General features: G+C 45.0%; 1 protein-coding gene and 1 long non-coding RNA gene across 6 annotated transcripts; both read left to right on the top strand.

Moving 5' to 3' along the window:
• The first annotated feature begins 12,485 nt into the window (after nt 1-12,485).
• Nucleotides 12,486-58,600, top strand: VEZF1 (vascular endothelial zinc finger 1). 5 transcript variants are annotated; one of them, XM_040337850.1, is made up of 8 exons: nt 12,489-13,095; nt 34,399-35,120; nt 43,591-43,654; nt 45,954-46,140; nt 49,083-49,115; nt 52,343-52,393; nt 55,625-55,684; nt 55,862-58,600. In XM_040337850.1, the coding sequence occupies exons 1-8, from the start codon at nt 13,063-13,065 to the stop codon at nt 56,284-56,286; spliced, it is 1,575 nt and encodes a 524-aa protein (XP_040193784.1). In that variant the 5' UTR covers nt 12,489-13,062; the 3' UTR covers nt 56,287-58,600. The 5 variants fall into 5 exon arrangements, with proteins under 5 accessions (XP_040193786.1, XP_040193784.1, XP_040193787.1 ...); XM_040337851.1 differs by having other exon boundaries at nt 12,492-13,095; nt 55,625-55,678; XM_040337854.1 differs by lacking the exon at nt 12,489-13,095 and adding an exon at nt 13,324-13,460.
• On the top strand, nt 47,332-48,775 carry LOC120927288. Its single transcript, XR_005747065.1, has 2 exons — nt 47,332-47,630; nt 48,294-48,775. It is a non-coding gene; the product is annotated as an uncharacterized LOC120927288 (long non-coding RNA).
• Nucleotides 58,601-72,089: the final 13,489 nt, after the last annotated feature.

Consider the following 72,089-nt stretch of genomic DNA (forward strand, 5'->3'; position numbering starts at 1 on the left):
GTTTATATGGGCACATAAAAATCCCAGGATACAAAGGAAACAACTAATGAATACTAAGCAGCAGGGAGGACTTGGAGTCCCAGATATACGGAAATACTACTATGCAACACATCTGAATAGGCTAATTGATTGGAACAGACATTCGGACACAAAATTATGGGTACAAATTGAACAGGCACAATATAAAACACCCCTTGAAAGAGCACCATGGTGGTTTGCCTCGTCGCCGAAAGAAATAAACAAAAATCCGATAGTGGGCAATACAGTGAGGATTTGCGCAACAGTATTACCTATGATAGGAATTGAGCCTAGGACCTCTCCATTATACCCAGTGATAGGTAACCCCCTCTTCCCATCGGGATATGAAGACGGAGCATTTCGGCATTTAAGGACCAGAGAGTGCACACAAGTAGCGAGGTATATCCAAATGGGGAGATGGGTAACAATAGAGGAACTGATGGAAACAGGAAAGGCATTTCGTCTGAAATTCTGGAGCGCACTTCAGATGGTCCATTTCCTGAATACCTTGCCGAATCCCGAGAGTTTCGAAAGACCCCTCATGAGGTTTGAGAAAATGTGTAACGAAAAAGGAACGTTATCACATACTCTCTCAATAAGCTATGAGCTACTAGGGCAACCAGGAGCCTATCCTCCGAAGTGCGTTCAGGAATGGGAAAGAGAATTAGAAAAAACATTTAGTCCAGAACAGCGTCAATGTATATATAGGCGAGCACACGAGACATCAATCTGCGTGAGAATACAAGAGACGAATTACAAGATCTTTACGAGATGGTATAGGACACCAGAAAGACTAAATAAAATTTTCCCAGAGGTAACCAATAAATGTTGGAGGTGCCAGGAAACCAAAGGAACGATGCTACATATATTTTGGGATTGCCCTATGTTGAGGAGTTTTTGGTTAGAGATTAAAAGAGCTCTTGAGGTCTGCTCAAAACATGAGATCCCGGAAGATCCAGAATTTTACCTTCTACACTTAAACTATATAGCAGAAAGAGATTACAGGGAATCAATCATACGCCACCTCTTAGACGCTGCAAAGGCATGTATAGCGAAGAAGTGGAAGTCATCAAGCCCACCAACAGTGGAGATGTGGATAGGTAGAGTTAAAGAAATAAGTAAATTAGAAGAGTTAGTCCTGACAGCACTACACCAAAAGGAAAAATATTTAAGAACGTGGTCATCCTGGAAGTCCTATACGGACGCCAGAAGAGAGGCCTAAGGAGGGTATGGGCGAACGATATAGAAGACCGGGAATCCTAGAGGGATAAGGATATGGCTATATGAGAAAATATAGGACTGCAGAGAGGGGTCGGTGGATAGGAAAATCTTGATTCTTGAGATCCCTCTTTTCCCCCTTTTTTTCCTTTTTTTTTTTTTCTTTTTTAATTTAAAATTTTATTTTTTATTTTTATTTGTTTTTTTGTTGGTTTTTTTTTTTTTTTTTTTTTTCTTCCTTTATGCTTCTCTGTTTGTGTTTTTTTGTTGTCCTTGTTTTTCCTGGATGCCCCTCCCTGGAGTCCGGGGGGGAGGGAAAGATACGAACGAAAGAGATATATGCCTAATAGGGGACGAATAATAATAAGTAGGATGGCGATGGTCAGGCTGTACTATCCCTTTTGTATTATGTATTATGTATTGTATTGTATCATTTTGTTTTAAAATAAAAAAAAGAGATTAGAAAAAAAAAAAGAATACACTGGTTATGGAGGAATCCTCTGTGCTGTGTTATTGTATTCTGACAGCAGGACCCCTTCGCTGTAAAAATACACTGACCATGGAGGATTCCTCCACGCTTTTATCCCTACGCTGTCAGAATACACTAATTATGGGGGAATCCTCCATGCTGTGTTATTGTATTCTGACAGCAGGACCCTTTTGCTCTCAGAATACACTGATTATGGAGGAATCCTCTGTGTTGTGTTATTGTATTCTTACCACAGGATCCGTCCGCTTTCAGAGTACATTAATTATGGAGGAATCCTCTGTACCTAGTTATTGTATTCTGACAGCAGGACCCCTCCGCTGTCAGAATACACAGATTTTGGAGGTATCCTCCGTGCTACGTTATTGTATTCTGACAGCAGGACCTATTCGCTGTCAAATTTACACTGTTATACAAGCTGTACACTCACTACTTTACATTGTGGCAAAGTGCAATTTCTTCAGTGTTGTCACATGAAAAGATATAATAAAATGTTTACAAAAATACGAGGGGTGTACTCACTTTTGTGAGATACTGTATTCCTGCAGTGTTTTGTTATCCCTCATCAAAACACTAAGTCCTGTAGCTGCCTCCTGCTCCGTTCTTCTGTTATCAGTATAACTCCTGTCATCCATCATATGATAAAAGCAGCCTGAGTTTTGTGTTGGGGAGGATGCTATAAATCAATGGTTCTCAACCTGGGGGTCGGGACCCCCTTGGGGGTCAAATGAGGATTTGCCAGGGGTCACCAAAACCTGGGCTGTTCCTGAAGCCCGCAGCCACCCACTCAACCTCTACACAGCCGCCCATTCAGTTCACGGCATATCTGGGGGGCAGAGACTAGAGGTCAGCTGACTGGTGAGGAATGTGAAGTAGGAGGGGCTAGAGGAGACCCTATCTGCTGATTTCAGCATATGTGTCACTGCTACAAGAAACCACAAAGTCGGAGACACAGTGAGTAACACTACCTGTGATTAGAGTTGCCTTTAAACGTCCCCACTACAGTTCTCAGATCAGCAGATGACCTTGATCAAGAGCACCTAAGTTGGCTGATCCCAACTCCCCACCAGCACTGCCACTGATCCCATACTGCCCACTAGGGAGTAAGAGAAGGAATAAAAAATTGAGAATACATGAAAGGGAGAGGAAAAGAGGAGGGAAGAACAAAAAAAGGGAGAGAAAGAATAAGAGAAAGAACAAGAGGAACTGCTAGAGAGGGATGGTGAAAAAAAAACAAGAAATTAGGATAGAGAGAGATAAAATGGAAAGAAAGGAGAACAAAGAGAAAGAGTGGTACATCCTAAAATGTACTATAAGGGGTTTTAATCACTTAACTCCCGGACCATATTGCTGGTCAAAGACCAGAGCACTTTTTGCGATTCGGCACTGCGTCGCTTTAACTGACAATTGCGCGGTCGTGCGACGTGGCTCCCAAACAAAATTGGCGTCCTTTTTTCCCCACAAATGGCTTTCTTTTGGTGGTATTTGATCACCTCTGCGTTCGTTTTTTGAAATGTCGTTTTTCGGGTTGTAAAAAATGATCGTGTGTGGGCTAAAACTACGTTTTAAACCCGCGCATGCCCAGAAGCGAGTTATGAGACGGGAGCGCTCGTTCTGGTAAAACTACCATTCTTAATGGAGTAAGCACATTCATCACGCTGTAACAGACAAAAAAGCGCAAATCGTCTTTTACTAACAAGGAATCAGCTAAAAGCAGCCCAAAGGCAAATAGAACTTCCCCTTCAGAGTGCCGTCGTACGTGTTGTACGTCACTGCGCTTTGTTCATCATTGTTTGTTCAACAAAAACGATGGTGTGTGGGCAACATCGTTTTTAATGATGAAGTTGGAAAAACTTTGTTTTTTGGACATGCTAAAACATGACGTTTTTTTTCATGCCAAAAAACGACCGTGTGTACGTGGCATCAGACTGCCATCACTTGAAGGCTTTTACATTCTTTCACATGCCTGTGAGTAATGTTTTTATCTGTTCTTTTAATACGTTTATGAAAGGATAATGCAAAATGCTGGTGCGCCCTCTTTTCTTTATTCCTTTTCTTGACTGCTAGGATACCCCTATCCTGGAGGGCAACAAGGCCTGAGATAATATCCAACTTGAACTCTAGATCATCTGATTAACACACTTGTGTGCATAAGTATTTGTTTGCTATCAAAAAACTGACCAGTTTTAATCTAAATCTATCTGACCATTCTAAATAGTATATAAAGCTGAAGACAGTAGATATGCATGTAAAACTTATGTAGGGAGATTTGTTTCATCCCGGTGTATCATCTGAGGTTATATCTGTCATGCAAAAAGTCACCTGCCAGTTGAACATACATATATCTGTGATACATGTTTATGCTCTTGGTTTTCCCACTGGCCCTACCTCAGTTCCCGGTTGCAGACAACCCTAGCGACCCGTGTGTTCCTAGTCGCACATCCTCACATGCTGTAATTGAGTACGTTTTTTGGAGATGACCCCTTTTTCCATCTCTCTAAGGCCTCATACACACCACCGGATCTATCCGCTGGAATTGATCCGCGGATCAGTTCCAGCGGATAAATCCGGTCGTCTGTACGGCCTAGCGGATATTTATCCGCGGAGATTTCTCGGCCGGATCGATTTCAAGCGGATATAAATTTCTTAGCATGCTAAGAAATTTATCCGCTTGAATCGGGTCCAGCGGATTGATCCGGTGGTCTGTACAGACTCACCGGATCAATCAGTCCGCTCCCCTCCCTCGCATGCGTCATAATGATTCGACGCATGCGTGGAAGTACTTACCTTCCAGCGTCGCGCACGTCGCAGCGGCGACGGCGCGACACGTCACCGCGGAAGAATTCCGCGCGGATTTTGAGTACAAGCCATCGGATCCAAATCCGGAGGAGGAATCTCCGCTGGGATTGGTCCGGCGGACTGTTTCCAGCGGAGATCCCCTCGTGTGTACGGGGCCTTATTGTTTCCCATTATTTGAGTGTTATGCTAAAACTTACATATTATACTTGTGTCCTTCTGCAGATCTTACCCCACTGCGCATCCGCCCCTGAAGATTGGCTATAATGCGATGAAAGGCATCTCGGGCTTACACAGATGCTACATGTTTCAGTTTTAGGACCTACATTGGGTTTAACCACTTCCATACAGGGCATTTTTACCCCCTTTCTGCCCAGACCAATTTTTAGTTTTAGTTTTCAGCGCTGTCGCACTTTGAATGACAATTGCACGGTCGTGCGACGTGGCTCCCAAACAAAATTGACGCCCCTTTTTTCCCACAAATAGAGCTTTCTTTTGGTGGTATTTGATCACCTCTGCGGTTTTTATTTCTCTTCCGTTCATGGACGGACACAGCAGCATTGACCTTAGGGTCATATTCCTTTCGTTTCAGGAGAGACTAGGCAGAAAAAAACAGCACTTTAAGTGTTAAAAACACTTCTCTCAGTACAGCACCTCCCAGGGGGCGTGTTCCCTGGGTACATCCCACTCTCTGTAAACATCCAGCCCCAGTTTTTTTCTGCCTAGCATTAGGAGAAGACATGGCCCTTCTGGAGCACATGTGCTCTGGAGATTTTTTGCGTTTTTTCGCTTTTTACTGCATTTTTTGGATCCTGGAATCTACTATCAACTGCCGACTGGGTGACAGGCTGGATCTTGATCCTTGTAGTCCCCCCCATGTTCGGCCATCGAGCGTGTGCCGGCCTTTAGCTAGGCCGTCCACAACATGCCCCGTTGCTCCAGGGGCGGCCGGTGAGCTTTATGCTACAGGGCACACATATTAACGGTCTCTATGTGTCACAGTGTGCCGGGCCGACAGCCATGCCGTATCTACCTGTGGACGTTGGGTCTGTCTGGAATGCCTCCAGCCGGTGGTCGCAGGATGGGTAAGTAGTATCCCCTTGCCTCGGCAGGGTGTTTTCGGCTGGTGCATTCCTGGGAGGTCGACTGAGGGTCCGTCCTGCTTTCCTCTCCCCTCCTCTCCCTCCTTCCCCGTTCTGGGTGGCGGCTGTGAGGTGGGGGGCTTGGTTACTGCCGGGGGGCTGTGCTGCTGTGGGGTGCTGTTATTTTAATTGTATTTTATTGTGCTATGTGCTGTTATGCTGGACAGTGTCTGCTGTGTGTTTCTAGTGTTTTTTAAACACGTGTACGGCCGCCATTTTAGCGGTGACACGGCTCTTTAAGTCGGCGGCCATTTTCCTGTAGCCTGCATGCTGTTTTTTCTGCATGTCAGCGGCCATCTTGGAAAAGTCTTGGCCTCTAGTGTCTGGAATAGCGGCGCGAAGCCGCAACATTCTTCCTGAGGGACGGCACAGCACGGACAGCGCTCTCAGCTCTGCACACCAGTACAGCCTGTTTTCGGGTGGTGAGTCCCCTGGGGGGTGCCCTGCTCTCTGACAGCCGGGAGGGTGACCGCTGGGTCCTGTTTTTTTTCTGCAGTACTAAGGTGGCATATACAGGTGGGTCAGCATGGAGTCTGAACCAGAGGCTTCTCCCCCGACCATGCCAGAATTAACTCTTAGTGCCCCTGCCCCCTCGATGGATGCTATGGCGGCAGTCCTGGAGGCGTTTGTTGCCAGGATTGAAGCGGCAAGTGGCCAGAAGGGGGGTAAAAAGTGCCCCCTAACTGCGCCTGCTGCTGGGGATATCTCTGACACGGAATCAGGCCCTGCTGTTGCATCTGGCCCTGGTTCTGTCATGTCAGATGATGCAGACTTGGCCCACACGGACAGTGAGGATGACTCTGCTTCAGGGTCTAAGCATGATAAGGAATTTGTTGGAGCTCTTGTCACTGCGGTGTGGGACACTCAAAAACTTCAGGATTTGGTGGAGGCATCAGACATGCCCCGCACCGCGAAAGTTTTTCCTTGTGTTCCATATCTCAAAAGAAATGTTATACAAGGAATGGGAACGGCTGCAGAAAGTTTTTGCAGTGGCAAAATACTTTGCGGTCCGTTACCCTTTTGAGGAGGATTTCCTAAAAAAGTGTGTTTCTCCTCTGTCAGTGGACCCTCCGGTGTCCAGACTGAACAAGGCCACCACGTTGCCTGTGGAAGGGGCTCCCGCATTTAAGGACCCCACAGATAGGAGAGCTGAGGCTGTGGCCTGCTCTATATTCACAGTGGTGGGGTCGGCGGTGAGACCGGTTTTGGCCGGGGCTCTTGTGTCACAGACACTCACAGAACGGGCTAAGTCCCTGGTGCAGGAGTTGGAGGCGCAGAATGCTTCTGAGCTCTCTGTGGACCTGGCCGACCAGTTGGTGCAAGGCCTAAAATTTGTCTGAGTCGGCTCTGGATACGCTCTCCAGGGCCTCCGCCTACGCGGTGGTACTGCGCCGCCTTGTGTGGCTAAAGTGTTTGGTCTGCGGACCAGTCCTCTAAGAAGTCCCTGGTGGACTTACCCTTTAAGGGTGAACGGCTTTTTGGGGCGTCCCTGGATGACATCATAAAAGATGCCACAGGCGGTAAGAGCACTCTGCTCCCGCAATCTGGGAAGGGTGAAGAGCCTCGCCGCAAGCAAGGACCCTCTTTTACTACCCTCAAGCGTTTATTTCGTCCGCCAAGTGCGGCAGGAAAACGTTTCCAGGGTACTAAGACGTCCACTGAAGGGCAAACGCGCACCTGGTTCCGCAAGCCCAACAAGCCTGCCTCCGCATGAAGGTCTGCCCCGCCTGCATCTCGGGTGGGGGGCCGGCTTCGCGAATTTGCGGCTCGGTGGAGGTCTCTTCTTTCCGACCGTTGGGTTTGCGAAGTAGTTTCCTCGGGGTACAAGATAGAATTTCTCTTTTGTCCACCAAACAGATTTTTTCCCAGGGGCTGTCCAGGAGCTGCTGGTCAGGGAAGTGATTGTGCTGGTTCCCTCAACGGAACGGTTTCAGGGGTTTTATTCCAATCTGTTTGTAGTCCCCAAGAAGCCTGGACCTCAAGGCCCTCAATTGCTTTGTCAAAGTGCAAAGATTCAGGATGGAGTCGATTCTCTCAGTAATAGCAGCGCTCCATCAGGGGGATTTCCTAGCGTCCTTGGATATCAAGGACGCGTACCTGCATATCCCAATATGCGCAAAACACCAGAGGTTTCTGCGCTTTGCGGTCGGGGAGGACCACTTTCAATTTGTGGCTCTCCCGTTTGGCTTGGCCTCAGCACCGAGGGTTTTCACCAAGGTGCTCGCCCCGATTCTGGCCCTGCTACGACAGCGTTGGAACGCTATCGTGGGATACCTGGACGACCTTCTTCTGAGAGCTTCCTCAAGCTCAGAGTTAGAAGAGGACGTGTCTATCACCTGTCAGACCCTCCGAGAATTCGGTTGGCTGCTGAATATCCACAAGTCAGTACTGGTACCGTCTCAGCGGCTGGAATAGCTGGGGTTGGTCCTGGATGCCTCAGAGAAGAGAGTTTTTCTCCCAACGGAAAAACTACAGACACTGCAATCTGCGGTGCAGCGGTTGGCGACCCAGAAATGGGCGTTGCTTCGCTTTTGCATGAGAGTGCTGGGTCTGATGGTGGCCTCTTTCGAGGCAGTTCCGTATGCCCAATTCCACACTCGAGTGTTGCAGAAAGAGATTCTGTCACATTGGAACAAACTTCCTTCGTTTCTGGATTATCAGATTCGGGTGAGTCGACTGGTCAAGTCCTCCCTAGTGTGGTGGCTGACATCCCCGGTACTTCGGACCGGAAAATCGTTTCTGCCGTGTCATTGGATAGTGATCACGACGGAAGCCAGCATCTCCGGCTGGGGGGGTGTCTGGGGTGTCCAGTCAGCCCAGGGGCGATGGACTCAGGAGGAGTCCCGCCTTCCAATCAATGTACTGGAGCTCCGAGCGATCAAGTTGTGTCTCTTCAAGTGGTCTCTGAGTCTGCAAGGCCGACCGGTCAGGATCCAGTCCGACAACGCCACGACCGTGGCATACATCAATCATCAGGGGGCACACGAAGCTCGGCTGCAGCGACGGAAGTCGCGCACATTCTCTGGTGGGCCGAAAATTACGTTCCAGCTCTGTTGGTGGTGTACATCCCGGGGGTGCTGAACTGGCAAGCCGATTACCTAAGTCGCCAAAAGCTAGACCTAGGAGAATGGTCGCTACACCCGGAAGTGTTTCAGAGCCTGTGCCACAAATGGGGCACTCCAGACGTGGACCTTCTAGCGTCCCGTCTCAATCGGAAGGTGTCACGATTCGTGACCAGGTCGAGGGACCCGTGGGCAGACGCGTCAGACGCGTTGGTGGCGCCTTGGAGTCACTATAGCCTAATATACGCCTTCCCTCCTCTGCAGTTTCTTCCTCGCCTGCTGTGCAGGGTGGAAGCCGAGGGGGTAACCAACAATCCTGATCGCTCCGGGTTGGCCGCGCCGTCCCTGGTACGCGGACCTGGTGCGTCTGGTGGCAGACGTCCCTTGGCGTCTACCCTGAGAGAAGATCTTCTGTCGCAGGGTCCGATCTTTCACCCTGCTTTACATGGGACTTGAATTTAGTTCTTTCGGTGCTCCAAGAAGCTCCGTTTGAGGACATTTGGAAGATTCCTTTGTTGACTCTGTCCCAGAAGGTGTTTTTTCTGGTGGCAATTACTTCGGTCAGACGGGTATATGAACTGGCGGCCTTGTCTTGCAAGGCTCCTTACTTTGTCATCCATGAGGATAAAGTGGTGCTGCGGCCGCAGCCATCATTCCTTCTAAAGGTTGTTTTGGCATTTCACATTAATGAGGACATTGTTTTGCCATCCTTATGTCCTCGGCCAAAAAACCCGAAGGAGGCCACTTTGCATTCCTTGGACGTGGTTCGGGCCCTACGGGTGTACTTGTCTGCTACGGCTCAGTTTCGGAAGTCGGACGCACTGTTCGTGTCGGTGACTGGTCCTAAGAAAGGTCTGGCGGTCTCGTCGGCCACCATTTCTAGGTGGATCAGACAGGTCGTGCTCCAGGCCTATGCCCTAAAGGGTTATGGCGCATTTGACCAGGGCGATTGGTGCCTCTTGGGCTTTCCGCCATCAAGCGTCCGTCTTACAGGTATGTTAGGTGGCGACCTGGTCGTCAATCCACACCTTCTCAATATTTTACAAGGTGGATGTGAGTGCATCTTCGGATGCCTCCTTTTGGCCGCAAGGTTTTGCAGGCGGCAGTTTTAAGGATGAAGTTCCTCCGTTGAGGAACTCTGGTTTGTTTGGGGTGAAGCTTGGTTTGCTGTGTTTTTTCCCACCCCTTGAAATTTTTTGACACTGCTTGGGGACGTCCCTAAGGTCAATGCTGCTGTGTCCGTCCATTAACGGAAGAGAAAATAGGATTTTTGTATTCACCGTAAAATCCATTTCTCTGAGTTCATGGACAGACACAGCACCCACCCCTCCTTTGTTTGTACTGCTTGTCTACGAACTGGGGCTGGATGTTTCCAGAGAGTGGGATGTACCCGGGGGACACGCCCCCTGGGAGGTTCTGTACTGAGAGAAGTGTTTTTAACACTTAAAGTGCTGTTTTTTCTGCCTAGTCTTTCCTGAAAGGAAAGGAATATAACCCTAAGGTCAATGCTGCTGTGTCCGTCCATGAACTCAGAGAAATTGATTTTACGGTGAGTACAAAAATTCTATTTTTTTGCGCTATAAACAAAAGAAGAGCGACAATTTTGAAAAAAAAAAAACATCTTTTACTTTTTGATTTAATAAATATCATAATTTTTTTTTAAAAAAACTACTATTTTTTTCCTCAGTTTAGGCCGATACGTATTCTTTGGTTAAAAAAAACCCGCAATAAGCGTATTTGATCGGTTTGCGCAAAAGTTCTAGCATCTACAAAATAGGGAATAGAATTATGGCATTTTTTTTTTTTTTTTTACTAGTAATGGCGGCGATTTGCAATTTTTATTGTGACCGTGACATTGCGGCGGACATATCGGATACTTGGGACCATTTACATTTATACAGCTATTAGTGCTATAAAACTGCAGTGATTACTGTGAAAATGTGACTGGCAGGAAAGGGGTTAACACTAGGAGGCGCTGAAGGGGTTAATATGTTCCCTAAAGTGTGTTCTAACTGTAGGGGGGAGGAGACCGATGTGTGTTCCTCTATACTGGGAACACACATCAGTTTCCATTACCACTGACAGATCCATGTTCCTGCCTTGACTGTGGGCAATCGCGGGTGCCCGGCGGACATTGCGGCCACCGGCCACACGCACCGGGTCCCGAGCAATGCAGCGGCACGCACGCCCCCTAGCCACCCGGGAAAGCAAGGACGTCATATAACGTCCCCCCGGAGGGAGGGTTCCCGCCGACGTCATTTTACAATGACTCGGTAGGGAAAGTGTTAATGATTCTATATTTTTAAATAATGCGAGGAATAAGTTGTTATACAATGTTTATGGTTTTTGCATCATGCTTTTTATATGCACTGTCATGTATGTTTACTATTATGTATACATTCTAAATCGCATGCTCTGCTATGTGTTTTAGACAAATAAACGCATCCATATTACACTGTCTTATCTTTGAGTTCTCTCATGCATACCTCATTTAAAGTCCTAGCCCCCTCTTCTTTTCCACATCTGAGGGTATATGTGAGGGTTTACATCCACTTTAACACATAGGTCCCAGAAGGCAGGGAGGGGTCCAAAAATGATATCCAAAGATGAGGGGATGCTCTAATTTTCAAGCCCTAGATTAATTTTAGCATAGAACTCCGCTTTAGACCCAATTTAACCCTCACCCTCCCGCCTGGAGCAGCACCTAACTAGCTCAATTTTGCCCCGCTTACATGTGGCTAAAAACAAAGATCCTTATGCCGCATACACTTTATGTGATGAAAAAAAACGAAATTTTCTGTGAAGTAAAAAACAACGTTTTTGAAACTTCAATTTTCAAAGACGAAGTTGCCTACACACCATCGTTTTTTCACAATGCTCTAGCAAAGCGAGGTTACGTTCACCAGATTTTTCCATTGAAACTTGCTTCATAACTAGCTTCTGGGCATGCGCGGGTGTAAAAACGTTGTTTTAAACTACACACGGTCAATTTCTGTAAAGTAAAAAACAACGTTTTGAAAAACGACACATAAAATTGAAGCATGCTTCAATTTTTTTTTGTCGTTTTTCACAAGACATATAATGACGTTTTCCCCCACACACGGTCATTTAAAGTGACGTTTTTAAAAACGTCGTTTTTTCTTTCATCACATAAAGTGATGGTGTGTATGCGGCATTAAGCTGGGTTCACAATATCTTTGCATGTGGCTCACAGCAGAGGTCTGATGCGTCTCTATTTACCATGTTCGATTTCAGCACAAAATTTTGGCTGATTTCGGACCTAAAAGACACGCAGGACTCCTGTGCAAATTCACACTGGAGCCATATCGGAGATGTGTGAACCAGTTCCATAGAGAGCTGGTCACAATCTCCTGCTATTGCTAATTGTATGCAGGAATCCCATATCCAATTGGCAATAGTGGGAACCCAGCCTTATCCTTTGTGGGTTGAAGCATACATAATTTTGTCGCCCAATGCTTGTGCTGCTTTCGATCTCGCCAGTCTGAAATAATGGGAGCTGTGGGATTTCTTTCTTATTTTTCGAAGGCTGATAAAGCATGTGACTGTGTAGTAACCTTCCTCTGACTGGAGAGCAGTGTGGGCTGAGTGTTTATTACTCGTGTATGAGGGCGAGTCACCAACACGGCTCTTTCCGCCGCCACATTCATTCAACGCTCTTTTTTCTCGCCTCCCTCCTCACTTTCCCTTCCGCCTATTAACATAACCCGCAGCCGGCTCGGGTGACTGAAGCTCCCCGCAGGGCACGACATGGCAGGGAGGAGGAGGAGAAGGCGGGGATCCCATTAAGACAATGGGCGGCCAGAAAAAAAATGGCATCATAATAAAGGAAAAGATACGCGGGCCAGACGTGCTTTGCTTTTTGTCTGGGAGGCCTCCTCAGCTGTGCGTGAGGTAATTCCGCTACCTCACATAACACAGAGCCGCAGTGGCCATTTTAGCACATCCTCCTCCTCCGCCTGAAACCTCCGAGCAGGCCTTTGGCACAATACACACACACCTCTCATTGGGGAGCTTTATTTACACAGACACTTGTCTGCTACACGAAGGGGGGGGGAGATAGGAGACTTGGTTTCCACCCCTCTCCCTCCTTCTCCAATGACCGCAGGCTCACTATCTAGCTCCCCATCCCCCTCCTCCTTCCGAATGGTCTCTCCCAGAGGTTACCGGAAGTAGTGCGGCGCTGCCATGTTTTCAGCTGCTTTGTTGTAGGTTTAATGTAGGATCCTGCGCTGGTGTTTTTTTTTTTTTTTTGTATTCCCTCCCCCCTCCTTTTTCCTCAGTTCCAGAAGGCGCACTCCTCCTCCTTCCTGGGATCGCCATGGAGGCCAACTGGACGGCTTTCTTATTCCAGGTAAGGGAGAAAATCCCGATAATCTGTATCTATGTGCCCGGGAGAAGCAGCGCCAGAGCTCCGGAGTCCCCCAATTCCCCCCCCCCCCCAGCCGCCTCCCTCCTCTCCCCTCCCCGGGAAGCGGGGACACCCGGGAGCAAACATCGCCCCCCCTTCACCACCACCACCTCCTCCTCCCTCCGCATCCTCCTCCTTCCCCGCTCACACACACAACTCTCCGGCCGCCGCACGTTTCTCTCACACGCACTCACTGAGCCTGGAGGAAAACGGCCGCATAACGGGACGTGAGGGAAGGAGGGGGCGCCGGAGAACAAAGGCTCCAACCTATCCCAGCGCCATTTATTCACAGACGTGTAATCCGATAGGTGCCATTTTCTGTGTGTCTCCTTCGTGTGAGGCGGCCTTTTATCCCGCCGCGGTGTGTGCTATAGATAGTTGGGGAAGGAGCCGTGTATTACGGAGAGAGTGTGTGCCCCTCCCCCACTCTCAGTAATGTGTCGGCTGCGGATTATGGCGGGCTCCGGCGGCCGATTGCTTCTCCTTGTTGTGTGTGGAATGATGTGGGTCGCTTTGTGCTCTACAAATCTCAGCAGCCCTTCCTATAGTCTTATCTCTGGCCGGCTGGAGGCTCTTCTGATAGTCACTCCGCACACGCCTTCAGCCCTCACACATTTGGGCCTATTGCAGACCGAGGCTAAAAGCATTTAGTGCTTTCCTCCTCTCAGGAAAGGCATTTAGAAGAGCTTCAGTGTGCACGAGGCCCAAATGTGTGAGGGCTGAAGGCGTCAGAAGAGCCTCAAGCCGGCCAGAGATGACAATATCGGACGATCCATCACCCCCTTTATTCATATATATATATATATATATTTTTTTTTTGCATGTTTCATATTGAAACTTAAGAGGTTTCTAAAGTTACAAAAATTCTCGTATGACAGAATACAACTTTGGAAGTTTTGTATTGTATTCTTTTGTTTCCGAACATGGGTGGTCTTAAAGCGGAGTTCCACCAAAAAGGGAAGCTCTGCTTGATTGCGCCTCCCATCTCCCTCTGCTGTCACATTTGGCAACTTTCAGGGGGGGGGGGGGACACAGATACCTGTCAAAACCAGCTACCCACTTCCAGATAAGATCGTGGCAATATCTGGCTCCTCCTCCTTCCCCACAGAGGTCCCAGAAGACAGCAGGACCATTTAGAATATGCAGAGCAACTCACATCGTGGGAAACCGTCTGTGAAGCCGCAAGGCTTCACTTCCCGTTTCCCTTAGTGAAGATGGCGGTGTTCTGTCAAAAGTGCCAACTGGTCAGAATCTCCAATTACGTCACTCTCGGTGACTCTCCAGCAGCCATAATTTTGATGACTTGGTTGTTTTGACGGTACACGACAAGTTGGCAGTTTTTACAGAACACAGGGTAAGGAGGAAAAAAGTTTGACGCCTCCTTGGAGGTGGCCATGTTACTAGCAGGCGGAATAACAATGTCCACTCGTATCATGTGTATACACTGCTGCTGTTTCATCAAAAGAGCCAACTTGTGTACTGAACACTGGCAGCATATACACTACAGTACACAACGAGTTGGTGGTTTTGATGGAAAACAGGGTGAGGAGGAAAAAACGTTAATGCCGCCTTGGAGGCAGCCATGTTGGTTACTAGCAGGCGGACTAACAATGTCAGCTCATATCGTGTAGTTTACAAGACCGAACGCTTCCCAGTCATTCCTTGTTTCAGAGCATGCGTGTTTGTACTTTTGTGTGATGGATTTCTGTACTGACTATCCAAAAATCTGACTGAGTTCACATCAGACACAAATTTTATAGCCTGCACATCCAGCTTTTGTCTGACATAAAAGTCAAATCGTCTGTCAAATGCACCGTACTAACAATGCGAAAAACTGCAGGCAGCTCACCTTTAGACTTTTTCCTTCTGATTTTCGTAGTGTGTACAAGGCCTTAGCCTCACAAAGATTGTTACAAGATGACAGAAGAACTATTTAAAGCAGAGCTGCACCCAAAAGGGAAAGCTCCGCTTGTCTGGTTGACAGGTACCCACTTCTGGCGGAAGTTCGGCCCCCTCCTCCTTGCCCTTGCAGCCGGCCCATTCAGAACGCAGCACAATTCACGCAGTAAGAAACCAGCTGTGGAGCCTCAAAGCTTTACTGCTGGTTGCCCTTAGCTGAGATGGTGGTACCAGCACCCAAAGAGCCTATTCAAGAATGGGCTAGAGGAATGACACTGATAGATGCCTGGACAGATACCTGCCCTAATAGTAAGTCAGCAGCTACAGTGTGTTTGTGACTGCTGACTTTTAATTTTTGGTGGGGGGGTGGAACTCTGCTTTATTAAAGGAGTTGTAAAGGATTTTTTTTTCACCTTAATGCAATCTATGCATTAAAGCGGAGGTTCACCCATAGAGAACACATTTTCCCCTTAGATGAATGCTCGTTTTGTCTAGGGGAATCGGCTAGTTTTAAAATATGATCCGTACTTACCGTTTACGAGATGCATCTTCTCCGCCGCTTCCCGGATGGATTGAGAGCAGCGCAGCCATTGGCTGGCGATGTCAATCACATCCAGTGACACGGTGCGCCGAGGGGTGGGGCCGAGTGATACAGTGAGCGGCTATACGCTGTATCACGGGAGCGCGCCTGCAAGGACTCATCACCATGCAAGCTCTCACATGAAGGTGATGAGTTCTTGCGGGGAGGACCAGAGACAGCAGCCGAGGGACCCCAGAAGACATGGATTGGGGACACTCTGTGCAAAACGAACTGCACAGTGGAGGGAAGTATAACATGTTTGTTATTTTAAAGAATGTTTTTTTTTTTCCTTTAGTGACCCTTTAAGCAGTAGTTGTGTATGATTCCTTTGTAGGGAATAAGGCTATTGTTTAGCATCACTTTACGTCTGAGTGCAAGCATGAGGACTTGCCTTTCTTTTCTGGGAAAAAAAACAAACAAACCTTTTTACTGAGTGTCGCGAGTACAGCTATTACACTTCCAGTACCCATTAAAACTAAAATAAGACCACAAGGAGGCATATACCATTTACCTTAATGCATTCTGTGCATGTCAGTGCGACTTTGAAGACATCTGGTGACTTCATGCACAGATGTATATGCAAGTCATGCCTAAAATCGTCAAAAGTAGTGCAGGAACTATATTTTCAAATCGATGTATCATCGCCAAGTTGGCGTCGCACTGATTTGAACAGTGGCCCTGCTGACGATAGGTTGCAACTTGTCATGTAATTCGACCAGTCAAATCGCATGACAGGTTGCTCCAAAATGGCTAAAACATAGGTTATTATAGGTATGTGACAGACTGGAGATTTACATAGAGATTCTGTCTCGCCTTTGCTGAAAGTACTACTTTCTTACGCTGACAAAAAAAAAAGCTCTGCCTGAGTTTTGTGACAGGTGGTAACTGGTTCATCAAGTGCCTGAAGGCAAAAAATCCTATATTCATAATCTGATAATGGCTCTGTTTGTTCTTAGTTTATATGAGTGCTTTATGTTAACATAGAATGTGTGTGTATTCATGTATTGCACAATTGAACGGTGAAAGTAACTGAATTCAATTGATTTTTAGAAAGATACAGCCTTGGCCAAAAGTTTTGAGAATGACACAAATTAATTTTCACACGGTCTGCTGCCTCAGTTTTTATGCTGGCAATTTGCATATACTCCAGAATGTTATGAAGAGTGACCAGATGAATGCAAACAATTGCAAAGTCCCTCTTTGCCATTAAAATGAACTTGATCAAATAAAAAACATTTCCACTGCATTTGTAAAGGTTTCAGGGGGTCCAAGAAAGCACAGCAAGCGCCAGGGCCGTATTCTACAGTTGATTCAGCTGCGGGATAGGGGCACCACCAGTGCAGAGGTTGCTCAGGAACAGCAGCAGGCAGGTGTGAGTGCATCTGCACCCACAGTGAGGCAAAGACTTTTAGAGGATGGCCTTGTGTCAAGGGCAGCAAAAAAGCCACCCAAACATTAGGGTTAGACTGAGTCTGCAAAAGGTACATGGATTGGACTGCTGAGGACTGTGGTAAAGTCATTTTCTCTGATGAATCCCTTTTCTGATTGTTTGGGGGCACCCGGAAAAAAACCTTGTCCAGAGAAGAACAAGTGAGCGTTACCATCAGTCCTGTGTCATGCCAACACTAAAGCATCCTGAGACCATTCATGTGTGTGGTTGTGTCTCATTCAAGGGAGTGGACTCACTCACAATTTTGCGTAAGAACACATCCATGAATACAGAATGGTACAAAAATCCTGTGAGAGCAACGTCTCCCAACATCCAAGAAGAATTTGGTGACAAACAATGCCTTTTCCAGCATGATAGAGCACCTTGCCATAAGGCAAAAATCATAACTAAGTGGCTTGAGGAATAAAACGTCAACATTTTGGGTCCATGGCCAGGAAACTCCCCAGATCTTAATCCAATTGAGAACATGTGGTCAATCCTCAAGAAGCAGGTGAACAAAAAAATCCCCCACAAATTCTGCTAAACGCCAAGTATTGATTAAGAATAGGCTGCCTCAGTCAGGATGTGGCCCAGAGGTTGACAGCATGCCAGGGCAAATTGCAGAGGTCTTGAAAAAGAAGGGTCAAGACTGAAAATATTGACTCTTTGCAAAACCTAATGTAATTGTCAAGGCCTTTGACAACTTTATTCATTATACCATAGTAACATCTGACAAAAAGATCTAAAAATACTGAAGTGGCAAACTCTGAAAATTAATATTCCTGTCATTCTCAACTTCTGGCTAGGGCTGTAGGCTTCTAGACCTTAAGGGTCTAACTTCAGTTTGTTCAATTGAAGTGGTTCTAAAGGGGAGAGAGAGAGAGAATCTATCTCTATCCCTGTGCAGAAGCTTCCCCTAATACTTACCCGAGCCCCATCTTCATCTAGCCACAGCTCTTTGGGGACTCTCCCTCCACATTGGCTGAGACCGCAGCAGGAACCAATGTCAATCGCAACCAGTGAGCCAATGAAGAGAGGGGCGGGGCTGATTCACGGCTGTGTGTAAATAGACAAGCAGAGCAGCAGCTCAGGAGTGTGCCTGCTTGGGTGCTCCCATAGTAAGCTACTTGCTCCTTTGGGCACTTGGCTTGAGGGAGGGGCTAGGAATGCTGGCGGGGGGACATAAGAGGATTATTGGGGCTGCTTTATGCAAAACCATAAAAAAATAATTTTAATATCACTTTAACCACTTCAGCTCCGGAAGGTTTACCCCCCCCCCCTCCTCTCATGACCAGGCCATTTTTTTGCGATACTGCACTGCGTTACTTTAACTGACAATTGCAATGCTGTACCCAAATAAAATTTGACATTCCCCCCCCCCCCCCCCCCCCCCAAATAGTTTTTTTTGGTGGTATTTGATCATCTGCTGTTCTTATTTTTGAGCTAAAGCAGGGGTTGACAAATTTGCTTGGAATTTAGGGGCCAGCTAAAAAAGTTAGGAGCCAGAAAACGCGCCCCGTCCCGACGAGCTTGCGCGCAGAAGCGAACGCATACGTGAGCAGCGCCCGCATATGTAAACGGTGTTCGAACCACACATGTGAGGTATCACCGCGATTGGTAGAGCGAGAGCAATAATTCTAGCCCTAGACCTCCTCTGTAACTCAACATGCAACCTGTATATTTTTTTAAACGTCGCCTATGAAGATTTGTCGGCTTTCCTCGAGCGGACGCAATTTTGAAGCGTGACATGTTGGGTATGAATTTACTCGGCGTAACATTATCTTTCATAATATTAAAAAAAATGGGGATAACTTTACTGTTGTCTTATTTTTTTAATTAAAAAAAGTGTAATTTTTTCCCAAAAAAGTGCGCTTGTAAGACCGCTGCGCAAATACGGCATGACAAAGTATTGCAACGATCGCCATTTTATTCTCCAGGGTGTTAGGATAAAAAATATATATAATGTTTGGGGGTTCTAATTAGAGGGAAGAAGATGGCAGTGAAAAGTGCCCCCCTTCCAAGCCAAGTCGCCAGGACCCTATTTCTAGTCGCCATGGCGACCTGGCGCCCGGGATTTGTCGAGCCCTGAGCTAAAGACAATAAAGTTACTTTCTGCTATAAAACACACCCAATAAATAAAAATCGAATTTCTTCATCTTCATTTATTACGGCCAATATGTATTCTGCTACATGTTTTTTGAAAAAAAAAAATCCCAATAACCACTTCAATACCGGCCCATAGTCGTATGACGTCCACAGATGGGATCTCCCATCCTGGGTGGACATCATATCACATCCTAGGCTTTGAGGGGATATTTGAATGATGCCTGCAGCTAGAGGTATCATTCAGATATCATCATTATTTGCCGGCGGCGATTCTGCGCACCATAAGAATGATCATGACGGCGGATGTTTACGTTGTAATAGGAATAAAAGTGATAAAAAAAAAAGTAAAATTAATATATATATTTTTTTTTAAAAAAACACTTAACCCTTTCACGCCGACGCAACGCATATATGCGTCCTCGGCTTTCGGGGGTTATACCGGGATGATGCCTGCAGCCGCAGGCATCATTCCGGTACTGTTGTTTAGAGCCGGCGATCGGCTATCCAAACATAACAACCGATGAGGCTAAAAGCCCCTCGGTTGTTATGCTGGAGGAGCGGGAGGGGACATCCCCCCCCTTTCGCCGCTCTGACCGGGCCTCCCGTCCCACCGGGAGACCTGATCCTCCATCCGGCGCCTTCTGTGTCCAGGCGGAGACTGACACTAAGCCGTAAACGGCTTTGATTCAGTCTCCGCATTGAAACCACAGAAGCGGCGTCATGACGTCACGTCCGGGTTTCTCGGCTGTCAATGGCGCCGGATTTAAAAAAGTGCAAAGGAGGGCTCGGGGGTCTTTTAGACCCCCGATCCCTCCATAAAGAGTACCTGTCACCACCTATTACTGTCACAAGGGATGTTTACATTCCTTGTGACAGCAATAAAAGTGATCAAAATGTCAAAAAAAAAATGTCAAAAAAAAAAAAAACACAATTTAATATTATAAAAAAAAATAAGAAAACAAAAAAATTTTTTTTTTTAAAGCGCCCCCCTCCCCGCGAGCTTGCGCAGCAAAGAAAACGCATACGGAAGTCGCGCCCGCATATGAAAACGGTGTTCAAATCACACATGTGAGGTATCGCCGCGATCGTCAGAGCGAGAGCAATAATTCTAGCACTAGACCTACTCTGTAACTCTAACCTGGTAACCGTAAAAAAAAGTTTAAAGTGTCGCCTATGGAGATTTTTAGGTACCGTAGTTTGTCGCAATTCCACGAGTGCGTGCAATTATAAAGCGTGACATGCTTGGTATCCATTTACTCGGCGTAACATCATCTTTCACATTATGCAAAAAAAAATGGGCTAATTTAACTTTTTAATTTTTTTAAAATTCATGAAAGTAAATTTTTCCCAAAAAGTTGTGTTTAAAACACCGCCGCACAAATACCGTGTGACATAAAATATTGCAAAAATCGCCATTTTATTCTCTAGATTCTCTGCTAACAAATATATATATAATATTTGGGGGTTCTAAGTAATTTTCTAGCCAAAAATATGGATTTTAACTTGTAAACACCAAATGTCATACATAGGCGTAGGCATGAAAGGGTTAAGGACCGGACCAATATGCTGCCAAATGACCCAAGGGGTTTTTACAATTTGGCACTGCGTCGCTTTAACAGACAATTGCGCGGTCGTGCGACGTAACTCCCAAACAAAATTTGCGTCCTTTTCTTCCCACAAATAGAGCTTTCTTTTGCTGGTATTTGATCGCCTCTGAGATTTTTTTATTTTTTGCGCTATATACAAAAATAGAGTGACATTTTTGAAAAAAAACAATATTTTTTACTTTTTGTTACAAGCAAAATCAAATAAACTAAATTTTAGTCAAACATTTAGGCCAAAATGTATTCAGCCACATGTCTTTAGTAAAAAAAAAATCGCAATAAAAAAAAAATTAGCTACCTAGCGGCAACAGTGACACTAATACAGCGATCAGAAAAATGATCGCTTGGTGACACTGGCAATAGGGAGTGAAAGGGTTAACTAGGGCGGTGATCAAGGGGTTAAAACTTTATATGGGGGGGGGGGGGGTACGGGGGCTACCCTGAACCTAACACTAACTGCCTGTCACACTAACTGTCACACTGACACTAAATGCAGTGATCAGTACATATATGATCACTGCATTCTGTGACAGGGGGGTGATCGGGGGGGGGGGTTAATGTGCCTATGTGTAGTGTGTGTCAGTGTAGTGTTGTGCAGACTTACTGTGATCTCTCCTCAGCGGCGGTTGAAAATACCGCCGAGAGGAGAGATCACATCACTTCCTCCTCCTGTGTTGGAAGTGACACGCAGGGGGAGCGCTCGCATTGGCTGTGAGCGATCCGGAGGGGGCGGACAAAAACGAACAGCCGCCCCCTCGTCCCGGATCGCTCCTGAAGCCACGGGAACCGCCGCATGTACCGGGGGGTGTCCCGATCGGACCCCCGACCCACGTCTAGGCAGGGACGTACAGGTACGCCAATGTGCCATTCTGCCGACGTAAATGTACATGCGGCGGTCCGGAAGCGGTTAAAGCCCCTCTCCCGGTACATCGCGCTCAGAGGCGAACGCACGCGTCAGTCCAGCCCACATATGTAAACGCCGTTCAAACCACATATGTGAGGTATCGCCGCGTGCGTTAGAGCGTGTGCAACAATTTTAGCACTAGACCTCCTCTGTAACTCTAAACCGGTAACCTGTAAAATTTTTCAAAGCGTCGGCTATGGAGATTTTTAAGTACCGAAGTTTGGCGCCATTCCATGAGTGTGCACAATTTTAAAGCGCGACATGTTGGGTATCTATTTACTCAGGTTAACATAATCTTTCATATTTTACAAAAAAATTGGGCTAACTTTACTGTTTTTTATTTTTTAATACATGAAACCATTTTTTCCCCATTTTTTCCGTTTGAAAAATTATTGCTCAAATACCGTGCAAGATAAAAAGTTGCAATGACCGTCATTTTTAGGGGTGCAACGGATCAAAAAACTCACGGATCGGATCGATCCTCGGATCAGGAGTCACGGATCGGATCATTTTCGGATCAGCAAAAAAAAAAAAGGGTCCGTTTTTTCATTGGTCCAAAAAAAAAAAAAATGTATGTATATATATACATATATACATACATATATATATATATATATACATATATACATACATATATATATATATATATATACATATATATATATATATATATATATATGTATGTATATATGTATATATATATATATATTTTTTTTTTTGCTGTAAAAACATCAAGATTGTACTTTAAGTCCCAAACAGCCTCACCTGCTTCCTCTTTAATTCACCCCTGTGAATTGCTATTGTGCTCTTTTTTCCCCCTTTCCCCCCCCTCCTCTCACACCAGTGCTTCACTGCTAACATTCCCATTCAGCTTGCTAGAGCCCAGTGCACAGCGTGACACGCCTCCCCGGGGAGGCGGGGAGGCGTGTCACGCTGGGCTCTGGCAAGCAGACTGGCCGCCGCTCCGGAGCTAGGCCGAAGCCGGGGACTTGCCTAGGCTCCGGAGCGCTCCGCGGATCGCGGGGTGTGCCGATCCGAACGGGGTGGCCCGTTCGGATCACGGATCGGTGACGATCCGTTACACCCCTAGTCATTTTATTCCCTAGGACAGGGGTCTTCAAACTACGGCCCTCCAGTTGTTCAGGAACTACAATTCCCATCATGCCTAGTCATGTCTGTGAATGTCAGTGTGTTACAATGCCTCATGGGATGTGTAGTTCTACAACAGCTGGAGGGCCGTAGTTTGAGGACCCCTGCCCTAGGATGTCTGCTAAGAAAACATGTATAATGTTTGGGGGTTCTGAGTAATTTTCTAGCAAAAGAATTAGGGTTGTCCCGATACTAGTATCGGGTCCGATACAGAGCATTTGCGCGAGTACTTGTACTCGCGCAAATGCTCCCGATGCCTGATCTGATACCTGGAGAGAGAGGCAGCGTGTAATGCTTGTGTCCCTGTATAATGCTCAGACGGCGGCCATCCAGTGTATAAAAGTCGCGCCTCCTCCTTGTCCTTGTCTGTGATAGGGGAACACTCCCAGCAAGTGAGTCAGTGTTCTGCCTATCACGGACACCCCCTCATCCCATGGAGGAGGATGAGAGAATGTCCGTGATAGGCGGAACACTAACTCACTGCTGGGAAACTTGAGTTCCCCTATCACGGACGAGGACAAGGAGGAGTTGCAGCTTTTGTACACTGGATGGCCGCCGTCTGAGCATTATACAGGGACACAAGCATTACACGCTGCCTCTCTCTCCCAGGTATCGGATCAGGCAATCGCCTTATTCATGTAGTTTAATTTAACAATCTGTACTGTAACCACCAATGAATCAGTCCATGTTCTCTCACACACTTAGTTTATTTTGATTATTACATCACAGTAGAGCACAACTGCTTGTATGAAGTATGCTACCATTCATGACGGATGTCACATTTCCTTTGACAGTCACATTTTCCAGGTAAACAGCAGGGGTGTCTTTCCTAGTGCAGGTTTATTACTATGAAGCCAGAACAGTACCACCTATAACTGTAGGCTGCAAAGTGCCATTTTCACATCCTTTATTGTAATTTAAAACCACATTCTACAGTTATGGAAGAGGATGAGAGGATGTCTGTCAGTGCCAGCCATCAATGCGTCACTGTCACATGACATTAAAAAAAAAAGTATCGGTATCGGCGAGTACTTGGGGAAAAAAAGTATCGGTACTTGTACTCGGTCTTAAAAAAGTGGTATCTGCACAACCCTAAAAAGAATGATGATTTATACATGTAGGAGAGATGTGCCAGAATAGGTCTGGTATTGAGGTGGTATAATAAAAGCCCTGTACTGAAGTGGTTAAAGGATCAGTAAAGATGATTTTTTTTTTTTTAAATAACATGTTATACTTGCCTCCACTGTGCAGCTCGTTTTGCACAGAGTGGCCCCTAACCTGGTCTTCTGGGGTCCCTGGCGGCTGCCTAGGCTCCCCCCCCCGCAAGGACTCAACACTTTTATGCAATCGAGCATGGTGTTGAGTTATTGCGGGCGCGGTCCCATGATACAGCGGCGGCCATAGCCGCCGACTATATCACTGGGCCCTGCTCCCCCGGTGCGCCGCGTCATTGGATGCGATTGACAGCAGCGCCAGCCAATGGCTGCGCTGCTTTCAATCCATCCACTGTAGCCAATCAGCGGCGAAGAGGATGTCGGGGGCGAGCGCGGGACTTTCAAGGGGTCAGGTAAGTATAATGGGGGGCTGGGGGGGCCAGTATTGTCTGTTTTCTTTCACCTTTAATGCATAGAATGCATTAAGGTAAAAACTTTTACCTTTACAACCCCTTTAAGCGTATATTGATTGGTTAGCACAAAAGTTATAGCGTCTACAAATTATGGGATATATTTATGGAATTGATATTTTTACTAGTAATTGCGACTTATAGCGGGGCTGTGATATTTCAGTGCACAAATCGGACACTAAGTGACACTTTTTTGGGGGCCAGTGACTCTTAATACAGTAAAAATATGCACTGTCACTGTACGAATGACACTGGCTGGGAAAGGGCTAATGGGCGATCAGAGGGTTACATGTGTGCCAAGGGAGTGTTAACCAACTGTGGGGGATGTGCTTATACTCTGGGAAGGCAGACATCTTTGTTCCTGCTTGGCAGAAACACAAGATCACTACTTTTCCTACTGACAGAATGGCAATATGCCTTGTTTTTCATAGACAGTCCATCGTTGTTCTGCTCTCCCAAACAATTGTCGGGTGTCTGCAGACATCGAGTCCGCCAAACCCGCTAATTGGCTCCTGCTGTGTCCAATCACAGCAGCAGAAGGTCGCCGGCAGCACACGTGCGCACCCCAGACCCGAAAGTGCATAATTACGTACCTGTATGTGATTCTGCACAGACGAGCCGCTGCCACGCAGTAAATGTAGATTGGGTGGTTGGCAAGAGATGAAGCTTTGACAAATAAAACCTAGAAGCTGATTGGTCCCTATGCAGCGCTGCACCAGATTTTGCACTCTCCAGTGTAAGTAAATCAACCCCTCATGGTTTGGCATAATTGGACTTGTGTATGGGAGGGGGAACTGAAAAAAGCGTCATCTTCCATCCTGCCAAAAATACACTCCTACGCTTTTTTTTAATCTGCAAATAAAGTGTGCATTCATTATTTTATTTTTTAAAGTGAGCTTAAAATGTGGGGGGGGGGTTTCTAAAAATCACAACCTCAGACTCAGCCAACCAGAGGAAGCTTTGTATTTATTATTAGAATACATTGCTTTCTCTGAATGGCTAAACGCTGATCAGGTAGACTGTATTTTTTCCTGGGTATGAGACGGGAAGCTCACATCCAGAACACAATGCGATATGCTGTATGTAGCCTCAGATGCATATCGTTTATACCGCACAAACAGCAGCCTTACATCAGGGTTTGACAAATTTGCTTGGAATCTAGGAGCCAGCTAAAAAAGTTGGGAGCCAAAAAACGCACCCCGTCCCGCCAAGCTTGCGCGCAGAAGCGAACGCATATGAGTAGCGCCTGCATATGTAAACGGTATTCAAACCACGCATGTGCGGTATCGCTGCGATTGGTAGAGCGAGAGCAATATTTCTAGCCCTAGACCTCCTCTGTAACTCAAAACATGCAACTTGTAGAATTTTTTAAACGTTGCCTATGGAGATTTTAACCACCTCATGTAAATATACGTCAGCAGAATGGCACGGACAGGCACATGCACGTACCTATACGTCCTCTGCTTGACGTGGGTCGGGGGTCCGAACGGGACCCCCCTCCCGGTACATGCGGCGGTCCGTAAGACTCGGGGAGCGATCCAGGACGACGGCGCGGCTATTCGTTTCTAGCCGCCCCCTCGCGATCGGTCCCCGGAGCTGAAGAACGGGGAGAGCCGTATGTAAACACGGCTTCCCCGTGCTTCACTATGGCGGCGCATCGATCGAGTGATCCCTTTTTATTAGGGAGACTCGATCGATTTCAGTCCTACAGCCACACCCCCCATAAGTTGTAAACACACACTAAGTGAACACTAAATGTTACAGCGCCCCCTGTGTTTAACTCCCAAACTGCAACTGTCATTTTCACAATAAAGAATGCAATTTAAATGCATTTTTTGCTGTGAAAATGACAATGGTCCCAAAAATGTGTCAAAATTGTCCGAAGTGTCCGCCATAATGTCGCAGTCACGAAAAAAATCGCTGATCGCCGCCATTAGTAGTAAAAAAAAAAAAAAAATGCAATAAAACTATCCCCTATTTTGTAAACGCTATAAATTTTGCGCAAACCAACCGATAAACGATTATTGCGATTTTTTTTTTTTTTTTTTTTTTTTTTACCAAAAATAGGTAGAAGAATATGTATCGGCCTAAACTGAGGAAAAAAAAAAATTATATATGTTTTTAGGGGATATTTATTATAGCAAAAAGTAAAAAATATTGAATTTTTTTTCAAAATTGTCACTCTATTTTTGTTTTTTTTAGCGCAAAAAATAAAAACCGCAGAGGTGATCAAATACCACCAAAAGAAAGCTCTATTTGTGGGGAAAAAAGGACGCCAATTTTGTTTGGGAGTCACGTCGCACAACCGCGCAATTGTCTGTTAAAGCGACGCAGTAAAAACCTCTTGGGTCTTTAGGCAGCATATTGGTCCGGGGCTTAAGTGGTTAAAGGGTAAAAGTTTGCCGCCATTCTACGAGCGGTTGCAATTTTGAAGCGTGACATGTTGGGTATCAATTTACTCGGTGTAACATTATCTTTCACAATATAAAAAAAAATTGGGCTAACTTACACTTTTTTTTTTATTTAAAAAAAAAAGTGTATTTTTTCCCAAAAAAGGTGCGCTTGTAAGACCGATGTGCAAATACGGTGTTACAGAAAGTATTGCAACGACCGCCATTTTATTCTCTACAGTGTTGGAATAAAAAATATATATAATGTTGGGGGTTCTATTTAGAGGGAAGGAGATGGCAGTGAAAAAACACATTAGAACTGCTGTTTTTTTCTACTTGTAATGTAACCTGTAATGCCAACGACCACCACAAGATGGCCACTCCTAGATTCCTTCTGCAGGACTCGGCTTCCTTCTGTGAAGGCTGCAAAGCCGCGGCCTCAATTACCGGCGGGCATGGGCCCGCCACGAATGCGCTCCGAGCCGGCCAGTAATTGAGGTCGCGGCTTTGCGGCCTACTGCAGCCCTAAGCTTCCCCAGGCGCCAGGTCACAATTTCTTGTCGCAATTGTGACCTGGCGCCCGGATTTTGTCGAGGCCTGCCTTACATGATAGTGAGGGATATAGTTCATTTGCGCCAGCTTGGCCCAAACAAACTATGTGAAGTATCAAAAACTGCAGTCACTTGTACACCAAGCCCACATGCTAAGAGACAATATAACTACCTTTCCAGCGAACCATGTCTTGACATGTCTCTGCATTACCAGAAGTTTAGTTAAAGTATATGTAAACCCCTGGACACTTCTCGGCTATGCTTTTCTCCACTATACTTAAAGTGATACATTGGTTCACATTTAACAAAACAAACATGTCCTACTTACCTCCACTGTGCAGTTTGTTTTTGCACAGAGTGGCCCCAGATTGTCCTTCTTGTGGCTCCTCCCTGCAATAGATAACCACCTCTCGCAAGCTGGTTACCTTGCTGGTGTTCTCCCATATCATACACTCGGCGTACATAGTCGCTGAGTGTATGACTCGGCCCCGGCGGCCATGTCATTTGATTTGATTGACAGCAGCGGGAGCCAATGGCTGCACTGCTACCTATCCAATGAAGAACTGAAATGCTGTGGGGAGAACGACGTGGAATTGCGCCCACGGAAGTTTGGGGCTCAGGTAAATAAGACGGGGGGCCAGACAGTGCAAGATGTTTTTTCACCTTATTGCATAGGATGCATTAAGTTAAAAACAAGGCGTTACAACCCCTTTTAAGGGCCCTACAAACAGGCCAAATATCAGACGCCATCGGCCGGTTCAATAGGAAACTGGCCAACATTCAGCCTACGTGTACGGCAGGCGGTTTTGACAGCCTGTCATAGGGAACTGAAAACGATCTGCCGATTGGCACTTGATCGGCTGAGAGCTCTGATCGGTGTGTTCTGGTGGAGGAGCCACCCCACTGTCAGAACACAATAGCTGGGTTGGACCAAAAAAACTACTTGCGTGTACCAGGCAGAAACTGCCATGGTTCTTACACAGGGTAGACATCAAACATGTCTGGTTTTGTTCATCTCCATCACATGGTGGATCGATTGGTAGTGTACAAAGGAGATAGTTTCTGTCAGCTGAAAAGACAGGTAGCAGAATATCAACAATCAACTGCATTTCTGGCAAGATCAGCAGATATTTTCTGTGCTTGCTAAAAATGTTAGCCTGAAATATCAAAACGAATGTAGCCACCACCTCTAAGGACTGTTAGGTTGGGTTCACACTGGTGTGCTGTGCGAGGTTGCATGTTATTCGTACTGCGCTGCAGATAACATGCGATGTCCGTGCAATGTGATTTCAGACATACAGATAGTATGGCTGATATCGCACCGCATTTGGACCAAACTCGCACAGGACCTTTTTTTTTGGTCCGCACCAGGATCGAATCGCATGGGTGTTCACAGCTATACGATCCTATTCATGTCTGAACTGTCAGTTTGCAGTGCGATATCTGGGTTTAAATGGGGGGTGTCGTTAATGTTGTATGACACTTCCCAGAAGTTTGCATATAGCAGTGTGAACTGCCGTGCAATGCGGGAATCCGCAGTGGATTTGCGGGGTTCCCGCTTCGCACCAGTGTGAACCCAGCCTGAAGCTTCATTTTATTACTACATTTTTGTTTTTGGGTTTGGATATACTTTATTGGAAAACTATTTCACCTCTTTCTGTAATCTGTAGCGTTGTGCCTCCTGTGGAGAGAGAGGCAGTTGTCAAGCTCTTAAAGTAAAATGCAGACCGTTAAAAGAATAAAAAAAAAATGCTATTAACATTTACTTGTAGAGAAAACAGTCCATACACTACACAACCAGCCCCAGAACCTATGAGCCTCATAATGCTTACAATGGCGCGCAGTCATTGGTCATGTGACTGCACTGCCCAATAAACACTTGCCATTGCAAGCATAATGATGCTTGCAGGCTCTGGGGCCCCTAGTGCAGTGTTCAATTGTCAAAGTAAACTTGCACTTTTTAATAGTTAAAACAAAGGCTGTTGGAGCCCATTCACACAGGTCCGACTTTGAATCCGTCTTCAAGTCGCGCTGCATGAAGAAATCGATGTAAGTGAATGGAGCTGTTTTAAAGCGGTTCTCCACCCTAAAGTGGAGTCCCGCTGATCGGAACCCTCCCCCCTCCGGTGTCACATTTGACACCTTTCAGGGGGGAGGGGGGTGCAGATACCTGTCTAAAGACAGGTATTTGCACCCACTTCCGGCCCGGCATTCACAGGCAAAAGACGGGCATTCCGTCACTTCCCGTCACCCCCCCCCCCCCCCCCCGTTGTGTGCTGGGAACACTCGGCTCCCAGCACACAGCGGGAGCCAATCGGCGGGTGCGACTCGCGCATGCGCCGTAGGGAACCGGGCAGTGAAGCCGCAGCGCTTCACTTCCTGGTTCCCTCAGCGTGGATGGCGGGGGGAGCAGCAGAGAGACAAGCGATCGCTCGTCCTCTGCTGCGATCGGCGCTGGACTCCAGGACAGGTAAGTGTCCTAATATTAAGTCAGTAGCTGCAGTATTTGTAGCTGCTGGCTTTTAATATGTTTTTCCCATGGCACATCCGCTTTAATGTACACTACTGCAGTCGCTCCGACTTCAAAAAAGGTTCCTGTACTACTTCAATCCGACTTCTAGGCGACTTGTACCTATTGATTTCAATGGAAGTCGCCTCCAAGTCGGATCCCCGTTCATAGTGAGGCGACTTTACAGGAAGTCGCCCCAGTGTGAACTGCAAACCCCTCCCTCCCACAGCTGGTATTATGAATCATGAGGGGGAACTCCACGTCAAATTTTAAATAAAAAAAACGGCATGGGTTCCCCCTCCAAGAGCATACCATGGGGACAAGGGCCTCTTCCCGACAACCCCGGCCGTTGGTTGTCGGAGCCTGTAAGCGGGGGGCTTATCGGAATGCAGGAGCCCCCTTTAATAAGGGGGGCCCCCAGATCCCAGCCCCCCCTAACTCATGTGAATGAGTATGGGGTACTGCGATCTTCCAGCTCTTCTTCTGACTTTGGGGGGTCTTCTTCCGACTTCTCCACTTCTTTCTGCCGGGCACCGCTATCTTCTTCCAGCTCTTTTACTAGCGGCGGGCCGGTCTTCTGAGTCGCCTTCACACACTTCTCTTCTTCGATGTTGACTCAACGCTTCCTCCCGCTGTAATGCCGGGTGCGCAACGATTTATATAGGCATGGGGTGTGGTCACCGGGTGATATCACCCTGTGACCCCGCCCCTTATGTCATCACCACCCGGAGCATGATGGGACTGTGACGTCATAAGAGGCCTATATAAATCGTTGCGCACCCGGCATTACAGCGGGAGGAAGAGTTGAGTCAACATCGAAGAAGACGACGCAAAAGACCTTGGAGCGGGAGAAGTCGGAAGAAGACCCCCGGAGCTGACTAATTACTTTAAAAAGTTGTGATTTTTCTTGACACCCCCCCCCCCCCAGGTGAATGGGTTGTACCCCATACTCAATCACATGGGGTGGGGGCCGGGATCTGGGGAACCCCTTATTAAAGGGGGCTCCCGGGTTCCGATAAGCCCCCCGCTCACAGACCCCGACAACCATCGTCCAGGGTTGTCAGGAAGAGGCCCTTGTCCCCATCAACATGGGGACAAGGTGCTTTGGGGTGGGGGGGCCACAGGGCGCTCGCTGGTCCCCACCCCCTTTCCTGACCAGCCGGGCTGTGTGCTCGAATAAGGGTCTCGTATGGATTTTGGGTGGACCCCCACGCCGTTTTTTCGGCATGGGGGTTCCCCTTGAAATCCATACCAGACCTAAGGGCCTGGTATGCTCTTGGAGGGGGAACGCATGCCGGTTTCTATTTAAAATTTGGCGTGGGGTTCCCCCTGGAGGCGACTTTGTCGCGTTGTGATTCATACTCAAGTCGTATCCAAGTTGCCTCCCAAAGTACTGGAAGTCGTGTTGCCCCTGTGTGAATGGGCTCTTAATGTGAAACATTCATCCTTTACATTTGTGTCTGTCTGTCTTTTTCCTTGCTGTAAAATTCTGTATGCCCTTCGTAAAAAAAATAAAAAAAATACTGGTATAGTTTTATTCAAATTGGCCTACACGTGCAAATGCTGCTAAATAGACATCAAAGTTGATCATACAAGTTTTAAACCCAGCCTTAGAATGTTTGAGTTGTTCTTACACTAGCAAAACGTATATTGTAAAACTTTGCCACCGATATGTCGCTGTTGGGAGCCGAGTTTAAATAGATGGCTGTCCCAACAGGATTGCCAAACTTGTTTTCTTTATTACCCAGAGTGAAGTGAGAAATGACTGGAACATTAACAGCAAGCATGAAGATTCATCTCCATTCTAGCTTGTTGCTCATCAGTCTTTTGCTTCTCTCTTTTGCAATATTGCAACACAGCATCACTGATTTAACTTTAGATGTACACGCCATCTGTCATTACATAATGTTAAACTACAAGAGCAGCAATTGCTTCAGTCAACCTATGCCTTTTATTTAATTCTCCTGCAATAACTGCTAACCACCTCATCTACTTGTAAATGTTGTATTATACAATGACAAAAAAGGCTGTTCTATTAAAGCTGATCTTGCCCTTCCTGCTTCTTCCCTCTCCTATTTTGTTTCATCAAAATGCCAATTACATTTTGAATTCTCAAAAATGGTAATGGTGCGCTGTTCCTTTTAAAAATTAACTGATGTGACCTAGTACTCCTATAACAAGTGAAGTGAATAAAAATAACCAAATATGTTAAATCTAGTGGCAAATAGTTATTTCACTTTAGAATGAATAAATGTGTGCATAAAATGTTTATTCATTCTAAAGTAAAATCACTATTTGCCATTAGATTTAACATATTTGTAAGCTGCACCAAAACGTTTTTTTACCTTTTAATGCAGGGCATGCATTGGGCAAAAAAAAAACTTTAGCCTTTACAACCACTCTGTATAAAATCTAATGTATATACCATTGTTTCTACACCATATATAAAATTTGGTATTACATAGTTTAGATATGGCTTTTACATTTTTATGTGGTCAAAATCAACAGAAAATTGTTTTTCACCAGTATTTTTTCTAATTTCCAAACAAAATGAAAGTACATCATTTAAAGTGTTGTATCAATGGAAAGTACTATCTGTCCCCCGAAAAAAAAAAAAAAAGTTTGCAGTTAACTCATCCACACAAAGCAGCTTCTGTATTGTAAAATAATCTATTGCATGTCCAAAACCTGACAAAAGCCCTGGCACTAAAGCAGTGTTTCTCAATTCCAGTCCTCAGCCCCCCCCAACAGGTCAGGTTTTCAGGATTTCCATTATTTTGCACAGGTGATTTGATCAGTTTCACTGCCTTAGGCTGGGTTCACACTACTACACTACTTTCATCCTACTTTGCTCTGCTACATTGGTCCTACATTGGTCCTACATCCATCCTACTTTCATGAACAGGATACTACTTTGGTCCGACTTCAATGATATTCAATGGGCCTGAAGTAGGATCAATGTAGGACCAAAAGTAGTACAGGGAGCATTTTCAAAGTCGGACCGACTTGTGTAGGACGCTACAAGACGCTCTCATAGGGAAACATTGAACACAGAGCAAAGTAGGATGAAAGTAGTGTAGTAGTGTGAACCCAGCCTCAGTAATCACCACAGCCTTTTCATCTGAGGGAAATCCTGAAAACCTGACCTGTTGGGGGGGCCTGAGGACTGGAATTGAGAAACACTGCACTAAAGGGAGTTTATATAGGTTAAAGGTGCTGGAACTCAAGTGGTTAAACAGTCGAGCCTAAAACGCACAATGTGATCATATAAAGACTATTTTCAGGCAGCCATGCAAGGATTAAAATGTTTATAGATTTGCTTTTTAATTTACTATTGTGTGTATAGTATACTGTAGCTACATACAGTATATAGCACTGTTTCGGCAGCAGTAATAGGGGATTCCCATTCCATTTTTAAAAACAAGCTGCACCGCCATTGTATTTTAATTATTGAATACAAGGCTTCCTCTGGCTAAGGTAGGCGGATGGATGAGGTCATGATATCCACCTCAGCCAGTCAGAGGAAGCCTTGTATATATTGATTAAAATACAAAGCTTTTTGTGAAGGGCTAGGCAAAACTTGATTTTATTCCTGCAGCAAATTCTCCCTACCACTGCCAGTACAGTTTATTTACTTTTTACATAGATGTTGAATACTTGGGTCTCTTTGGGATGGTTTAAGAGCCGGTGATCTGCCGATATGGTTCCTGTAAGGTCTGCGCAGGCGCAATCCTTGCCGACGGAAATCTCTGAACCTCGGCCGGCATCCAGGGCGAGGTGGAATTTGAGGAAAGTGGCCAGTCGGCCTCACGTCCTTGCTTCGCTCGCTCGGCCTCCTGGCTCTTTTTTTAACATCCTCCAAACCACAGGGATGTTAAGGAATGAGCCTGGATGCCGGCCGAGGTTCGGAGATTTCTGTCGGCAAGGATTGCGCCTGCGCAGTCCTTACAGGAACCATCTCGATAGAGGAACCTTAACGACAAGTCACCGGTTCACACTGGGGCGGCACGACTTAGGGGGCGACTCGGTAAGGCGTCCTGAAGACGACTTCATAGGCGACTTGCAAAATGACTTCTGTATAGAAGTCAATGCAGGTCAACCCCAAAGTCGTACAAGAACCTTTTTCTAAGTCGGAGCGACTTGCGTCGCTCCTATTAGAACGGTTCTATTGAATAAAATGCAACGCGAATTGTCAGGCGGCTGAGTCGCCCCAGTGTGAACCGGCTCTAAGGGGGAGTTTTTTTTGTTACTCTGATTTATGTTTCCAGATTGGGTCAAAATTGCTTTCTAATAAATCTTCCACAACAGCCTAGGTTGTCCTAACTCCTTTTCTGTAGTCTGTCTGTGTGTGTGTGATACACACACACACACACACACACACACACACACACACACATATTATGTGTGTGTGTGTATATATATTATATTTTGCACTTGTAACTGGAATTTTAAAATGTTTTCAGAAATGTTTCTAAATCCAATATTTTTTTTTCTTTTTCAGGCTCACGAAGCTTCACACCACCACCACCACCATCACCATCATCACCAACAACAGGCTGCTCAAAACAGCTTGCTGCCATTATTAGGAGCACCTGTTGAGCCTCTTGATCAAAAACCTATGTTACCTTTACCAATAAATCAAAAACCTCAACCTCCCCCAGAACCTATGAAAGAGCCTGTTGTAATAAAGAAAGAAAAATCTAAAACCTCCTTTGTGTGCACATATTGCAGCAAAGCCTTTAGGGACAGTTACCATTTGAGACGCCATGAATCCTGCCACACAGGAATTAAGTTAGTGTCACGGCCAAAGAAAATACAAACTGCGCCAGTTGTGCCACTCATATCGACTATTGCTGGAGACAATAATAGAACATCCTTGGTTTCAACAATTGCAGGGATACTGTCTACTGTTACCACATCGTCTTCATCTACAATTCCTAGTGCAAGCACTAGCATCCCAACGATGCCAGTCCCTCAGCCAGTGAAGAAGCCTAGCAAACCTGTTAAGAAAAACCATGCCTGTGAAATGTGTGGAAAGGCCTTCAGGGATGTTTATCATTTAAATAGGCACAAGCTTTCCCATTCAGATGAAAAGCCATTTGAATGTCCAGTCTGCAATCAACGTTTTAAAAGGAAAGACCGCATGACCTACCATGTAAGATCGCATGAAGGAGGAATTACCAAGCCCTATACATGTAGTGTTTGTGGGAAAGGATTTTCAAGGTATGTCATTTCAGCTCATGACAGAAATATCATGCTGTAATGCCAAACTCTGGGCACACCTAAAATATCAATGTCCATCCTTCCAAATGATGCAGAAATTGGTCACTTTTTCTAACTTTACTTTTGGTTAACACCTTTCCGGCCTATAGTAAAATGACGGCCTGGCGGGGCATGTCATCCTCCCCAAAGCGCGCCCTCTGAGCTGCGTGGTGACCTGTCACCCGCTGTCTACCAGATGACAGATCAGTGTACCAGCACCATGTGATCGATGTGACCAATCGCAGAATATCACATGACAATTGTACACAACGGATGGCTTCCATTTATGCCATTGATTGTTTACTATTGTGCTAATCTTTGATTGGTCATGGTGATCACGTGGTACAGACGGCCAATTATAGCCCATCTGTACCATGTAATTATCTGTGGCCACAGTAGCTTACCAGTGAATGGCTAGTGGGGGGCAGCATGTTTAGACAAATTTGATCATTGGAGGAGAGCACACTGAGTTCCCAGCACAGCTAGAGAACTGAGCACATTGTAGTCTCCTGCTTAGTGTGGTACATTTTTAGTAGGAGAGCAGAGGAACTGACAGGAACACCAGGTATTTCACATAAAAGAAGCAACACAGAGAACAGAATACTTTTTCATACAAGTACAGGGTACAGCAGGCACATATCAGGAGTATGAAATGTTGGGACTATCATAGTCTTTAACTTTATACATAGAGTACCATAATCTCTAACTGATGGTTTTTGGTCTGCATGTGGCTCACTCTTGCAGTCCCGAGTTGGTTAAAAAATGCAAACATGAGACTCTAGCTGGTTTCCAGTTTATAAATATAAGGCTAGACTTCTCTCATTCAGGCCACAGCTGTATCTCTTATTTTTCAGTTGACTTTTGTTGAGTCAGGTGGTGCCAATGGGGTCACCCCCGGCTGTAATTTCGTCCTAATTCACACTCTTGTGGTATTTCTAGTCGTGGCCATCTTTAGTAAGTATGCCCTTAGCTCAGAAATGCAGGCAGGAAGGGTGTACTTTAGCTGGGAAAGCCCCTCTTCCTTATGAAAGAAAAAAAATGCCCATGAAGACTCCTGGGATGCACAGCATAATTTTGGTCTAGGGCAGGAAGCAACTGAAGAAATGTTTTTTTTTTTTTTTTTAAAGGGTTAAAAAAGTAAATAAAATATAGCGTCCTATCTATTTACTAATGGTAGAACTTTAAGACCAGCTGCCACAGTTGTACTGCGCCAGCTTGGCTCTCCTGGGCGAAAAGCCATTATTGTACGTCGGCTGCTTTTAAGCGATCTAGGTCTCCACTGGCCACCCGCAATCACTGCTGAGAGGGACAGAACAGGGATCTGTCAATGTAAGCAGACAGACCTCTGTTCTGTCAGGGGAGGAGAGACAGGTCTGCTGTTCCTAGTGATTAGGAACAGCGGTTTCTCTCCTCCCAGTCACTACACCCCCCCCCACCACAGTTAGAAACGCCTCCCTAGGGAACACTTAACCCCCTTTATCGCCCCCTAGTGTTAGCCCCTTTCCTGCCAGTGACATTTATACAGTAATCGGTGGCTATTTTTAGCACTGATCGCTGTATAAATGTCTATGATCTCAAAAAGTGTCCGACCTGTCTGCTGCAATGTCGCAGTCCTGCTAAAAATCGCTGATCACTGCCATTACTAGTAATAAAATACTAAAAATGCCATAAATATAGCCCCTATTTTGTAGATGCTAAAACTTTTGCACAAACCAGTCAATATACGCTTATTGCAATATAACATTTTTATTTTTCAGAAGAATACATATTGGCCTAAACTGATAAAGATAAAAAAAAACATATCAATTTTGTTTGGGAACAGTGTCGCACAACCGTGCAATTTTCAGTTAAAGCGACACATCGCTGTATCGCAAAAAAATGGCCTGGTCATTGGGGGGGGGGGGGGGGGATACTTCCTGTCCTTAACTAGTTAAATAATTGTGTAGCTAAATGATTGAGTAAATGTTGTTGCTTATCAAAGCATTATAATTACTGGAATCGAGTAGATGTGGCCCCTTAAAGATTTATTTCACTTTGACATGCCTGATATAGTGCCTCATGATGTTTGCAGAAGTGTGTACTGCTGAAGCGTGGTAACTGATTTTCTTCAAATGGTTGTAGCAAAACAAGAATGCATAGGGATTAGTACATTTTTGATCGGGAGTTGCTTTTACAATGGTTTATTGCATTTCTACACCGATTTTCTGTGGCGTTTGTCCAGCCCGCCGAACGCACTGTAATGCACTGCACGCCACATGGTCCATTGGAAGCCCTGATTGGCTGACACAATGAAGGCTTTGCCCAATCAGGGCACAGAACACTGTCAAAGCCAGGATTGGAGAAAGTATTCAATTTAAATGTCATTTTATTTTATTTTTTTCCGTTCTAATTGCAGCAGGTTCTCCACACCAGTGTTTAACTCCAGTCCTCAGGGCGCCCCAACAGGTCATTTTTTCAGGATTTCCCTCAAATGAATTACCAAGGCAGTGAAACTGATCAAATCACCTGTGCAAAATAATGGATAGCCTAAAAACATGACCCGTTGGTGCGCCTTGAGGACTGGAGTTGAGAAACACTGCTCTACACGGTACAGATGCACCACTTTACAGGCAGACTAAGGGTACGCCCCAGGCACTATATTTAACCACTTCAGCCCCGGAAGGCTTACCCCCCCCCCCCCCCTTCACGACCAGGCCATTTTTGCAATATGGCACTGGGATGTACACAAATTTATGTGTTTTTTTTTTTCTACAATTTTTTCTTTTGGTGCTATTTAATCACCTCTGCGTTTTTTTGTTTATAGCGCAAAAAAAATATTTATATATCCAATAAAATATTTTTTTTTTAATTTAGGCCAATATGTATTCTGCTACATATTTTTGTTTAATAAAATCCCAATAAGCGTATATTGATTGGTTTGCGCAAAAGTTAAAGCGTCTATGGGATATTTTTATGGAATTTTTATGTTTACTAGTAATGGCGGCAATCAGTGGACAAATCGGACATTTAAGTGACTTTTTTGGGAACCTGTGACACTAAGGCCCCTTTCACACGGGGTGGATCTGCCGGACAGGCTCCGTTAGCTTAGCGGGGGATCGCTCCGTTGATCCCCGCTGAGCAGGCGGATGATGGATTCAGGGACCTGTCAGGCCCGCTGTTCTTTATGGGGAGATCGCATGAAAACAGACAGCCTTTCTGTTTTCATCCAATCCGCTGGACGGATGGCGAATGTATTACCATCCATCTGTTTTAAGCGCATATCCGCTGACATCCGCCTGCCCCATAGAGGTTAATGGCTGGCCCACTCGGATCTGCCTAAAAAATGGACAGGTGGATCTGATCGTGTGAAAGGGGCCTTATACAGTGAGCGATGCTAAAAAAAATATATATATATATATATGCACTGTCACTAGTAATAAAACTGACAAGGAAGGGGTTAACATCGGACGATCAAAAGGTTAAATGTTTCCTTAACCACTTAAGACCCGGACCAAAATGCAGGTAAAGGACCAGGCCCCTCTTTGCGATTCGGCACTGCGTCGCTTTAACTGACAATTGGGCGGTCGTGTGACGTGGCTCCCAAACAAAATTGGCGTCCTTTTTTCCCCACAAATAGAGCTTTCTTTTGGTGGTATTTGATGACCTCTGCGGTATTTATTTTTTGCGCTATAAACAAAAATAGAGCGACAATTTTGAAAAAAATGCAATATTTTTTACTTTTTGCTATAATAAATATCCCCCAAAAACGTATATACATTTTTTTTTTTTTTTTGCGGTCCGTTATCCTTTTGAGGAGGACTTTCTAAAAAAGTGGACCTCTTTTCCGTCAGTGGATCCCCCCTGTGTCCAGACTAAACAAGGCGACCACGTTGCCGGTGGAAGGGGCGCCCGCTTTCAAGGACCCCGCTGATAGAAGAGCTGAGGCTGTGGCCCGCTCCATGTTCACAGTGGTGGGGTCGGTGGTGAGACCGGTCTTGGCCGGGGCTCTAGTGTCACAGACACTTACTGAACGGGTAAAGTTGTTGTTTCAGGGGTTGGAAGTGCATCATGCCCCTCCGGACTGTGTGGCGCTGGCCGACCAGTTGGTGCAGGGCCTAAAATTTGTCTGCGAGTCGGCCCTGTATACGCTTCATTTTCTCACCAGGGCCTCGGCCTACGCGGTGGTGTTGCGCTGCCTTGTCTGGCTGAAACGTTGGTCTGCGGACCAGTCTTCTAAGAAGGCCTTGGTGGATTTGCCCTTTAAGGGTGAACGGCTTTTTGGAGCTTCTCTGGATGACATAAAGAATGCCAAGGGTGGTAAGAGCACTCTGCTCCCACAATCTGGTAAAGGGAAGGAGCCTAGCCGTAGACAGGGGCCCTCCTTTGCCACACCCAAGCATTTTTTTCCTCCGTCCGGTGCGGCAGGTAAACGTTCCCAGGGTGCTAAGGCGCCCGCTGAATGGCAGAAGCGCCCCTGGTTCAATAAGCCTGCCGAAAAACCTGCTTCGCATGAAGGTCTGCCCCCACCCGTCTCTTGGGTGGGGTGCCGACTTCGCGGCTCGGAGGTCTCTTCTTTCCGACCGGTGGGTTTGCAAAGTAGTTTCCTCGGGGTACAAGATAGTTTCTCTCTTGTCCGCCAAACAGATTTTTTCCTTTCAACCTCCAGCCCCCTCAGGGTCGTCGGGAGGCCCTGTTTGGGGATGTTCAGGATCTGCTGGTCAGGGGAGTTATAGTGTCGGTTCCTTTACTGGAAGGGTTTCAGGGGGTTTTACTCTCTGTGATAGCGGCACTCCATCAGGGGGATTTCCTGGCGTCCTTGGATATCAAGGACGCATACTTGCATATCCCCATATGCGCAAAGCACCAGAGATTTCTGTGCTTTGCGGTCGGGGAGGACCACTTTCCATTTGGGTGCCCTGGCTTCGGCGCCAAGGGTTTTCACCAAGGTGCTCGCTCCGATTCTGGCCCTGCTGAGGCAGCGCGGGATCGCTATTGTTGGATACCTGGATGATCTTCTTCTGAGAGCTTCTTCAAGCTCAGAGTTAGAGGTGGATGTGTCTATCACCTGCCAGACCCTCCGGGAATTTGGTTGGCTGCTAAATGCTCAGAAGTCGGTGTTGGTACTGTCTCAGCGCCTGGAATACCTGGGGTTGGTCCTGGATTCCTCGGAGGCGAGAGTTTTTCTTCCCACGGAGAAATCGGACACTGCAAACTGCGGTGAGGCGGTTGGCAACCCAGAAGTGGTCGTCGTTCGCTTTTGCATGCAAGTTCTGGGTCTGATGGTGGCCTCCTTCGAGGCGGTTCCGTATGCTCATTTTCACACGAGTGTTAGAGAGAAATTCTGTTGCGTTGGGACAAGCTCTCTTCATCTCTGGATTACCAAGTCCGGGTAAGTCGCCTGGTCAGGTCCTCCCTAGTGTGGTGGCTGACATCTCCGGTACTTCAGGCCGGGAAGTCGTTCCTGCCGTACCACTGGACGGTGGTCACAATGGATGCCAGTCTCTCCGGCTGGGGGGGGAGTCTGGGGTGTTCAGTCAGCCCAGGGTCGCTGGACTCTGGAAGAGTCCTGCCTGCCAATCAATGTCCTGGAACTCCGGGCGATCAGGCTGTGCCTCTCCAAGTGGTCTCTGATACTGCAGGGTCGCACAGTCAGGATTCGGTCGGACAACGCCACGGCTGTGGCATATGTCAATCATCAAGGGGGCACACGGAGCTCGGCTGCGGCGGCGGAAGTCGCTCACATCCTCCGTGTCTGAAATGGGGCACTCCAGACGTGGATCTTCTGGCGTCCCGACTCAATCGGAAAGGTGTCACAGTTCGTGGCCGGGTCAAGAGACCCGTGGGCAGACGCGTTGGTGGCTCCGTGAGGTCACTATTGCCTAATCTACGCCTTCCCTCCTCTGAAGCTTCTTCCTCGTCTGCTGCGCAGAGTGGAAGCCGAGGGGATACCAACAATCCTAATTGCTCTGGATTGGCCTCGCGGTCCCTGGTACGCGGATCTGGTGCGTCTGGTAGCAGATGTTCCGTGGCGCCTGCCACTGCGAAAGGATCTTCTGTCGCAGGGTCCTATCTTGCATCCTGCTTTACAGTCGTTGGCTTTAACGGCGTGGCTATTGAGAGCCAGGTACTGAGGGACCGGGGTCTGTCTGATTCGGTAATCTCGACCATGCTGCGAGCGGGGAAGTCTACTTCCCGGAAGATTTACCATCGTACGTGGAGGGCTTGCATCTCTGTGTGAGGAGATGAATTGGAACCCCGTACATACGTGATGTCCAGGATTCTGCTGTTCTTACAGTGTGGAGTGGATCAGGCTCTCGCCTTAAAGGGGAGTTCCAGCCATTTGTATGTTTATTAAAAGTCAGCAGCAACAAAAAGTGTAGCTGCTGGCTTTTAATAAACAGACACTTACCTGCTCCAGCGACGCGCCGGCTGGGGCTCCGCTCCTCTCCCCCCCCCCCCCCCCTCCCCGGCCGGCGTCTTCATTCTCAGTGTGGGCACCCGGCCGTGACAGCTTTCGGCTTCACGGCCGGGCACCCACTGCGCATGCGCGAGCGGCACTGCGCATGCACGAGCGGCGCAGCCCGGCGCTGCGCCGCTCAATTGGCCAGGAGATCGCCTAGGACCTGTGACGTGTCCTAGGCGATCGCCTACAGCAGCCCCTTCCTGTAGGCGATTAAGCTTGGTCGCCTACAGGAAGGAGGAAGTGGGACAGGAAGTCCCACTCTTCCTGAAGCCCCCACTCCCCCCCCCCCCCCAAAAAAAATTACATGCCAAATGTGGCATGTAAGGGGGAGAGGAGTGGGATAAGAGGAAGTTCCAAATTTGGGTGGAACTCCTCTTTAAGTACGATTTAAGGGTCAGATTTCTGCCTTGGCTGTGTTTTTTTTTTTTTTTTTTTTTTTTTTTTCAGCAACCCTTGGCGGCGCACTCGCTGGTGCGTACGTTTGTGCAGGGGGTCCGGCATGTGGCCCCTCCTGTGCGTCCTCCACTGTCGCCGTGGGACTCAAATTTTGTCCTCTCTGTGCTTCAAAAACCTCAGTTTGAGGGCATTAGGGAAATCCCTTTATTGACTCTTTTCCAGACACCCGTCAACCAGACGGGTGTCTGAATTGGCGGCCTTGTCTTGCAAGGCTCCCTATTTGGTCATCCACAGAGATAAGGTGGTGCTGCGTCCGCAGCCGCCATTCCTTCCTAAGGTTGTTTCGGCCTTTCACATTAATGAGGACATTGTTCTTCCATCCTTGTGTCCTCGGCCGGCGAACCCAAAAGAGGCTGCGTTGCATTCCTTGGACGTGGTTCGAGCACTACGGGTGTACCTGTCTGCTACGGCTCCGTTTCGGAGGTCGGATTCACTGTTCATGTCGGTGACTGGTCCTAAGAAGGGTCTGGCGGTCTCGTCAGCCACCATTTCTAGGTGGATAAGGCAGAGGGCCTTCCTTTCCCGGTTACGGCGCATTCGACTAGGGCAATTGGTGCCTCTTGGGCTTTCCGCCATCAAGCGTCTGTTTTACAGGTGTGTAAGGCAGTGACCTGGTCGTCGGTCCACACCTTCTCAAAGTTTTACAAGGTGGATGTGAGTGCATCTTCGGATGCCTCCTTCGGCCGCAAGGTTTTGCAGGCGGCTGTTTAAGGTTGAAGTTCCTCCGTTAAGGAGCTCTGGTTTGTTTGGGGTGAAGTTGGTTTGCTGTGTTTTCCCACCCCTCGATTTTTTGACACTGCTTGGGGATGTCCCTAAGGTCAATTGCTGCTGTGTCCGTCCATGAATGGAAGAGAAAATAGGATTTTTGTACTCACCGTAAAATCCTTTTCTCTGAGTTCATGGATGGACACAGCACTCGCCCCTCCTTTGTTTGTACTGCTTGTTTACGAACTGGGGCTGCAGAGCAGAGGATGGGGGATGTACCATGGGGAACCGCCCCCTGGGAGGTACTGTACTGTGTGGAGTGTTTAACACTTAACATGCTGTTTTTTCTGCCTAGTCAATCTCCTAAAAGGGAGGATAATACCCTAAGGTCAATTGCTGCTGTCAGTCCATGAACTCTGAGAAATGGATTTTACAGTCAGTACAAAAATCCTATTTTTTTTTTCATGAGGCATTGCAAGTTACAAATACTCCCAGAGGCATGATGGGACTTGTAGTTCTGGAACAGCTGGATCGCCCCAGGTTGCCTACCTCTGATCTAGATTCCCCTCTTCGTTTTTGTATTCATTACATCAGCTCTTACACTTTAAAAGTTGTTTACTGGTTAACATTTACAGTGTTTTTCCTTTTCTTATATACAGTGACTGCACCTGCATACAAGTAACCTGAATACCTTTTTTTTTTGTTTTTTTTTTTCTTAACTAATGCTTGTTATAATGTATGGACTAACCCATCACATTGTGTTTAATTGCTATTGATGTGCCTTTTTTCTATTCTTTTTACAAATATACTTTTTTTTTCCCCTGACAGACCTGATCATTTAAGTTGTCATGTGAAGCATGTGCATTCTACGGAAAGGCCCTTCAAATGCCAAGTAAGAAAACAAAAATCTGTTAACGCCAGTAGTTTATTTATTGCAGGTACTTAAAATAGCGCTGTCAATTTATGCAGCACTTTACATATATTATATTTGCATAAGTCCCTGTCCTCAAAGAGCTTACAATCTAATGTCCCTAAGACTGTTCACTATACGTCTGTCAAAGTAGTACTCAAGTCGCCTGGCAAGGTCACAGCAGTGTGAACTGAGTCTAAATCACATACACTAGGGGCAGTTTTAGACAGGAGCCAAATAACCTACCAGCATGTCTTTGGAGTGTGTGAAGAGTTCCCAGAGGAAACCCATGCAGGCACAGGGAAAACAAGAAAACTCTCTAGGCAGGTAGTGCCATGGTTGGGATTCAAACCAACAACCCTAGTGCTGCTAGGCAGAAGTTGTGCTGAAAAACATCAGCATTATCAATGCCTCCATTTTGCATTATTATATAGCATTATATTTGCAATTTATCTTCTGATGAATGTAAACAGTGGGCGCAGAAAGTATTTATGTAAAAAGGATTAGCTTGGCCATACTGAATTTGACAGTAGATGGTTATAAAATGCTTAAAGCAAAGTTCCACCCAAAAGTGGAACTTCCGCTTTAAGTACACCTTGCCCCCTTTCATGCTACGAAATATTTTGACTGGGTACCTGGTTATGACCGGTTCCTGTCCTGCTTCCGTCTTCTCGCTGCCTAGGCAGCGACTCCTCTCCCTCTCTGCAATCCCCTGGGACATGTCACAGGTCCCAAAAGATTGTCTGGGCACGAAGAGCGCAGCGCGACTCGTACATGCACAGTGCACACCCGGCTGTGAAGTCGCAAGCTGTCACAGCTCGGTGCCCACACTTGCAATGACGGAGAGGCGGGGGAGAGAAGCGAGGCTTCAATCGGCCCCTTCACCTGACCGTGGGGCAGGTGAATGTCTTAAGTCAGCAGCTACACTTTTGTAGCTTCTGACTTTTAATATACTGAAAAACTAGTGGAACTCCGCTTCACCTACTGTACACCTGTGATGCTTTAAAGCGGAGTTCTACCCAAAAATGGAACTTCCGCTTTTTCGGTGTCACATTTGACACCTTTCAGGGGGGAGGGGGGTGCAGATACCAAATAGACTCATGCGGGAGTCACGCCCCTTCCCGCACCCCCGCTGTCTCCTGGCAAACACACTGTTCCCAGGAGAGAGCGGGGACCAGTGATGGCGCGCCGCGCTACTCGCGCATGTGCAGTAGGGAACCAGGTAGTGAAGCCGCAACGCTTCACTTTCAGATTCCCTCACAGAGGGTGGAGGCGGGTGCAGCTGAGGGACAATCGATTGCTCGGCCTCGGCTGCCAACATCGCGGGCGCGCTGGACAGGTAAGTGTCCATATTTTAAAAGTCAGCAGCTTCAGTATTTGTAGCTGCTGGCTTAAAAAAAAAAAGTTTGGCGGGAACCTCCGCTTTAACTACATAATTACATAAAACATAAATGAAATTTTAAATGAGAAGTCCAGCCTGAGCTTTTTATGCTGGGCTTCTCCTAAGGGTCACAGGAGTGCAATTTGTTTTGCACTCCTGTGACCCGTTTTCATCGGCGAACGGTCTGAAGTCCACTGTCTGCGCTGACGTCACTGCCATCAGTTGAGGCAGCCCATCATCACGACTTCCCAAATTGGAGTCCGCCAGCTGCCTTAATTGATGGCAGTCTCGGCGAGCCGCAGAGAAGTCCACCCCTCCACTGCTCAGCGCTCCAATGAGCGTGGAGAAGAAGACCAGAAGCGGTGACTGACAGTCGGCGTCACTCTGCTCGGGGAGGAGTGAGAACAGAGCCATCGTGGTGTTCGGTGGCTCAGTTCTCAGTGCAGAGACGCCGGGGGACAGCTGCAGCATCGGTCTGATGCGCCATCCACCGAGGTAAGTATGATTAGCAAAAAAAAAAAACATACATCTTTTAAAATTGTTGCATGATAAAAGTGCTGACATTTCTATATGCTAATGCTAACCTATATAAAAAGATTTGACTTGGAATTCAGTTTGAACATATTCAAACTGAATTAGCCTCTGTGTTCTAGTGAACAAAAGGTGCCTTACGCTGTTAGCTTGTTGATGGCAGGCACACATCTTTTGTAATTCCGGTGCCATTACCATAAATAAACATTGTAGAAATGCACTGAATGCAGCTTTGTCAATAAAGGTTCGTTCATGGCAATATAAACTAGCAATAACTTGGTCAATACCACATGCTTCTATTAACGTTTTATTTTGTCAACTGTGTGAAGGACTTAAGTCAGTAGAAGTTGTAAAATTCTTCTCTTTCAGACCTGTACTGCTGCCTTTGCCACCAAAGACAGGTTGCGGACCCATATGGTGCGACATGAAGGAAAGGTGTCTTGCAATATATGTGGCAAACTTCTTAGTGCAGCCTACATCACAAGTCACCTAAAGACACACGGACAAAGTCAAAGTATTAATTGTAATACCTGTAAGCAAGGTAAAAAGTTTCAAGGTAAATATCTTTTTATTTATTATCTTAATTGTTCTGTATTCTTATGTTCTGCACTGTCTAAATCGGTGGTTCTCAAACCTGTCCTCAAGTACCCCCAACAGAATATGTTTTGGGAATTTCTAAAATGGCTGTCCAAAATACCAAGCCATTGTTGTGGGGTACTTGAGGACGGGTTTGAGAACCACTGGTCTAAATCATTGCTTCCAGTGATCCTTTTAGTATTTGTCTTTCTAAGACTGTTGACAGGCTTTTGGCTTAATTTAGAACTTTGACAGGAGCTTTTAACCTTCTGGCATTCATTTGACCTACAGTCCTGGCAAAAAAATTGAGAATGACACACACATTCATTTTCACAAAGTCAGCTGTCTGTTTTTATGATGACAATTTGCATATATTCAGAACGTTATGAAGAGTGATCAGATGAACTGAAATTAATTGCAAAGTCTCTCTTTGCCCTTAAAAATTAACTTGATCCCCCCCCAAAAAAATGTCCACTGCATTTCAGCCCTGCCACAAAAGGACCAGCTGACCAGTGTGTCGAGTGATTCTCTCGTTAACACAGGTGTCAGTGTTGACAAGTACAAGCCTAGAAATCACTCTGTAATGCTGATTGAGTTAAAATAACGTACTGGAAGCTTTAAAAGGTGGGTGGTGCTGTGCTTGAAATCAAGCAGGGAAACGCGTTGTTCTTGCTTTTCAAAAATAGATTCACATTGTTCATAAATCAACCATTTATCGCATAGTCAAGAACTTCAAGGACAAAGGTTCAATTGTTAAGGCTTCAGAGCGCCTAAAAGTCCAGTAAGCGCCAGGACCCTCTTACAGTTGATTCAGCTGCGGGATCTGGATACTACCAGAGCAGAGCTTGCTCAGGAATGGCAGCAGGCAGGTGTGGATGCATCTGCACCCACAGTGAGGGGAAGACTTTTGGAGGATGGCCTGGTGTCAAGAAGGGCAGCAAAGAAGCCACTTCTCTCGAGTAAAAACATCAGGGACAGGCTGATATTGTGCAAAAGGTACATGGATTGGCCTGCTGAGGACTGGGGTAAAGTAATTTTCTCTGTTGAATCCCCTTTTGTTTGGGACATCTGGGGAAAAAAAAACGTGTGCAGAGAAGGTGAGCGCTACCATCAGTCCTGTGCCATGCCAACAGTAAAGCACCCTGAGACCATTCATGTGTGGGGTTGCTTCTCAGCCAAGGGAGTGAGCTCACTCACAATTTTGCCTAAGAACACAGCCATGTATACAGAATGGTACAAAAACATCCCTTGGGAGCAACTTCACCTAACATCCAAGAACTGTTGGTGACAAACAATGCCTTTTTCAGCATGATGGCGCACCTTGCCATAAGGCAAAAGTCAAAACTAAGTGGCTTGGGGAACAAAACATCGGTCAATGGCCAGGAAACTACCCAGGCTTTAATCTATTAAGAACTTGTGGTGAATCTTTAAGAGGTGGATGCACAAAAAAAAAATTCTGACAAATTGCAGGTATTGTGATGATTGGGGTATCAAGAACTGCGCCCGACTGATAACCCACTACTGCGCCAAATGGAAAGAAGTTAAAGCGCCTAGCTGCTGCTTAAATTAAATAGTATGTGAAATAAAGGAATATATTTTGTACATAAAGTACCAATATAAAACCACAGCGCTGTGAGAATAAATCAATATTCAAATCTAAATATATATACACAGGTGTACAATGTGATATCACAATTATAAGTTAATAAACTTATAAACTTGTAAACATGCAAAATAAGTGAAAAAAAGTTCGTGATGCTACAGAAAACGTGACGTATTCAAAAAGGAAAGTTCATGTGACTTCAAAAATAGTTGATCCACTTTTCCAGGACTTCCACCACACCTGCACTGAACACTGAGGTGTGGTGGATGTCCTGGAAAAGTGGATCAACTATTTTTGAAGTCACATGAACTTTCCTTTTTGAATACGTCACGTTTTCTGTAGCATCACAAACTTTTTTTCACTTATTTTGCATGTTTACAAGTTTATAAGTTTATTCACTTATAATTGTGATATCACATTGTACACCTGTGTTTATATATTTAGATTTGAATATTGATTTATTCTCACAGCGCTGTGGTTTTATATTGGTACTTTATGTACAAAATATATTCCTTTATTTCAAATTGCAGGTATTGATTATGCAAAAATGGGCTGCCATCAGTCAGGATGTGGCCCATAAGTTGATAGCATGCCAGGGCGAATTGCGGAGGTCTTGAAAAAGAGGGGTCAACACTGCAAATATTGACTCTTTGCATAAACGTAATGTAATTGTCAATTAAAGCCTTTAAAGCCTTTGACACATATGCTTGTAATTATACTTCTGTATACCATAGTAACATCTGACCTAAAAAAAAATCTAAAAACACTGAAGCAGCAGACTTTGAAAATTTGTATTCGTCATTCTCAAAACATTTGGCCAGGGGCTGTACTTCAAGCTCATTTTGCATTTCAATGGTACAGTATTGGGTATGCAAAACTTGGCTGACGTGAAAAAAAGCCTATCAACACCAGTCCAAAATTTTTTTCTCTAAATGTGTTTTTTTTTTTTTGTTTTTTTTTTTTATAAAGCATGCTCAAGATATTTGAAATTACTTTTTTGATCATTAAGAATTGAAATGGATAGGAGGTTTGCAAAATAGTAGATGAATTCAGCCTTTTTGGGCATCATTACTAGATGGAAAAAAAATACCTCTGTGCCCCATAAGTATTACATAAAGAGCTGCAGCCTATCGTTACAGCTTCCAGCAGCACTGCTTCTATGACATAGCTCCAGTGTGCCCTTGTTATCTTAGATTTGTAGTGTGTTTTTATGGTTTATCCTGCAAATTGGTGTATACAAATTTATGCTGTTCAGTTTCTCTTTCAAATATAATCCTTTTCCTAAAACATACTACTTTTCTGTGTACCTCATCATTTAGGGTCCTGTTCCTTCCAGCCTTATAATTTCAAAGGTGAGAGTGTTGCAAGATTAGAGCCTGCTTGAACTTACCTGTAAAGTATGTGGTTACAGCCTTGCTGTTAACTGATGATAAAGCAGCCACAGTGAAATAACCTGTTATGTACGGTCATTCTCCTGAGGGCAATCATTACTCTTCGTGGAAGCAGTGGCCTCTCTGAATTGGTTTGACAGAGCTATCCATTTAGGAGTGTGAGCTTTGCTGAGTGGGGAGCTCTGGCTCTGATTTCAGAGGGTAGAGCTGCACGATTCTGGATAAAATGAGAATCACAATTTATTTGTTTAGAATAAAGATCACAATTCTGAGGAACTTTTTTATTTTAAAGATTTACAGCCCCTGAACATTAGGTTATCAAACAGCCGCAACTGAGATAGCTCTCTATTCCATAGAGAGCTAGTCGCCATCTCCTGTCATGCGAATTGGATGCGCATCCAATTTGCATAGGTGTGAACCTAGCCTTAAACTGACTTCATTTGCAGACCAAAGTTCATACATTTTTGATCTGTAAATGAATATGCAGGACAGATAAGAAGATAGAATGTTTTTTTTTTTTTTTTCTTTCCCTTTCCATGCTGAGCAATGTTGTTAATAAACATTGCAGGCTACCTTTTACATAATTCGTGGAAATGCTGGATTGAGATCTTGTGGGGGGTTGAATCGAGATTGCGATATTTCTAGCGATTATTCATGCAGCTCTAACAGGGTATGTCAGACTGAGTGTTTCCACATGATGCTATTTTACTATGGCTGCGGCTACTTGATCAGTTTACTGCATCTGAAATCTATTCCCACAGTTTTTTACATAATTCAGTTGAGCTTTACCTCTAGACATGCAATTTAATAATTTAAACCTAGATGTGGGTATGTATCGCAGAGCTGTGCAGATTACTGCAGCATCTGATTACTGCAGATGGATTTTGCTGGAACTATTGAGGCTAATGCGATTGTGGTTGGCAGCAGCAAAGGGCTAAGAAAATCGGACTGTTGGCCTAGTACCACCCCAGAATATTCGGCTGTGGTTGTCACCTTGAATACATAAAAATAGCAAGTACTTTAAACCATAGCATGGCAACACATGAAAATAAACAAATCGCTTTTAAGTTCAACTCAAGGGAAAAAAAAGTTTTGGATAATTTTAGTTTGGACCGTGAGCAATGGTTGGAACCTCTCTGCCTGTTTTCAAATGCTGCGTCTAAATTTAGGGTAGTTAAATTTTTAAATTAACCTTCCAAATAGGGATACATACAACAATAAAATGTACACAGAAGTCCTTACAATTTTATCCACCTAATACAAGCTCTGTCTGAAGAAAGATTTGGAGTCCCATAAATATATTTAAAGTAAAATTCCAGTCAAAACCTTACTAAGCTAAAATCTACTCCCACTTCAATTTTAAGCCTATTTGAAGTCGGGTCAATCACACAATCGGGCCCCAAAGTAAGCCTATGGGTGACGTAATTGCCTGGACTCTACAGCCCTTGTCGCTGCTCTCTCCTCTACACTGGACAGATCCTGTGACCAGAGCAACTTCAGAATAAGAAGTAACGGCATCTTTCCTTTTACAGGGTAGATAGAATTTGCTCAGATATGGGGGGGGGGTCTATGAGTAAATTTTAGCTTGATTTTTACTGGAATTACACTTTCAACTTCTCTCTAAAGGTAAAGAATCCCAGGAAATAACTGTAAATGTATAACTTGGAGGGAGAAAAAAGGGTCATCTATCCAATTACGCTGCTGGCTTGCTGTAAGACAAAGTTCTGAGTACAGTATATCTCTTTAAACTTCTGCTAACCACAGCCGTGTGCTTGGTATTGAAGAACTTGTGGTCCCACTGGCACCATCCTTCTGTCTGCCCATCACTTTATGGACCTGGTTTCAACATTGTAAAGGATGGTGCAGTAAGACCAAATCAAATTTACTTCTTATAAGGCAGTAGTAGGGGAAGAGAGCTGGAGATGTGTGTAGGGAAATCTGATTGAATTTGACCACCAGCAACAGGAGCCAATGGCAGTGTGGAGCATTTTTTACCTTGATGCAGAGAAAACATTAAAGCAAAAAAAAAAACGTAAATCTTCGTTCTCGCTGCTGCGACAGCAAAGTCGTATGATCCCATGTTGCAGTAGTGTGAACAGAGCCTTAGAGTTTATACCCACTGTAACAACTACATAGTGGGAGTGAGTCATTGATGACCGATTACCATTTTTTTCTTCAACCCCTTCACACCGACTTCAAGGGGTTGTACTGGGAATGCCTGTATGTGTTTTCTTGGCTTTCTTGTAATAACAATCAATACGGATCAGCTGTTATTACAAGCGGGGAGGCGGGCACGTCCAAAACCTATTCCACGAGCGTGCGCAATTTTCAAGCATGACATTTTGGGTATCCATTTACTTGACCCAACATCATATTTCACATTATACTCCTTTTTTTTTTTTTTTTTTAAATCGTGAAGGTGTATTCCAAAAAAAAAAAAAAAATGCATTTGAAAGGCTGCTGCACAAATGCAGTGTCACATGTTGCAACAATTACCATTTTATTCTCTAGGGTTTCTGCTAAAAAATATATATGTTTGGTGGTTTCAAGTATTTTTCTAGCAAAAAAAAATTATTTTAACTTGTAAGCGACATGTGTCAGAAAAAGGCTTAGGCATGAAGGGGTTAAAATGAAATGACTGTTTACTGCCTGCGCTATAGCTGAAAGACGGCTACAGCGCGTGCTTACTTTGCCAGGAGGGCGTACATGGACGTTGTCCTGTGAGCGTGCAGACTCAGCAGATTGGCGTAAAGGGCTAATCAGAGCGGCCCTTTACCACGTGATCAGCTGTGTCCACTAATAGATAGCTGGTAACACAAGCCGATTATCAGCTTTTCTTTCCTCACGCTAACAGCGTGAAGAGAGGCAATAACTAGCTTGTGTCAAAGGGACATTGATACTGATAATCAGGACACGGATTATCAGTGCAAGTGCAGTCCCAAGAGTGCCACCCATCAGTGTAGCCGCATCGGCGCACATCAGTGAAGGCGAATAATGACTTGTTTTGCATTTTTTTTTTTTCTAACAAACTGAAAAAAAAATTTCCCCCCAAAAAGTGCCCAGTAGGCAAGTGGTTAAATAGGCTTTATTCCTCCTAAAGTGTTTGTTTTGTTGTGCACTTTCTTTTTGGTAGGTGTGAAAATGTCTGCTCTGTAGTGCCATATAACAAATCTACGCTTTAATTGTAGGTCAACTTCATGAACTTCAAACTCCAGTTCATTGCAGAATTAAATATGAAGGTATTTGAATTTTTCTATACAATATATTATAAGTTTTGTTAAAAACAGACTTTTGAGATTCTTGGGTGGTATATACTTCACTTTGTGTCATAGTTCTTTATCTGCCCTCCTTGTAGCTTTAAAAAGTTTGTATGTTCCTAAAAGTATTACAACACGTAGATACTCCCTGTTACAGCTTTTGTTCAGAATTAACATTGTCTGTGAGATGGGAGCAGTTCATCGAGTGACTTTCTATGGAGCTAATGTTTCAAGGCAAATACTTCCTTATTTACAAACACTGCATTCTAATAAGATCCTTTTTTGTTTTCAAATGGGCTATTTTTTTTTTAACAAAAGTAATGCTCAATCAACTTTTATTATTGCTCATCCCTAAAAAAAAAAAAAAGTTTTTCAAGAATCGGTTCACGTTCCTTATCCAGTGTAATTCTGAAGGTCTGAACTGTGATTAGAGTTTGGTGGGTAGCTGTTTACATTTTGATACTTGCGCTAGATAGCACTAAATTGGGTATGAAGAAATATGTGCTGTGAGTTTTTTGCCTGGGTTAAAAATTTATTGCAAATTTCCAGTTTGTATTTTGCAAATTTTTTAGAATGATGGATGGGCATAAGGCCCCATGCACACGAGACGCTGGTAAACGCGTGTTCAGAGGCATTTGGACAGCTTTTTCAACTGCCCCTGAACACATTCAATGTTATCCTATGTGTCCATGCACACAGTCACGTTTTTCTGCATTTTTCGGCAGTTGCGTTTAATGCTCGTTTTTTCAGAAGCAAAAAAATGGGTTCATGCGCAAAAGTTTCCGCATTTCAGACGCAAAACGCTGGTACCGATTTCGTTTATAGGTGTTTTTTAAAGGGTGACCTATTTTTTTACATTAGAAATCTCAAAAATTATGGCAAATGATGAAAAAACATTAATAAAACATAAAAAAAATTAATTGCTTGCATTGTGGACAATCCACAAGTTGTGGCAGGTGACGTGGCAAGTGGACAATCCACGACTTGTGGTAGGTGACGTGGCCAGGTCACGTGGCCAGTGGACAATCCACAACTTGTGGGCAGGTGACATGGCCAGGTGACGTGGTAGATGGCGTGGCAAGTGGACAATCCCCAACTTGTGGTAGGTGATGTGGCAGGTGACGTGGCCAGGTCACGTGGACAATCCACAACTTGTGGCAGGTGGCGTGGCCAGGTCGCGTGGTAGATGACGTGGCAAGTGGACAATTCACAACTTGTGGCAAGTGGACAATCCGCAGCTTGTGGCAGGTGATGTGGCAAGTGACACACTAAATACATGTACACTGCTGCTCTCTCAGCTGCTACTCACTCTGGTCTCACAAAATGGCTGAAATGGTTAAAAAATATTGTTTTTTGAGCTTAGGGAGGGTCTTATGATGTTTCTTAACTAAACGCTTATAAACTAAAATGCTGTAAAACGCTGTGAAATTTGCGGCAAAAACTGGCGTTTTAAACACCGCTTGTTGCGTTTAAAAACGTGTGTTTAAATGAGTTTGCATCTGCGTCTTGTGTGCATGGGGCCTAAGAGACAAAGACAAATTGTGCAAAAAGTTTTATATAATTTTGTTTATTTACGGTACTTCGTGAAATTTTATAGATTTTATTTTAGACAAGGTAATGTTCAACTTTGAAAATGCTGATCCATGCTAAGAGGTCCTTTTTTTAAAGGAGTTGTAAAATCTCAAGGATTTTTTTCACCTTAAAGTTTAACCGCTTAACGACCGCCGCATGTATATATATGTAGGTCCACAGAATGGCACGTACAGGCAGATGGGCGTACCTGTACGTCCCTGCCTTTCTGCGGGTCGCCCCCCCGGGACATGCGGCGGTCGGAAATCGCCTGGGAGCTATCCGGGATGAGGGCGCGGCTATTCGTTTCTAGCCGCCCCCTCGCGATTGCTCCCCCGGAGCTGAAGAACAGGGAGAGCCGTATGTAAACACGGCTTCCCCGTGCTTCACTGTGGCGGCTGCATCGATCGTGTCATCCCTTTTTTTAGTGAGACGCAATCGATGACGTCAGACCTACAGTTGTAAACACACACTAGGTGAAGCATAACTCCTTCAGCGCCCCCTATGGTAAACTCCCAAACTGCAACTGTCATTTTCAGAATAAACAATGCAATTTAAATGCATTTTTTGCAGTCACAATGTCGCAGTCACGAAAATTTTTTTTTTTTTTTTTTTTTTTTTTTACCAAAAATAGGTAGAAGAATACATATCGGCCTAAACTGAGGATGTTTTTGGGGGATATTTATTATAGCAAAAAGTAAAAAATATTGCATTTTTTTCAAAATTGTCACTCTATTTTTGTTTATAGCGCAAAAAATAAAAACCGCAGAGGTGATCAAATACCACCAAAAAGCTCTATTTGTAGGGAAAAAAGGACGTCAATTTTGTTTGGGAGCCACGTCGCACGCAGTGACGAATCGCAAAACCTGGCCTGGGCATTTAGCTGCCTAAAGGTCCGGGGTTAAAGTGGTTGTAAACCCTTGGTGACAAAAAAAACACCTGCAAGACAAAGGCATAATGAGCTAGTATGCATAGCACGCTATTATCACCGGGTCACGGACTCGGGTGATCACAGATCCGAGGCCCCTTACCACATGATCGGCTGACAGCTGATCATGTGATGTAAACAAAAGCTCTGTAATCACTTTTTTTTCTCCTGATCACGGCTCTTGTGTAAGGGACATCGGTCCCGAAGAGGAGGGGGCACAGGCACCTCATCTGTGCCCACCAGTACTGCCTGCCAGTGCCCACCAGTGCAAAAAAGTGCCACCTATCGATGCCCGCCAGTGCTGCCTGTCTGTGTCGCCTACCAGTGCCGCCCATCGGTGCAGCCTCATCAGCGTACATCAATGAAGGACAAACATTTTATAACAAAATATAAAACGGTTTTGTATTTATTTATTTTAAATTTTAACAAAAAAGAAAAACTGCAGAGGTGATCAAATACCATCAAAAAGTAAGCTCTATTCGCGGTAAAAAAAAAAAATTATAATTTTTTTTTTTATTTGGGTACACTGTTGAATGACCACGCAATTGTGTCTAAAAATTGGTCTGGGTAGGAGGGGGGTTTAAGTGCACAGTAAGCAAGTGGTTAACTTTTGGGTTGTTTCTAAGTTTTCATAGTAAATATTTCCTAGTTTTTACCGGTTATTAAAATACACCCAATGTTGGGACTTTGATATATTACTTTGCCTCTTATTTCAGCTCCAGACTCACTCTTTTGTGCTGTGGATCAGAATCATAGGACCTTTTCAATAGGTGATTGTATGTCTTCATACCAGTTGATGCGTAAGAATTTTACATGACACTATAATGCCTCTTATTGCCAGGACAATTTATTTTTTAATTTAAAATAAAAGTAATCACACCTGGTAAAGAAATGTATGAAAATCAAATTGTGCTTGTGTGGTAAAAAAAACTTGCTTTTTATTTATTTTTTAGACACAAGCAACATGTGCCAAACTTCTACCGCAGCCCAGACGTCTGTGACTCTTACTTCTCCCTTCAATATTACGTCCGCAGCATCAGGGACCCTTACAAACCCTGTAACGGTGGCAGCAGCCATGAGCATGAGAAGTCCAGTGAATGTCTCCAGCCCTGTCAATATCACTTCTTCTATGAACCTAGGACATCCAGTGACCATAACAACGCCGATTTCTATGGCTTCACCTTTGTCCTTAACATCTCAAGTCAATTTGCCTACCTCAGGCACTGCTCCAATGAACATTGCACATCCGGTCACTATAACAAGCCCTATGAATCTGCCTACATCAATGACTTTAGCTTCTCCATTAAATATAGCTATGAGATCAGTGGAGAGCATGCCGTTCTTATCACAAGCTCTGCCATCTACCCCACCTTGGTAATGGGAAAGCGGAAAAAAACATAGATATATTTTTAAAGCAGTATTATGGGGTTGTTCAGTAGTTGTTTACCAGCAACTGACAGTCGTGATTTTATAAGAAGCTTACAGCTACGTATTGATGTTTGAACCCCCTGAGTTTTACAATTTTTTTCATCCATTCTTCTGCCTTCAGAATTATTCTGGACCATACCCAACTAAGGAGAAGAATGCAACTAAAAAAAAAAAAGACAATATAGGCTAGATGACTGTTTGTTTGTTGGCAGCATTTTTTTTTTTTTTAAAGAAATGGTTTTAGTATTTTACCCAGGTAACTATTGTCTTTAAATAACACTAGCAATGAATTCCTTCATTTTTATGCCAAAAATGGGGATATTTTTTTGTCACTACTATAATTGAGATACTAGTATAGGTGCTACTCTGTGCTTCTTGACTGTTTTTAAATTTATGACGTGTAATAACTAAGGGAAAAAAAACAAACAACATGTATTAGCAGTATGCATTTCATGGTGATGGATTTTGGTTTTCCAGCACTATCGTAAAAATAAAGAGTCCCTACTCTATCCGGCACAGAACATTATTTGTGATTTTGAATTCACACGCTGATTAAGTATCGGGCACATTGGCAAAGGTTTAAAACACATGGCAGAGGTGAACTTGACTTTTGACTCTCCAGAGGCGTAGAATCTTCCATTGGAAGCTGCTTCTAAGCTCCTTTCTTAAGTACCGGGCATATCTTGAAGCAGTTGCATGCAGTCTTTAAGAAGTTGCCTACTAGGGTCCTGGGTTGCCAGCTTCTCCAACCCTTCATTCTTTACAAAAGCTTCACTGCCCTTATTAGAGTTGAAAATATGTATTTGTGCAGAAAAAAAAAAAAAAAATCAGAGTACCCGAAAAAAAGTATTAAAATATGGACACAAAATCCATGTCGGTAATGATCCAAGAGGAATTTGGACTCGGGACCTTTGTTGCAGCAGAAATCCAAATAATAAATATAAAATATATATATTAATTTAAGTAGACATTCTCTCCAGCTTGCACAAAGAAGGTTTTTAGAATATGGTATCTAGGGTTTTGCTGTCGGGGAACCTACACCTGCTGAAGCCTTGTTGCAAGTTTTCCCCTCACAAAATTGAAATATGACTATGAATGGACTGTGGCCTGTTGTAGCCTAAAATAACCTTTCCGCAGGAGGACATGTACAATCGACTTTCTTGATGTAGAGAAGCACAAAGAGAAACTGCGCTTAGTATCCCAATTTGGACTTGCTGATGCATTGGAAAAAAAAAAAATATGGAAAAGAACTGTTAATGCAATTGTATACAGTATATGTTTTTTTTTTAACCACTAAGTAGTTAGCCCAACAGTGCAAGCCAGGATTTGGTTTTTGGTTTTGCATTTATTTTAATTTTTATGGGGACTTCTTAAATGTGTGTTGTAAAAATGTTCCTTTTTATAACATGTAAATATTTTCATATTTAGATCTGTGTTTTGATATATATATATTTTTTTCCTTTCAAGTGACAGTGGGATAGTTCCACTTTGGCCTGTCCCCGGTATGGTCAATTATCACTCTTAACTAGACACCACCTCCAGCTACATGCATAGATATTTCTTATTTTGACCTTTTTATTCTTTCTTTTTTTTTTTTTTTTACATGGTAATTATGTTTAGAAAACCAAAAGATTAAAAAAAATTCTGCATTTTAGAGTAACATTACATTAACCTTTTTTTGTTTCTTCGTTAAAATCTTTTAAGTGCTGTAGATAACTAGAAAACACATTTTATAAGAAAGGTGTTTTAAAACTTTTACATCCATTGAATTTAGAGATATTAAAAAAATAAATAAAAAAAATAAACTACATTTTTGCTAATAGAGAAAGTTTTATTTATACATTCAGCCTGTTCTCTGTTGGTTAAATTATGCCAGCAAATAATGCGATTGCAAGGGATGTCTGAGCAAAAAGGGCCGTTCAGCCATGGCAGTAGGAAAAAAAAAATGAATGCTTTAATATAATTGAACAGTGTTCTCAGATCAGAACTGTCTGGGCAGAAGGCAACAGACAAGTTGTAGGGGCTTGATATATACAAGAAAGTAGAATTCAGTGTAAATTATTTTATAACTGATCTTTTATATTGTAGAACATAAAGTGTACATCTTTTGTATATACAAAGCTTAGTTACTTTCTGTTTAGCAGAAAGCAGCTACATTCCTACACTTTCAATGTATGTTTGTTATAATGTTCATGTAAACATATGCCCCATGTTTGTGCCTTTTTTTAATTAGTTTGTCTCAATAAACAACAATGTAGAGAGAAGTTTTATTCCCCAACTTGTCTATATGGTCAATGTGTTTCCTATTCATTGATATACACCAAAGAAAAATATAGATACCAAAGCAACTAGCTATGAATTGTGTTCATGCACATTTTATTTCAGATTGATAATTATTCAAAGAAAATGGTTTGCATTTTCAAGACTACATTTTTTATATATATATATATATATATATATATATATATATATATATATATATATATATATATATATATATATATATATTATATATATGTATGTATATATGTGTGTGTGTGTGTGTATGTGTATATATATATATATATATATATATATATATAATCATAAATGTAGGCCTATGCTGACTTTTTAGGGCAAGTGTTGATGAGCAAATGCGGCTTGCCTTCAGGTGCATTCTGCTGCCATTTAACATAATTTATTGACAGGCACATTTGATTTGTATGTGACTTTCTAAGGTGCATCAACCTACTTTTTAAGGTGCTTTTGAACGTGCATAAAGAGTAAAGCAGTTCTGACATAGAAGCCTGTCGACGCAGGCCCAATGGCATTCAAGTCTCCAAGTGGTTTTGTTAAACTTTTAGCGCATATTCAACCCTAGCATGAGCTTGTTGATCCAAGCTAATCAAGGTAAGGAAACAGCAAATACTGTTGCTGTTGTGCCAAGATCATACTAAGGAATTGCATTGGTGTACACTGAGAAAAATTTAAACATGCTGAATTTTTTTGCAGCCCATAATCGGTGCATTGACTTGCATAGACGTTAAAAATAGGGGGAAAAAGCACACATTGCAATGTGTTCACCCTGCATACTAGTGCATATGCGTTTTGTACACAATAAGACACGTTGTCATGGAGTCATTTAAAGCTTGGCTTATCATTCATGTTTAGGTAAAATGGGGGAGGAGGGTGTTTATGCGTGAAACTTATTGGATTTAACTATATTTGGTGATGGGTAATGAGGGAGGGTGTGGCCTAAGGAAATCGGCACCCTATATAAAGGTGTGCATAATTATTAGTCGGCTTCTTTTCCTCAGGCAGAATGGGCCAAAAAAAGATTTAACTGTCTCTGAAAGTAAATTGTTTTAAGTCTTTCAGAGGGATGCAGCACTCTTGGAATTGCTAATATATTGGGACGTGATCACAACCGTCAAACATTTTGTTGCAAATAGTCAACATGGTCGCAAGAAGCATGTTTTGAAAAAAACGCAAATTAACTGCGTGAAGCTACCAGGGACCCATTATCCTCCAGTGCTGTCCTATTTCAGAATTGAAAACTACTGGAGTGCCTAGAAGTACAAGGAATTCAGTGCTCAGACATGGCCAGGGTAAGGGCCACTACTGAACAGGGCACATAAGTTGAAAAATCCTGTATTTCTTGGCCTAGTCTTGACATTTCAAAGGTTTTTTTGGACTAAGATGAGTGACTCTTGATGGACCAGATGGGTGGGCCTGTGGTTGGATCAGTAACTAGCACAGAGCTCCACTTCGACTCAGCCATTACCAAAGTAGAGGTATAGGGTACTGGTATGCTGGTGGTATTAACCACTTAAGACCCGGACCAAAATGCACGTAAAGGACCAGGCCCCTTTTTACGATTCGGCACTGCTTCGCTTTAACTGACAATTGCGCGGTCGTGCGACGTGGCTCCCAAACAAAATTGGCGTCCTTTTTTTTCACACACACAGAGCTTTCTTTTGGTGGTATTTGATCACATCTGCGGTTTTTATTTTTTGCACTATAAACAAAAATAGAGTGACAATTTTGAAAAAAAACAATTTTTTTTACTTTTTGCTATAATAAATATCCCCAAAAATATATAAAAAAAATTTCTCTTATCGTCCATGGACGGACACAGCTCCTTAAGTCTTGACAAGTGGGTTATGTTCCCTGTTTACAGGAGAGGACTAGGCAGAAACATGTTAGATACATGTTACATTAACAGAGTTTAACAGCCCCGCCCAGGGGACGGTCCCTCCAGACATAACCCTCACTGCAGCATGCAGCCTCAGTTTCGTTCTGCCTAGCAAAGGAGGACGTATGGTTCCCTTTGGGCCCAGCGCCCTGAGGAGAAATTTTATTTTATCCTATTTTATTTTCACTTTTTCTTGAAGAATCTTCTTTCAACTGTCGGCTGAGTGACAGGCTGGATATTATAGATCCTTGTAGTCTACTCAGTCCGACCAGCAAGCGTGGACACACCTATGCAAAGAGGCTTGGTCTGCCACGCCATACCTCATGACTCCTGAGGTGGCCGTGAGCTTTGCTCCGAGGTCCACATATGACTGGGCTGTGATGTTGCCTCACTCACAGTGGACTGGGCCGACAGCTACCTCCATTACGGTTGTAGGTCTGTCAGGAATGCGTCAGCGAGTCCTCGCTCGGATGGGTAAGTACAGTCCCTCCCGCTTTGGTGGGTTGGTACGGCTGGGCATTCCTGGGGTTCGGGGGTGCTCTTCTCCCTTCCCTGCTCCTTTCCCATGCTGCATTGCTAAGGCATGCTGTCGGGGGGGGGGGGGGCTTTCCTGAGGGCTGTGTTATCTGCCACCTTTTATTGTTTTGATACTGGGTTTTTCCTGTGGGGGTTTTCACTGTAAAAGCCCTATGAGGCTTTCCCTGTTTAAAATGCGGCATTTTGCCGACGCTGGCGCCATTTTTTGGGAGGTTTTCAATTACATTGGAAACTCCCATTGGCGGCCATTTTGTCGTAGCCGCGCCATGTGCAGCGGGTGGCCATCTTTGTGCAGTTCTGACCCCTAGTGCTGTATCTACGGCGCACACAGGGCCGCAGTTCCTTGATGGTTTCTTTCCTCTCTACACGCTGTGTGCTGAGAGCGGTCGGCAGTGCTGGGCAGTCTCCTCCTGAGGTGAGTCCCCTGGCTATGAGAGTAACACTTATATTGGTATAAGTTTTAAATACCCCGGGTCAGCGCAGCAAGTGGGCAAGATGCCCTGTATAGGGCCCTGGGAGTGTCTGTTTTTATGTAAAGACAGGTCCATTACATACACACTATGTAAATGTCTTTTATATTTGGAGTCCGTATCTGGTCTTCCCCAACATGCTCAGCAGCAGGTGTTGGCACCTGGGATCTCCACAGAGACTTGTTTGTTAGCCCTGGACACTTTTGGGCCAGGCTGGGGGCGGACAGGCGGGGATTAAGAGTGCCCCTCCCTCCGTTATCCCCTGGGGAATGCTTTTTTATATGGTCTATATGACGCCTTTTTGTGTGTCACCTTTAAAGTCCCACCCTCAGGGGGTACTTTTGTTTTTTCTGCTATGGAGCCACGGACCAGGTGCCTGGGTCAGTGCAGGATAAGGCATTTATGGGTGCGCTTCTCACGGCTGTAAGGGACTCTCTTAAGCTGTATAGTGCAGCTGTGTTTCCGCCGAGGGCTCAGTCTTTTTTGGATCGCACAAATCAGACCGCTCTGTGTAGGTTCTCTCCTTCTGTGCCCTTCTTTGATAATTTTTAAGATGCGGAATGAGAAAAGCCACTGAGGTAGTCCCTCACCGCCTGGCGGTTCAGTGCCCTTTTGAGGAGAGCCCTTTCAGGGGATCCTTCGGGTGTCATGTATAGCTGACCACTCTCCCTATTATGGGAGTCCCCGCTTGTATGGATCTGGCTGTTAGAAGATCCGAAGTACTGGCCCGGGGTCCGTCTTGCGGCCTATTGTGGCTACTACTCTGGGGTCTCAGTCGATTTCTGAGTGAGCATTTTGCACCAGACAGTGGAGGAGCACCATTTCTCTACCAAAGATATTAGGCTAGCGGACCTGTTGGTCCAGGGCCTCATATAGGTCTGTGATGCTTCTTTGAATGCTGCGCCCTTGTAGTGATTAATTCCATTACTTGTCAGCAAGAGTCATTGGTCCGAATTCCGGACACTGACAACCAGGTACTCTGGTTTCTTCCCACCCTCCAAAGACTTGTGTGCATACACTTCCATAATATACATACACACTTTGTGTATGTATTATTTTGGGGGCCGACAAGGGCTCAGCTGGGGGACTAATTTGTCCCTGGGTGCGTAAACGCCGGCACCCAAATCCCACCTATGCAGTCATCTTCCCTCCCTGCTCTAGGTGGGGGGGGGGGGGTGGCTTACAGGTTCACAATTCAGTGAATCTCCCTGCTCTCTGACTGGTGGGTCTGCGAGGTGGTCTCTTCAGAGTCCTAGATAGGGTTTACGCCTATCCATAGAACAGAGTTATTTTCTCGTTTATTCCTCGCCCGGCTTGTCGGTCTGCCTGAGCAGTGTGGGACTTGCAAATCCCGCATTGACGCATACATGCATGTCCCGTTTTGCATATATCACAGAATTTTCTGTGCTCCGTGATGAGGGAGGGCTTCTGTCAGTCTGTGGCCCTCCCTTTTGATCTGGCGTCAGGACGGAGGGTTTTCACCTAGGAGCTCGCAATTATCCTAACTTTGTTGGGACAGTGAGGTTTTGCCTCGTGGGCTTCTTGAACGACCTTCTTCTGAGGGCAGCTTCTGTCTCAGACCTAGTGGATGTGTTTATAGCCATTCAGACCCTCCGAAGTTTCGGGTGGGTGCTAAACATTTGGAGCCGGTCCTGATTCCGACTTAAAGGGAGCGAAGGTCCTTCTTCCCCTGGAGAAATTGCAGACTCTTTAGTCTGCAGTGAGGGTATTAGCATCACGCTATCGGTCTTCTCTCCGGGTACATGCAGGTCCGGGGCCTGTGGGTAGCCTCCTTCGAGGCGGTACTGTATGCCCAGTTTCACACTTGGGCTTTCCAGGGGGAAATACTGTCCAGGTGGTAAGAAATTTCTTGTCTCTGTAATCGCCAGATTCAAGTGCGCCATCTAGTCAGTCTTCTGAGTTGGTGACGGAGATCCCCGGCCCGAGAAGTTGTTTCTTCCTTCCAGTGGTCGGTGTTTACGACGGACGCAGGCCTCACGGGTTGTGGGGACTCCTGGGGGGGGTCCAGTCGGCCCAGAGTCGCTGGACTTGCATGGACCTACGGCCACATCTCCCTGAATGTGCCTGCTCTCTTCTGATCTCGGTAGCTACCCAGGGTCGGGCCTGGTTAGTACCTAGGTGGGAGGCCACCTGGGTGCTGTGGACCCTGTCCTACCGTTCATTGTCCCACTATTTGGGTGATCGGGCTTTGCCTCTGGGTTCAAGCCCAGGAAGATCTGTGTCGTTACGTGACCCGGGCTTGCCTTGGTTTTTTCCACTTGTGGATCTCCTGGCCGCTCGTCTCCACCGCAGGGGTGTCGAAGTTAGTGACCAGGTCTAGTGCTCTGGTACTGAAGCGTAAGTTGCGCTGGTGACCCTGTGGGGGTCTGTATCGGCAGCCTTATACCATTCCTCCATTTGTGTTGCTTCCTCGGCTGCTCCATAGGGTGGAGGCTGAGGGGATCCCGATGTTCCTAATCACTCCAGATTGACATTGGCGTCCTTGGTACGCCGATTTCGGGCACTTCATAGCGGAGGTACCCTGGCCGTCGCCAGGGCGAGAGGTCCTTCTGTCTGGAGGTCCCATACTTCCTTCTGTTGTACAGTCACTGACTTGCTCAACATGGCTATTGGTAGCCAGACTTTAGGAGACCGGGGTCTGTCTGACTCGGTCATCGCAACCATGCTGAGGGCACGGTAGTCTTCCAGGAGAATCTACAGTCGCACCTGGCAGGCCTACATCTCTTGGTGCGAAGAGATGAAGTGACGTCCACGGACGTATTCGATGGCCAGGGTCCTGCTGTTTTTTACAGCTTGGAGTGGATCTCAAATTACTTTTAAGCACCGTTTGGGGGCAGAGTTCAGCCTTGGCTGTGTTCTTTCAGTGGCCGTTTGGGGCCCGTTCCCTGGTGGGTACCTCTTTGTGCAGGGGGTTTGTCCTATTCTTTCCCCTCTTGGCCCATCTTTTCCCCAATGAGTTTTGACTCTGGTGCTCTCGGTTCCTCAGGAGCCTTCCTTTTGGAAACATTGGAGAGATTTTCTCTTAACACTATCTCGGAAGGTGGCCCTTTTCTTCCGTTAGAGGAGTCTCTGAGCAGGCAGGCTTGTCTTGCAAGCCGCCATGCTTGATCCTCCATAAGGATTAGGTGGTGGTGCGCCCGCGACCTTCCCTTCTTCCGAAGATGGTCTCGGACTTTCGCCTGAATAGGGACATTGTTTTGTCCATCCTTTTTGCCCTCGACCGGCGCATCCTACGGAGGTTGCTTTTCATGCTTCAGGCGTGGTACCCGCTTTGCGGGTGTACCTACCTGCTACGGCTGCGTTTTGGAGATCTGACCCTCTTTTGTGTCCGTGTCTGGTCCACAAAGGGCCTTGCGGTCTCGTCGACCACCCTGTCTCAGTGGATCTGACAGACCGTCATACAGGCCTATGCTCTTAGGGGACGGGCCCCCCTTTTCCGGTCACGGCACTTTCGACCAGGGCACCTGGTGCTTCCGACTTCATACGTCGGTGTCACAGGTGTGCAGGGCGGTGACTTGGTCGTCCGTTCACGTTTTTGTTTTTCAAAATGTCCTGGTTGCTGTGAGTGCATCTTCTGATGCTTCTTTCGCCCGCTAGCGTTTTCAGGCGGCCGTTTGAAGTTGCACCTCCTCCGTTTGAGGAGCGCTGCTTGTTTTGGGGTGAAGTTAAAATTGGTTTTACTGATATTTCCCACCCCTCGTTTTGACACTGCTTGGGGACGTCCCACTTGTCAAGACTTAAGGAGCTGTGTCCGTCCATGGACGATAGGAGAAAATAGGATTTTTTGTACTCAACGTAAAATCCTTTTCTCTGACGTCCATGGACGGACACGGCTCCCACCCCTCCTTTTTAGGTTTGTACTGCTTGCTACGAACTGAGGCTGCAGTGAGGAGGGTTATGTCTGGAGGGACCGCCCCCTGGGCGGGGCTGTTCAACTCTGTTAATGTAACATGTATTTAACCATTTAACATGTTTCTGCCTAGTCCTCTCCTGTAAACAGGGAACATAACCCACTTGTCAAGACTTAAGGAGCTATGGATATCAGAGAAAAGGATTTTACGGTGAGTAAAAAAAATCCTATTTTTTCCTCAGTTTAGGCCGATACGTATTCTACCAATTTTTGGTAAAAAAAAAATCGCAATAAGCATTTATCAATTGGTTTGCGCAAAATGTATAGCGTTTACAAAATAGGGGATCGTTTTATTGCGTTTTTTTTATTTATTTTTTTTACCACTAAAGTCGGCGATCAGCGATTTTTTTTATTTTTTTATTTTTATTTTTTATTTTTATTTTTTTTAAATGTATTTATTTATTTTTTCGTGACTGCGACATTATGGCGGACACATCGGACAGTTTTGACACGTTGTTGGGACCATTGTCGTTTTCACAGCAAAAAAAGCTATAAAAATGCATTGTTTACTGTGAAAATGACAATTGCAGTTTGGTAGTTAACCACTAGGGGTTAAGTGTGACCTCATGTGTTTCTAACTGTAGGGGGGCGGGGCTGGACATATGACGTCATTGATCGCCATTCCCTATATCAGGGAACAGGCGACCAATGACAGCGCAACAACAAAGAACAGGGAAGGTGTGTTTACACACACCTCTTCCCGTTCTTCAGCTCTGGGGACTGATTGCGGGACTCCAGGGGCGATCGGGTCCCGCAGCCATGGAGCTTTGGACCGGTCGGTTAAAGGTTGAAGAATGATGATATGGCCCCCTTCCTCATCTGACCTAAACCCTATTGAGAACTTGTGGGTCTTTTTTAAACTGCAGAATTACGGTGCAAAATGGTACACCTCTCTGAACAGTGTATGGGCGGCTGTGGTTTCTGCTGCACAAAAAGTTGATCGTTAAGATCAAGAAACTGACATACAGTACTCCATTAATGGGAGGCTTGTGATTGTTATTGAAAAGAAGGGTGGATATATTGGTCGCTGGATTATTTTTTTTTTTGAATGTCCAAATGTTTCTAAAAAATGTAGTTTACTGTTCTCACTTTAAGGGCCCTTTCATACTGGTGTGTTTTTCCCGCGTTTTCGTGGTAAAAATAGCGCTATTAAAACGCTACCCATGCCCCTCCATTGAAATGAATTAAAAAACGCTGTAAAAAGGAGCGTTAAAATCGCGGTAAAACACCAATTTTACAGCGTTTTTAATTCATTTCAATGGGGAGCGTTTTAATAGCGCTATTTTTACCGCAAAAATGCACAAGTGTGAAAGGGCCCCAACAGATGAAAATAAACACGTGAGATGGAAAAATTTATATTTAGTTGCATAATAATTCTGCACACTAATAGTTGCCCAATAAGTGTGCGCACACAGATATTCTTCCAAGCCAAACTTTTTTTTATTATTATATAAATATTCAGATATGAGGTTTAACATTTTAAATTGAGAGCACTGTATTTAAACAATGAAATTAATCCTCAAAAATACCACTTGCTTAATTGTGCATGCAGTATTGCTGGCACTACTTGATGAGGAACAGCAGTTATCTGGGCATGTTTATCCTGCCTGATTGTTGATAGTAGTTGGCATATGGACAGTCAAAATGTCATAAGTAGAGTTGAGCGGACACCTGGATGTTCGGGTTCAGCCGAACTTTGGAAAAAAGTCCAGTTTCGAGACCCGAACTTGACCCTGAACCCCATTGAAGTCAATGGGGACCCGAACTTTTTATTACAAAAATGTCTCTAAAACACTAATGGAAAGGGCTAGAGGGCAGCAAAATGTTGGTAAGAGCATGGCAAGTACTCTGCAAATAAATGTGGATAGGGAAATAACTTAAAATAACATAAAAATAAAATAATCTTGACCTAGGAGGACGAGGTCCATGTGGAGTAGGAGGTTGAGTTGGCGGTGTAGGTGAAAGCGGCGGTGGAGGAGGACGAGGTAGCCAACACAGCAGGTTTTTGTTTTTAATTAATTTTTTTAATTAGGGTACACCCCAAAAGAGTGAGAAAGATCTAGGGTTGCTACCTCATCCCTTTAAACCCTGAACACATTAATTACACAGGTTCTGGGGGTAATTTAATGTCGATAAGGCACCAAGTGAGTTTAATTAGCACCTTAATCAGCCAGAGAACCTGTGTAATTAATGTTTTCGGTTTTAAAGGGATGAGGTGGCAACCCTAGAAAGATCAGAAATACAATTTTAATGAACGTGAGCTTGTCCACATTGGCTCTGGACAGGCGGCTGCGCTTGTCTGTGATAATGCCCCCCTGCCGTGCTAAATACACGTTCAGATAATACAATGGCTGCAGGGCAGGCCAGCACCTCCAAGGCGTAAAGGGCAAGCTCAGGCCATGTGCCCAATTTGGAGACCCAGAAGTTTAAGGGGGCAGACCTGTCATTCAGTACGTGTAGGCGTGTGCACAGATACTGCTCCACCATGTTGGTGAAATGCTGCTTCCTGCTAAAACGTTCCATATCAGCTGGTTGTGGCGTGCTGACAAAGCTTTTCCACATTTCGGCCATGCTAATCCTGCCTTCTGAGGTGCTGGCGGTGCCCCGGCTGCGTTGGCGACCTCTTTCTCCTCCTCTGCCTTCGCCTTGTGCTTCCTCTGTGCTCCCGCTGTCAGGTGGGAATTCTACCAGCGTGCGCTTGTACTCGCGCATCTTGCGATCACGCTCCAGTGAGGGAATTAAGCATGGTACATTGTCCTTGTAACGGGGATCCAGCAGCGTGGCCACCCAGTAATCGGCACCTGTTATAATGTGGGAAACACGGCAGTCGTTGCAGAGACACTGCAGCATGTAATCGCTCATGTGTGCCAGATAGGGATGAGCCGAACATACCCGGGTTCGGTTCGCATCAGAACGTTCGAACAGACCGCGGGTTCGCGCGAACATTTAGAACCCCATTGAAGTCTATGGGACTCGAACGTTCGAATTCAAAAACGATCATTTTAAAGACCAATATTCAATTTAATGTTGGTAAACGTCTTTCAGAACCCGGGTCTTGCCCCAGGGAACATGTATCAATCGAAAAAAATATTTTAAAAACGGACGTTTTTGCGGAGCAGCAATTTTAATGATGTTTAAAGTGAAAAAAAAAAAAATGAAAAATTCCTTCAAATATCACACCTGCTGTGTGTCTCTAGTAGTGGCACATGTTTAAAATGTCCCTGCACAACATTAAATTATTATAAGAACAAAGTAATTTAATACTGGTTGCGCACGTGCTGTGTGGGAACAATATCTCGATTATTTTAGGGGTGGTGGGGGGGTGGCATTATCTTTTTGGGAAAGCAAAATTGTAGAAAAAAGGGCACCCCTCAAACATACTGTAATTGTAGCGCAACAAAGAGCCACGTGCAAAGTATTGCATCAAAAATTGTTATTAGGCGCCCTTGTTACACAGGGGCATAAAAATGTGTCCGTAGGCGCAACATAACACTGCAACCCCTCCCAATATCTGTAATTGGAGCGCAACAAGGAGCCACGTGCAAAGTATTGCATCAAAAATTGTTATTAGGCGCCCTTGTTACACAGGGGCATAAAAATGTGTCCGTAGGCGCAACATAACACTGCAACCCCTCCCAATATCTGTAATTGGAGCGCAACAAGGAGCCACGTGCAAAGTATTGCATCAAAAATTGTTATTAGGTGCCCCTGTTACACAGGGGCATAAAAATGTGTCCATAGGCGCAACATAACACTGCAACCCCTCCCAATATCTGTAATTGGAGCGCAACAAGGAGCCACGTGCAAAGTATTGCATCAAAAATTGTTATTAGGTGCCCCTGTTACACAGGGGCATAAAAATGTGTCCGTAGGCGCAACATAACACTGCAACCCCTCCCAATATCTGTAATTGGAGCGCAACAAGGAGCCACGTGCAAAGTATTGCATCAAAAATTGTTATTAGGTGCCCCTGTTACACAGGGGCATAAAAATGTGTCCATAGGCGCAACATAACACTGCAACCCCTCCCAATATCTGTAATTGGAGCGCAACAAGGAGCCACGTGCAAAGTATTGCATCAAAAATTGTTATTAGACACCCCTGTTACACAGGGGCAGAAAAATTAGGCCTTAGGCCACGTGCAAAGTATTGCATCCAAAATTGTTATTAGGCGCAACATAACACTGCAACCCCTCCCAATATCTGTAATTGGAGCGCAACAAGGAGCCACGTGCAAAGTATTGCATCAAAAATTGTTATTAGGTGCCCCTGTTACACAGGGGCACAAAAATTAGGCCTGATGCCGCGTACAGACGGTCGTTTTTTGCGATGAAACTTCATTTTCAAAAACGACGTAGCATACAGACCATCGTTTTTCGAAAAATCTCTAGCAATGCGCGCTGACGTCCATCACGTACGACGGGACTATAAAGGGTAATTTGCATGCGGAAGACGGCCTCTTTTGCTGATATCGTGTTGCTGCGTGTTAGTAAAAGTTTGGTGAGAGACGATTCGCGCTTTTCAGTGTTTGTGCTTAAAATTTCGTTTTCTGTCGTACAGTTTGTGTATTTGTAGTCGGATCTGTGATACAGTGCTTGTATTTAGGACGTATTTGTTTTGCAAGTGCGTTCTTGTGTGCACGTTGCTGTTTTGCAGGTCGTTCTTCAGAGGCCTTTCTGTACTTCAGGGCAGAATTTTTAGTCCGATCTGATTTGACGACCGTTTTCTAGCCATGTTGCGGGTACGTTCTCGTCGCCGAGATCGTGCTGTGCATGTTGTTATGATGTGTGCTGCATCCCGGCTCCGGTCCTTGAGGAGGAGGAGAAGGACTTTGTGGGCCAAGAACTGGTTTCTTTGCAGGGACCAGTTCTCTCATATGCCTCTGCTGCGGGAGATCCAAGAAAATAACCCTGATGATTTCAGGAATTTTCTTCGGATGTCTGACCCCGTATTCCAGCAGCTTTTGGCTTCGGTGTCGCCATATATCACCAGGCAGGACACCAATATGCGGGAAGCCATAACTGCTGAGCAGCGGCTAGTTGCTACGTTGCGATACCTTGCAACAGGGAGAAGTCTGCAGGACTTGAAGTTCTCGACGGGCATCTCCCCCCAGTCTCTGGGCGTCATAATCCCGGAGACGTGTTCTGCCATAATCCAGGTTTTGCAGGAGGACTATATTAAGGTAAGTTCTGTCCTTTAAATGCATAAACTATGTTTCTTCTTTTGTTTTTTAAACAGTCCCTAATTAACCTTTTTTTAATAATATGCTGGTAATGTTACCTTTGTCTCCATGCATGTATTATTGTATTTTTTTTTGGTCCTACATGCATCTTTTATCTAGCCCACATGTCCATTTTGGGTTATTTTGTTAGTGGCAAACCCACCTAGCTTAGTCCCTATATCCCCCTTGATTTTTTTCCTCCATTGTAGTGCACGACCAACCCCCCCCCCCCCCCATGTTATTTTTGTAACTGTCTATTTGTATTAATTTGATGTTAAACCAGCATTTTTTGGAGGTCACAAACTGATCTTGGGGGGGGGGGGGCCCCATCACACTTGTATGTTAATTTTTCTTACCATGAGAGGGTGTGATTAATCTGCTTAGTGATCCCTTAATATTGTTGTTTTTACAATAATACCTGAACTAATATTTTTTATTTTTAGGATCCAATAATCTTTGGTGATATTCTGTTAGTAATGTACTATCTTACAATTTTTTTTCTGCTTTATTTACAGTTCCCCACAACACCACAGGAATGGCAGACTGTGGCAGCGGACTTCTCTCAGCGATGGAATTTTCCAAACTGTGGAGGAGCTATTGATGGCAAGCACGTCCGCATCGTGCCACCACCCCATTCTGGATCCCATTATTTCAACTACAAAGGGTTCCACAGTGTCGTACTGATGGCGGTGGTGTCTGCCAATTATGACTTTCTCTATGTTGATGTGGGGAAAAATGGGCGGATGTCAGACGACGGGGTCTTTGCCGAGACCGAGTTTGCCCAACGGCTTCAGGCGGAGGACCTTGCATTGCCACGTGCGGAGGATAATGAAGAGGGGCTGCCCTTCGTTTTTATTGGTGATGAGGCGTTTGCCTTGGGTCCCCACCTCATGAGGCCATTTCCCCAACGTGCCCTCACCCATGAGAGGAGGGTCTTTAATTATAGGCTGGCCAGAGCCAGAAGAGTGGTTGAAAATGCGTTTGGCATTATGGTCAGTCGATTTCGCTTGTTTTTAACCGCCATAAACATGGCAGAATATAAGTGGAACAATATTATTTTATGTTGTTGTATATTACATAACTTTCTACGAAGACATTCTTCAAATTATTTGACATTATTGCCTGATGAGGGAGTTGATGTCCCAGAGGCGGCCCATGAGGCAGGCCATCCAGGCTTGGCCCCCCGAAACGCACGTGCAGTGCGCCAGGCATATGTTGACTATTTTATGGGTAGGGGGGCCATTCCAATGCCTGATCTTTGGTGAATGAACATAATAAATATTTTATGCAAGAAACATTGTATTTTTTGTTCTTATTGTTTTGAATGTTTGTGTATTTTCTTTGTCTCCTAGGTTATCATAGTTGCATGTGTTTTGGATGGACTAAATATCCTTCCTCGTTCTATGTTCCCAGCCTAAAT

The sequence above is a fragment of the Rana temporaria genome, chromosome 2 (assembly GCF_905171775.1).
Source record: "Rana temporaria chromosome 2, aRanTem1.1, whole genome shotgun sequence".
Taxonomy (NCBI): domain Eukaryota; kingdom Metazoa; phylum Chordata; class Amphibia; order Anura; family Ranidae; genus Rana; species Rana temporaria.

Excerpts from the sequence above, each read along its gene's own strand:
- VEZF1 (XM_040337850.1), top strand. The coding sequence starts at position 13,063 with ATGGAGGCCAACTGGACGGCTTTCTTATTCCAG. Across the intron at positions 43,655-45,953 it reads AAAGGCCCTTCAAATGCCAA|ACCTGTACTGCTGCCTTTGC; the intron begins GTAAGAAAACAA and ends CTTCTCTTTCAG. Across the intron at positions 55,685-55,861 it reads GACCTTTTCAATAGGTGATT|ACACAAGCAACATGTGCCAA; the intron begins GTATGTCTTCAT and ends TTTATTTTTTAG.